General features: G+C 35.2%; 4 protein-coding genes across 4 annotated transcripts in view; 2 read left to right on the forward strand and 2 right to left on the reverse strand.

The window, feature by feature from the left end:
• The window catches only part of LOC125812196 (uncharacterized), a 1,704-nt gene extending 474 nt beyond the window's left edge, over positions 1-1,230 (forward strand). Inside the window, exons 1-3 of the mRNA XM_049491720.1 lie at positions 1-162; positions 643-782; positions 1,014-1,230. The exon at positions 1-162 is cut by the window's left edge and continues 474 nt beyond it. Of these exons, the coding sequence (XP_049347677.1) occupies positions 1-162; positions 643-782; positions 1,014-1,052 (341 nt within the window). The 3' untranslated portion in view covers positions 1,053-1,230. The remainder of the gene's footprint in view (positions 163-642; positions 783-1,013) is intronic.
• A 2,202-nt stretch (positions 1,231-3,432) lies between these two features.
• On the reverse strand, positions 3,433-8,505 carry LOC125812207 (lipase-like; the record flags this gene model as incomplete). Its single annotated transcript, XM_049491731.1, has 10 exons — positions 3,433-3,525; positions 4,010-4,204; positions 4,390-4,551; positions 4,638-4,710; positions 6,704-6,771; positions 6,862-6,909; positions 7,098-7,163; positions 7,526-7,611; positions 8,237-8,307; positions 8,417-8,505. Coding segments are annotated over 10 exons (951 nt in total), but the record flags the coding sequence as incomplete, so codon positions are not given.
• Positions 8,506-18,690: 10,185 nt separating this feature from the next.
• LOC125812335 (ISWI chromatin-remodeling complex ATPase CHR11) lies at positions 18,691-31,478 on the forward strand. The gene is made up of 25 exons (XM_049491847.1): positions 18,691-18,937; positions 19,574-19,699; positions 19,800-19,906; positions 20,765-20,871; positions 24,320-24,417; positions 24,519-24,698; positions 24,780-25,001; positions 25,448-25,582; positions 25,777-26,059; positions 26,154-26,227; positions 26,332-26,552; positions 26,639-26,726; positions 26,860-26,953; positions 27,067-27,255; positions 27,383-27,414; positions 27,514-27,590; positions 27,676-27,765; positions 27,916-27,985; positions 28,078-28,132; positions 28,254-28,312; positions 28,626-28,791; positions 30,657-30,835; positions 30,919-31,134; positions 31,209-31,310; positions 31,402-31,478. The coding sequence occupies exons 1-25, from the start codon at positions 18,743-18,745 to the stop codon at positions 31,429-31,431; spliced, it is 3,195 nt and encodes a 1,064-aa protein (XP_049347804.1). The 5' UTR covers positions 18,691-18,742; the 3' UTR covers positions 31,432-31,478.
• Positions 31,479-33,258: 1,780 nt separating this feature from the next.
• Positions 33,259-42,921, reverse strand: LOC125812333 (serine/threonine-protein kinase PBL27). The gene is made up of 5 exons (XM_049491846.1): positions 42,549-42,921; positions 41,620-41,819; positions 41,225-41,414; positions 34,169-34,560; positions 33,259-33,992 (listed from the first exon to the last, which is right to left on the reverse strand). Exons 1-5 carry the CDS (start codon positions 42,673-42,675, stop codon positions 33,366-33,368), a joined length of 1,536 nt encoding a protein of 511 aa, XP_049347803.1. The 5' UTR covers positions 42,676-42,921; the 3' UTR covers positions 33,259-33,365.
• Positions 42,922-72,089: the final 29,168 nt, after the last annotated feature.

Genomic DNA, 72,089 nt, shown 5'->3' on the forward strand with positions numbered 1-72,089 from the left:
ATGAAACAACAGCCCCTGTTTCTGTTGTAGAGAACGATGAAACTACTCCGGTTGCTGTTGTAGAGAAGAAGAATGAAAATGAGGAAACAGTCCCTGTTTCTGTTGTTGCTGTTGTGGAGAAGAAAGAATCTGTTGAAGAAATTAAAGTAGAAGAGAAAACTGGTTTGTTCTTCTTTTCTTTCTTATCATAATTTCTTTTGTGCTACTTGGCTATCTGAATTGTTTTTACATACTTGTTGTTTTATAGTATTCTTTTATTTGATTCGAGGTCTATCAAAAACAACATATAGGGGCCCCCAACGATATGTATATGTGGTGTACAAAGGTTAAATGTTAGCTAATATGAGTATATAATTTTACATACTCTTAATATAACTAAGAAGAAAAATTTGCACATCTGGTAAAGGCTGATATTCTTCTTCTTCTTCTGTACTTCCAAGATTCAAAAAAGGTTCATATTCCAATAATTTAAAATGCAAACTTGGTATATTTCAATCAGTATTTATCAAAATCTTGAAGATTTTATTTTCAAATTTACAACAAGGGGAAAGACCAAGGATTTTATGTTTCGATTGAAATTTTTATTTCTCTTGTCCTTTTTTTCCTTATTGATGTGTTAATATGCATTTTTTTAACCCATAGAGGAGACCATCAAGCCAATTGAAGAAGTGAAAGAAAAAGAGAAGGAAGAAGTTATTGCTATTTCTGAGGCCACAGATGCTGCTAAACCAGAAACTGTCAAGGATGATGATAAACCAGAGACCGAGGAAAAGCCAAAAGAGGTTTGAACCTGCTATGTAAAATGTAAAATCCTTTTGTTTTTCTTTGAGGGTCGTTTGGTTGGGAACAAGTTAGTCTCTGTTAATTGTCTCGAATAAACTATCCTGAGATAAGTTATTCCATCATATATATATATATGGATTAAAAAAGGAATAAATTGTCCATGTCCATAATGTTAGCAGTTTTTTTATGGAAACAAGTGTCAATTTTTAATTTTTGTTTGAATTTTGCAGGAGAATGCAACTGAAACATCAGACTCAAAAACAGATTAAAGTGCAAGCATGGGAATATGGAAGAAGAGTGTTTATTAGTTAAATCCTTGCTTTTTAAAGCTTGTTGTAATTTCCACCTTAAGTATACATATTTGTTCCATGATCTGTTTTCATCTCTTCTGCTTATATACATCCCATTTCATCTAAATCTACATTTCTTTTTGGGGATTTCTTTAAATTGTTGTCAAAACTTGTGACTAAAAATAGTTTTCTTATGTTGCTCTTCTTGACATTATTAAGAATCTCCACCAACCCTTGATAAAATCATATATTCACTCCCCTCAAATCAATTTAGGTGGTATCATTTTCTTTTTAATCCATCCAAAAGAATGTTACTTTATTATAATTAGAAACAATTTAACTTTAGAATTCTCTTTTTACTTTTAATAGAATGATTTACAGCGACACAAATATCTAAAGATTGCTTAAAGACCTCAAGCTTCAAAGTCTTTTTTTTTTTAAACACCGTGTCAAATTAAATGGTACCACATAAAATGAGACGGAAGTAATTGAGTACGTTAAGATGTCAACTGGAAATATATGCTTCTCTATTAGTGCTAATGGAAGAACACAATTTTGTTTGATATTAAAAGAAACATTACATCAATGTTGTATTTAAATTTTTCAACAGAGAGATTTATATGGCAAACACTTTGAAACATCCCAAAATAGATATAAGAAAATGTCATAAGTAAAAATTTGTACGGTTGGAGTAACATGAAGACATATATCATTCTTAGTTCTAGTTCGTCATTTAATTTCATTCTATTAATTGGTTCTAGTGGGAAAAAGAGAGGAGTATCGAAAACATCCCTAAATTCAACGCAAATTATTAGTTACATCTCAAAACTATTGACAAGTTTAAAAACTTAAATAAACTCCCGAACTTGCAACATGAGTTAAATACACCTCTAAATTATCGCCAAGTTTAGAGGTGCTTTTAACACTTCTCTAAACTTTATATTAAGAAATTCATGCTCCTACAAGTTTGAGACCACTTGCTATGTCATGTGGCATATTGAGGATGTATTTAAGTTTAGTTAGTCAAATATAGAAATAATTTTAAGGTTGTCAATAATTCAAGCACGAAACTATTAATTTGCACTTAGGGTTTTTTTTCAATACTCTCTCATGTATACTATATATATAAAACGTGAAATTGTATCAACTAAGTTACAAAATTATTGTTTCTCGTTCCTTATCCTAGAGAAAGAAAATAAATCTTAGAAGGAATGGGTGTATTAACAACTGTCAGTAATTGGCAATCCATTTTTTGTCATTTTCAAAGGAGCAGATAGCTACGCTTACGAATTTACAGAACTTTAATCATATATCTCTTTTTATTTACATGGATAAGATGTAAAAAACGATAACAAAAACAAAAAATAAAAGGAACTATATACACGACGCCCTTCCAAGCAAAAGGACACAACTGGCATAGTTTGACTAGCTATACATTTTTCCTATTTAAGCCTTAAGTGGGAAACTCTGCTTCAGCTCTCCCAAATTTTGGAGAGTCAAGTGGTAATCCCAATCATCTCTATAATGATTTCCCTTCCTCACCAGACTCCACATTCATTCTCAAAACAGAAGAAGATATATTTCTGGAGAAGATGATATTTCCGTCGTTGTCTGTTGTATGATACGATGCTAGACCATTACCCATCACAATTCTGCACCCCGCTGATACATCACATGATAATTTTACACCAAAATATCTCACATGATCCTTAACACTGTTGCCTTTCACCGACCTACAAAGATGTGATCAAAGTTACAAAGAGGCCAACAACAGCTCTAGTAACATTCAGCCAGTCTTTTATTACTACCAAGATAATTAGAGAGGAGGTGCACCTTTAGGTGTCTCCAGTCTCGACATGTTTCTAATCCAAAAATTGGTCTTTCTGGATCCTAAATTACCAGCAAGATTACAGATTATTTCGTTACAACATGGTTCAGCAGTAAAATTACCACTTCTCTTACCAAATATCAGTGTATTATGGTTTCCCTTTCTTGTTTGTTTATCAACAGAAGAAAAGTGAGAGAGACTCTCTTCTCTTCTTTTTTGCATCATCACAATTATGTACGGTTGTGTTTCACATACCTCATACACCTTTAGAAAGTTCTTGTTAGAATTTATTTTAATGTTTGTTTTTTTTCAAATTGCTTTCTTATTTGACAAATGAAAGTTGTATGATGTATCAGCATTTTTGCCATAATGCTTTATAAAATGGATCCATATGTGCCCTCAAACTTGTTATGATTTGCCATAAGCATTTTCCACTGTTTGCACTTGTAGTTTAACTTAAACTAACCGCATGAAAAGCAATTTGAAGAAATCCAGTGCATATATTTCTGCTGAGCACATGAACGAGAAACTTTACCTGCTGCAAGAAGGATCCTCCCCAGAATTATCGCAGACCTTTTCAACTGTATAAACTAAACTTCCAAAGCCAAGATCATAAAGCCAGACCTGCAATTTCAAGATTCACAGTCAACATAATGCAACCACGAATCAAGACAGCAAGAGGCAGAGTCACTTGAATGTGTCTAAACATAGTTCGAATGCTCACAATGAGAAAGACTATTACCATGAGTCTTTATCATATATTCATGTGTAACTTCTTAGTGCAGAAGTTACAAAAAAATACAATTATTGACAACCTTCGTTTTTTAATAAAGTCATAAACACCATTTCAACATATCTTCGGTATTTAATATACTGTACAGATAATCTCAGAGATGCAGAAAGTTGGTTGATAGAGAAAAATTCACAATTTAACATTAACGTGTAAATTTGAAATAGCTAAACAAATTTAAATTCTTGAGATTTGAATTTTTACGAATTTGCCCGCAGCACTGAACTCAAGATATTCTATGTATAGAGATCATTCCTTACAGCTAGACTTGTGCAGTTAAAAATCAAGCATTACAGGGTTTTGAGTTGAGGAACTTGCCTCTCTAGGGAAATGGCGATAAGTTTTGTGAGGGAAGTATTGATAGTAAGGGGGTAAATGAGGCACAATATCATGACGATTTGTAACACGAATTGTATTGGGGACCCGTTCTCTGTAGTAGGACACAAATGCAGCATTACCAATTCGTGGTTGTCCAAATGTCATAACCGAAACATTCTGGCATCCAAGATGCACCTGGAATAAGAAGATAGATCCATTAAGTGCGAGTTGGAGAATATTTCTTGCATTATATGGCAAATGGTCCACAAGGATATGCAAGATCAGTGATATTTAAGATGAGACCTATTTTTTTAAATGGCAAGTCAAAACATGTAAACAATGATTTTTTGTAATAAGAGTGGCGAGTCTTTAGTGCATACGGTGAGATCCAGGCCACAGAAAGCAGCCATAGCCCCTCCCATTGAGTGTCCAGTCACTATAATTGGAATATTTCCATAGAACTCTTTCGCACTTTTAACAGTAGTTAGCACTCCTGGACGCAATGACGTGTTATGATAAGCAGAATAAAATCCATGATGCACCTGGAAAGAGGCAGAGATAACTAATTTGCAGAAAAGAAGGTTAAAAAACAAAATAGAAGCAGAAGAGGCTTGGCGTCAACACACACCATTGTATCTTCCATTCCTGGATAAGATATATCAAGCTGCTTCCAGTATAGATCTTCAATCCAATTCTGTAGGCTGTAACCAAAAAGTTAAAACTTGAACTTCATATCAAATATATGTTGAATCGCACAGCCAGAGACCATATAGCTTCATTCCTATACAGTAATTTAGATAATGCATATTACATCACAACCGTGAGCAGATTGATCAGAGGTTATTAGATTTTAAACTTGGTCACCGTGAACATCAACAGACAAAAGAAAAGTCTTCAACATTTCACAGCTTAGACCTGAAGACTCTAGTCAACTTCTTTTTTTCTGCCATTTAGAAAAATTATCCCAGACAAGAACTAACAGAATTCTGATTGAAGCAGCTTCAGCCACTCCTGGTTCACAAGTTATGAATCAACAGTCATAATCTATTACGGTCAAGAGATTCAAACTCCTCAACAAAATTTTGAAACCAAAATCACGAGAAGTTATAGTACTCACTCCATCCCATATTAGTTGTCCATGTTACTGAAAATAGTTATCCCAAATTACTGAATTAATTAAATTTCTCATTTTGCCCTTGCAATTAATTCTTGTTGAAAGTGTAAACAAGTTTGTAAAGTTCCAAAAAAGTTTCTTAAGGTTTCGTCGTAAACCAAATTTGTTATTTCAAATTACTTAAATCAATAGTTCAAACCGCACTCAAAGATGGGGCATTTCTCATTTTTATACGAACTTTTTGTACCAGAAAGAATGGTAACTCCAATTATAGCCACTTTGGGATGTAAAATATATCTCCTCTCACCATCCTCATAGTGTATGCAACAGGGGTAAATTAGTAAAATTACCCTTTCTTATTTATAATTTTTAAGGGGCATGTAAAGGGGAAAGTGGACAGCTAATATGGACAGAGGGAGTAACTATAAGTAGCCAAATACACAAGTACCTTGGTGCTTAGAAAATTCCATAATGACTGAATCTTATTTTATAAGGGAAGAGGTTTTGAAGCAAAGGGTGGGTGGTTCACTTGTGATGAAGCCCGAAGTGGATGCCCAATGTCCAAATTGACATTTTCTTATTCTATTAATAGTAAATGTCTTCGATAGAAAAATCCAGAAGAAACCTAGAAAATTGGGTGTTGTTTGGTTCATGTTTTACTTTTATGCAAACGGTTCACCCAATATTTGGCTTTTCCTCGACATGCACATATGATTTGGCATATGCTTAAACGAGCTTCAACAACTAAGTTATCCCTTCTAAACATCTTGCTAAAATGAGCTTCAACAGCTAAATTATCCTTTCTTTTGATAAAGCTTCTTCTGCTTTCTTTTTCGTCTTTTTCTTCAAGAAACAACTCTCTAAGGTGCAAAAGTGAGACATGACCTCAGGCATGACAAAAGTTGCAGATCTCATAGGCATTTTCACTTCCCCCTAAATGACTGCTAAAGAAAATTAGGCTTTCCCTTGCCTCAGAACATTTTCCGAACACATTACACATTGATTAGGACTATTCAGGTTGAAAGAAGAGAAACTAAGAAAAAATGTTAACATGTCAAGACGATCAATTAAAACTCTTTTGCTTGTCAAACTAAATCCAAATATCCAGTGGACAGCTAATTCTATCAATAGCATCTCTGCCTCTTTTGTTGCAACAAATTCAGCTGGAGAACAGTACTTACTTATACACCCCCATTGGTGTATGCATCCACAACATCGTAAAAGGTGGTTTAGATCCAGTTCTCGTTTTCAACATAACAAATTTTCATGGAATATCAATAGCCAACTTGGACCCAGACAGCTGGCCAGTAAAGTATGTAGAAGTATAACTTTCTCTATTAATTTTACAACTTAACATGATTTTATCACCTCAGTCATGAAATTCTTACTGACTTTCATTAGGTTCACAGGATTTAAAGAGTAGCATATCATTATTCGTTTCAAGAGAATGGTTTTCCCACGAAGACATCCATTTTAACGTAAATGACTATTTAACCACGAAACTACAAATTTTGAAACCCCATAAATCAAATTTAATGTTGCACAATAATGATAATAAAGTAAGGGGCTGGTATCCAAACCTGCTTTCCTGAGTGCCTCTGAATGCAATAACAATGGCATTAAGATCCCGTGCCACACCTACAAATGCCTGCAATGGGCATTGGGTATTAGATCACATAGTAGCGGCTTAGTGCGTCTAATTAAGAGCAAGCTTACTTCTGCATAGTGTAATACACACCTGAAGGCATCGTTGCACATCAACAATGAGCTCTAGAATTTGAAATCCCTGCTCAAGGAAAAAACAAAATATATCATTCAAAACAACTTAATAATGAAGGCTTGAACAAACCAATCATATATGAAAACTACGTGTGATATTTATTTTTTGATCCTAACAAGGTAACTATTGTGATATTTATATGAAGCTTTTTTTAACATTAAGCGTACTATAAGATGATGATCCATATAGAATACCTTGGTTAAACCATTACATCTTGAGCATGTCCAGGCAAATAAGTCTGTCAAATCGGACACATAGACCTGCAAATGAAAGGGGACTTTTTGGTTACAGTCTAATTGATATCAAATATAAGGGAACAATGTAAAGTAATTACTGCATTAAAGGAGCAGCCTGAAGTGGCAAATGTTGTGCATTAACTGCAAATCAGAAGTGCAGAAAAACAAAGGACAGGAGTTCCAGAAATATAGAAGTTAAAACTACATAAAAAGCATTAAATAATCTTAATAAAAAAATTAATACAATTGTATTTCAAACTCAAGTGATGAAGCCTCCAAGATACTAAATACAGAACATTTACAACCCTTGTGGCCCCGAAACTACAACAGATCCAGATAGAATTTGGAAAAATATATTAAAAAGATATGAAGTTCTCAGAACTTACTGCTGAAGCATATTCCACTAATATGGTGGCAAGGGTGTGGTTGTAGATAGCTGCATGATGCTTGTTCTTGGCCTTCACTTTGAATTCTGCAGACAAAATAATTGTAAGCTATCTAGAAATTTTGTTAACGGTAGTCAACAAGATCAGTTTATGGCGACAATCATAAAGAGCATGGTGTAAACAGAAAAATAACTTCATAACATATATTAGTAAAATAACTTGGTGAAAAAAAAGTCTTGATCAGCTTGCACTAAGCAGAAACTAAGAGTTCTAACGTCTAAACATACAGCAAATCTATCAGCGTTTGCACATTCCTCTCTAACAGCTCCACCACGTCTACCTCAATCTCTGTCTCAAAAGTGTCCTAGTTTGAGTTTAACAGAAGAGTTAAACTTTAACATGTTTAATATGAGATGAATCATATACCAATTTTTTTTGTTTTCTTAGGATACTGTAGAAAAATAGTTGGATAAATAAAGTTAACAGTAGTCCAGTTAAAGCTTTCTAGATATAAGAATTTCAATGTAAAAATATTCTGAAAAATGCTAAATTGGATTGCAAATCCATCCAAGAAAGCATACTATACGTAGCATAGAGACGATTTAACAAGCCACATTAATATCATTGCTAATCATCCAAGTAAACACGCTACACTGGAAACTGAAATTCAAGTCTAAGTAGTAATTAATAATTCTATCAAATCATGATTACCTCTACCAGTTGAAACCGCAATTAAACATAGAAAAATAACCACCTTTAACCATTTTTTTTCCGTCCATAACCTGAATAACAATGTCCAAAACAAAATGCTCAGCTAAAAAAAAATAACCTAAATAACTCGGACAATAAAACACATAGAAGTCAGGAGATAAAATTCAAACAACCGATCACCTGGAAACTTGAAGATGCTCAACTAGGAGCTCCGTTATCCTATTGGATTTGTTATTGTTCCTTGTGAGTACAGGCGACGGCGAGCAATGTCAACCGGCGATGAATGCAGAATTTATGGGAAAGGAAAAAACGTAGAATGGAGAAGAGTCCAAGCTTTTTGGCATAGAAAAAGGTAAAATTGGGTTTGACTATGGATTAATACTTTCGTGACGGTACTGAAATCTACAGGTCATCGTAAGGAAACGCCGCCGTGCAGTGGCGTACATAAATGTGACTCCGATACGGAATTAGCGTCCAAATATTTCGTTTTATATTTTAAAATAATATAAATAAAAAAATTACTTATAAATCAATTCATCCCAATAAATAATTTGGTGAGGTTGGTGGTTGTATAAAAATAAAAAAAGGTTACATTATGTAATCCCTCCTTTTAATTTGCTCCACTTTGGGGAAAAATGTTTTTTTTTTTTTTGTGTCGAGTTAAAATCAAAAAATAATTTTTTATTATTATTATTTTTTATTTGGTGTTTGGAGTCCATATTGGTGCTCCGATTAAATTTGGATCGCGCACTACAGGGCCTATTAGGAGGTGGCGCTCCCAATAAGATTTTCTTCATATTCAGGACTCGAACACGAGACATCTAATTAAGGGTGAAATATTTCTACCAATACACCATAACCCATGTTGGTAAAATCCAGACACAAATTGATAGGGCTAAAAGTAATTTGTTGGTAAATGGAACTCAATTATGATGTAGTGTTCCCTATTATATACTAGTTTTTTTTTTCTTTTTAAACTCCTAATGGAATATTAGAATATCCATTTCCAAATTCGCGACTGTTAATTTACACATCACTTATTGGATTATGCCAAATTTCCAAATATTTGATCCTCTTTTAGCTGCATTTGGTACCTATGTGTCCGGTACACGTCAGTCAATGGATTATGCCAAATTTCCAAATATTTTATCCTCTTTTAACTAGGGGTGTCAATGATATGGTTCGATCGATTATTTTTAAAAAATTATATCATTCCAATTTTTTGGGTATTTTATAATATGTAACAAAAATTAGATTTTTTAAAACCATCCCAATCATATCGGTTTCTCTATGATATCGGTATGGTCGGTTAAATTTCAAAAAAAAAATTACTTTTAATATATCACCTCAAAATGTACTACTATTAAAATATTTATTTCGCAAATATATTCTTGATGAAACACTTTAATTCTTCACCAAGAAGAAAAAAATGTGAAACTTTGTTGCCCTATTGTTTGATCTTAAACATTTAATAGGTGTGTTTGCATAGGTTTTGATGTATTGTTTAATAGAGTATCTATTATAGTATCTTTTAGTTATAAACCTAATTAAGTAAGGCAAATTAAAGTGCAAAGACCCAAAATCGTCTAGTCAGCAGAGGCGTAGGACTTAGGTTATTTATATTTGAAAAATGTCATAAAATATATTTATAACATAATGTTAATATATAAATATATTTACATACATGTAAAGTTATTCGGTTGAGTTCAGAAATTTTTTGGTTTTTTTCATAAATTAAAAAGATCATCCAATTGTTCGGGACAGTTATACACTTAAATAAAAGTCAACGGTTTTATTGAAAAATTAATTTCTGATTTATTTTTCTCATGATTGGTTGGTGAGTAAAAAAAACATATATATATTTTTAATGTTTGGTTAGTTAGTGAAAAATATATTTTATTTTCTATTGGAGAGTAGAAAATATTTTTTAAGAAAATAGTTTTTGATTCGGAAATCAATTTCGATAATTCGATCCAAGACCTCACCCTAACATCCGAACTAGGACACGATACCGACGGACAATTCAAAATTGAGGACCTATCCCCGACTTTCGACCTGACATTCAACCGTGACACGCGAATCTGGACATGACCCCAACACTGACACTCGATACCGATATCCAACCCTAATGACTAATCTGAGATCCTATATGTACACTTGACTCAGGACCTGACCCCAACACTCGAATCAAGACCCAACTTTCAAACCAGGACACGACTCCGCCTCCATATCCAAGACCTGACCTCTACTCCCTATCTAAGACCCAACTCGACTCGAAGCCCGATTGAGGACCCAACTTCTGGCCTGAGATCCGATTCTGACATGTTATCATGGACTCGAGACCCGACATTTAAACTGGGATCCAGCCCCGACTTAGGATCTGACATTCAAACTAGAACCCGACTCTAATATAGAACTCGACCCTGACTTTCGATTCGAGACCCAACATTCAAACTGGTACCAACCTTGATATACACGACACACGATGTGGGACTCAACTTCCGATCGAATATTTGACTCCAAATCATGACTCAATCCCGACTTTCGAAATAAGACTCAATCACACCCGACTCGAAACATGACTTTCAAATCAAAACTTGAAATAAAAAAACTTGTGTGAGGGAAGGAGGCTGGTAAGGGGGGAGGGGTAAGGATGGTGTAAAAAATGAAAATTTTTAAATAATTATCAAAAACAAACTTTTAAATTATTTTTTTATGGAGGGGAGAGGGTCTGGTAGGGGTGGTCGAGATAAGGGTGAGGTAAAAAAAATAGTATTTTTTTTTTTTAAAAAAACAATCTTTTAAAAAAAAAAATTGTTGGGGTGGGGGGGTATGGTAGGGGGTGGGGGTAGTGATGGAGTAAAAAAATGAAATTTGTGTTATATTAAAATTTGAATGCGAAATAATTAAAATTATTTATTGCATTAACATATTAATTGTTGCTCCCAACAGCACACGCAAATTTACGCGGTCGTACAACTAATAAAGTAACTCAAAGAGTCTAATCTCAAACTCAAAAGGACTTGTGATTTGATAAAATCTAGTTAGATCTAGTAACACAGCTTTAAACAAGTGTTACATTAACACATATAGATTTTGTATGTATATCTACTTAAATTTAAAGAAAAAAACAAGTAGATGGTTGTGGTTACAATTTAAGAGATGTTATATGGTTACTACTTTGTTTCGCAGTTATACAAAGTATTCAATTACATAGATTTAATTCACTTATATAATTATTGATTTACGAGGTTAATAATATGATAATGATCTGATGAACCTCTAATTATTTATTCAAATTAGCTTACAACTACATTATTGAACAAAAATATGATAAATCAATCTAAACGTATTTATATACCTTCTCTGTCACGGCCCAATCTGCCATGAAAGGCACCCACACTAATTTGTGGTGTGAGAACCAACTATATACCAACATGTAAAACAGTAAACAACAAAAGGAAGTAGTTTTTAACAATTTAAAACAGTTTTCATAAATAAAAACCACTATCACCAAACAGTGGGGAAGTAACCCCTTAGAAACTGAAAGTCGTGTATCAAATCATCTACGTAGTCTAGAATATGGGATGTAACCCCAAAACAACGAGAGTCTGAGTCCAAAAAATAGACAAGAGAGAAAAGATGAACCCATAGCAGCTCGGAAGAAGCAGCTCATCCTTAGATTCAAAAAGTTTCGGTCTCACAAGAAGTCGCATATCAGCCGCCAAAATATGCCCCATACTCAACAAAGTAAAAATAAATGCAGTATCAATAAACAAATCACAATGTGCTGGTAGAATTATCGGCCAGATCCCAATACAATACAATATTTGATTCACACGGTCCGCATGTTGGTTCATGTTTTAGTAAGAAAATATAATTACACTGGTTTTAAGAGTCACCACTTAATTTTTACAGAAAAATTAAGAAAACTGCTTTTTCAAAAGATCAAACAGTAAATCTAAAGAAAATATTTAAAGAGTTCGGGGTTCATATTAGCATTTCGGGAAGGGTTTGAAAGCACTCGAAATGGCCGCTAACATGCAGTTATCCGGTAATTAACTATTTAGCTAAACGATTTTAAAATAAAAGAATACTTTGTTTGAAGAAATAACAATTAAGACTTGAACTTGTTTTTTAAAGGGAAAGGGTGACGAAATAAAAATATTAGTTAAGTACTAAATATTTTAAAGTCAAATAAAATACTTGTTTGATTTTAAAGATATGATTGTTTCGTCTTTTAGGGAATTGAGTTACGGAAAAACCTTAGAATTAACTAGCAAATAAATAATTAGACAAATACGAAAACAAATTAAATAAAGAGGGAGAGAAGGTCCAGGCCTTAGTCTGGCTTTCTGTCTGCATGGACCAGCACTTGGGCCTAATTTCATTTTGGGCTTTTGACCCACTTTACACCTGTCCTAAACTATTTAGAATTGTTTTTTTACTTGGGCCTTAGGCCAATCTTCCACCTGTCCTAAACTAACAGAATAGTAATAGTTAAGACTAAAAGGGCTTAGGCCCAAAGTAACAAAATACAATTTCCGAAATTTGAGACTTTCGGGACTATTTTCCCATTTTATACAACCCCGTATATCAGCTCCAAACACCTGTACGTCAAATCCATAGACTTGTCCTTCAATTTTCCCTGTTGTCCGACTCGGAAGGAAATGATTGGGCCTCTGTGGCCCAATAAGAAGATGCAAGGATAGGCGAAAGAGTCCATGAGGACCCGGGGGCAGATTTTACATGCAACGAAAATGAGAAATAAGAATTAGCAATTGAAAATAATAAGAGCAATGATATGCATACGATAAATTATTATAGTAAACTCCTAAGTTGATGTATATCAAACAAACTCGATTTAACTCATCAGTGGAGCTCCAAGGAAAGAAATGCAAGTTCACAAAGCAACCCAACTCATGTTGATTATTTATGCTACTGCTTCCAAACAGAAAGCTAAAATCCTAGATGGTATAAACAACTTAGTGTTTATTTGATGTACTATATGATGAGTATTGCATACAATTAGCAATGTACACCAAAAGAATCCCAACTTCCAAATTCCAAGAAGCAAATAGACAATGGAATACAATTAAAACTAAAACAAATTGAGACACAAAAGAAACAAAGGCATGCTGGAAAATTACGACGCATATGACACGATATAAGAAAATTAGTGAGCTTAGAAATTACGAGAGACAAATCAACAAAAATGCAAACCCGAAAATAACATGCTCATCCACTGTCCAAACTAGGATAAAAATAACACAAAACTAAACATGAATTTGAAGCTAAAATTAGCTCATCATTACCAGTAGCAGCAAAACAACAAAATAGCAGAGAATATGAATGGGGAAAATCATTTCTAAAGATCTAAACAAAGAGGTGAAGAAACACTTGACCCTACCTTAAATTAAAGCAAATATGGGCAGTCAATTTATGCTTCTTAAGCTTCAATCAGGGGACGAACTTGACTAGAACTGAATCAGCAAGAGATACAACAACAATTCGAACTCAAATACTATCGAGTTGATTGCCTTCCGGAATCATTACTATTATTTGAGAACAAAATTAACACTAACAGACCCACAAACAAAACCTAGCACTTTGGAGAATGCTACAGAACAGTCCCAAACGTAAGCAATTTCTCACTCAAACAGACCCTCGATTGGTATTGAGAGCCAATGGGTCTGTTAGTTGACAACTCATACTAACAGATATTACAAAATAGGCAGGCAAAGATAGCATTTCAGCAACGAATACAAATTTCAAAAGAAAAACAGATGATAGAAACTTTAAAACTAATAAAAACTCCATATTTTAGCTAGCATTCTCGATAAAAAAGGACACATGAGTTGTATCTCGAGCTATATGCGTCTAAGGAAAGGCAATGATAGAAGTCACCAGTTATATTACATGACTTTCAAACTACACAAAGTAATAAACACCATCAGTCAAAACTTATAGCAGATTATAACCACATAGTCCAAGTCAAGAAATATGCACTCGAATGTAACCAACATAACTTAAACTAATCGGCTAGCACCAAAATCGAAATAAGAACTTTTCTATATTTTTAAATAGAACAGTAACTAAACTCTTAGGCAAGACAAAATGGATTCTTAATCACTCCTAACAAACGATAACTAAAATATGACTAAGAACACCTACACAAAAAGTATACAACAACCACGAATCAAACAAAAACAGAGCTAAGAAAAGACTTTTACCTCTTTCTGGGAAGCAAACCGGACGAAACGAGCTTTCCACCACAATTCCAAGTTTAACTTTGAAGGAAACGGAAACAATAAGCAAATGATGGTTTTCAACTGTAGCCTCTAGTTCCCGAAATTTCAGGGACTCTGAGAGCTTCTTTTGATTTCTCTAGTGAAAATCACTTTTGGATAAATATTTTGTATGTTTTTTTGATGGTTAAAATTATTTTTTGTATCTTTTTCTTTCCCAATTTTCTCCAACCCCAAAACTGAAAAAAGAAATGAGCTTATATAGAAGGAGACTAGGGCTACTAGGGGAGAAATCTGGTAGAAAAGGATAAGGATTTCAAATTCGAAATTCAAAAATCCTTTGAGGCTAAGGTTGAGGAGTTGTCATGAGTACAAATCACCAACGGTATTGGAATGGCAACCATTCGATTTTGGAGCAAGGACGCTCGAGAATAGAGATTGCTCCACCTAGCACTGCTCACATATGGAATAAGGGAGAGATGAAAGATGACGAGGTTGGACGTGCGAGGTCAGGTTGCGTCTGGTTCGATCTCGCTGGATTTTGCGTTTCTAGATTGGTTCGCAGCTTCTGGGTTCTCGCGTGAAGAAGAAACGCGATGGGGTCGGGTGGTGTTGGTACGCTGTATTATTGTTCTTGTAATGTGCGCTGAGTTTCTTTTGGATGTGAATGGGAATGGGCCGGGGAATTAAGAGTGGGGTTGGGTTGAAGGAATTGAGGTTTTGGGCTTGAGGAATATAATGGGTTGCGTAGATTGAACGGGAAAATGGCCCAAAATTTGGTCTAATAAGGAGTAAAAGAGGGGTTAGATCTTGGAGTTTAAGAAATAGCCAAGTTAAGTTTAATTAATAAATTCGGCTAAAACATAAATAAGACGAATTAATATTAATTAATTAACGAGCTTCTTAATCTTAACGAAATAAAACAAACAACTTAATTATAAACTAATTATCTCAAAAATATAACTATAATTTACACTAAACTAAATAACCAAATGTTTAAGATAAAACTAAAATCTTTTTGAGACGATTTTCGAATATTCATAAGATGTACTAATTATATGCGTAATTATATAAAACATATATAGTATTTCAAAATTTATAAAATGACTAAAATTAATTAAAAAATAACTTGAAAAATATTTTGAAATTAATTATTTCAAATTGATTGAAATTAAGAAGCTCGAAAATCAATTCTATCGTGTATGGTCAAAATTGGGTGTCAACAGTTCATACAATGCGTCACCCGTGCTACTGATCATCGCCTTGGTAAACTATTGCCTCACCAATTAGCTAATTAGACGCGAGCCCCTCCTTGGGCGAATTCCTCCTTTAGCTCCTCATCCTACGTTATATGAAATATAAATAGAAAATTAAAACTTAGTAAAAACAAGACAATATGCAAATATTGCCGCAACAATTATGTTCAACGACAATATAGTAATCAAGTTTGGTTCACTTATGGAACTTACACATAGAACAATCACTTATACCAATTGTGGTACCCGAGCCAATCAATAAGATATTTCGTACTAAGCTTGGTACCTAAGTCAATCAAGAGATATCATGTATCATGTGTGGTACTTGAGTCACTCGTTAGTATGTACCCGGTGTGGTACTCAAACCAACCGAATATCACACAACACTCAATTTCAATCACAATCACAATAAATAACATCACATTTGTAACACAAGTAAATTGAACACATTTATCGCATGAGATAAATAACAATTATCAATTCATATTCATTCCTTTTTTTTCAATTCCTTACCCACACATTGTACAAGTATTAGTAGCGAAATAGTTAACATGTACATATGGCGTAAACGGAAAATAATCCAATCACCACCTACCTTGAATCAAACATGAAAGCTCTAATAAATTTGAGTCTTCCCTTTGTTATGAAGTCTAGCTTGCTCTTAGTCTACAAACAATCAAAATAACATAAAAACCGACCCAAATTGCCTAAACATACCCGAATCATATCATTACCCCAAATTCCAAGGAAGTTTCATAATGTTTCCATTCAAACCAGGGTTATTCCAACATTAAGTCTAACCAAACCATCCCCCAAAATCATCATCATGGATTCTGAGGCCTAATAATCAATTACCAAGTTAGATGAGTAATTTACTTACCTTTACAGATGAATTTGATGGAAAATAGGTGAAACTCACTCTAGGTTACCCCTACTCTTCCCCAAAACATAATTGCATATAATAAGTGATTTTGAGAAATTTTATATATTAATTGTGACTAATCTCGCTATAGCGGTCTAATCTCACTATAGCTGCGGCACCGTAGTGGTTCTTTTGCTATAACGACGTGTCACTCGCTATAATGTCTTGCACGGTATAGAAACTCAAAAATCCTCTCAAAATTAGCCTACTTCACTATACACATTCAAATATTGACGTATCAAACCAACCTCTACATCAAGTTTGATATCGAGAGTTCTACTCACCTTAATTCACTTTTGAAAGGTCATATAGATACCTTAACATTTTAGCAATAAGAAAAATAAACTCTACCTAGACGTTTCTCCCAATCCTTTCTCCAAGTTATCCTAGATTTCACCTTGCTCAAATTTCGTTCAAATCTAACCTAGCCTAAAATTTCCAACTCTTCAAACTAAAGGATTTCTCATTCAGGTCATCAATAATGGTTGACACAATCCTTCTCTAGGACACTTTTTGGAATTGACCCCTTGACTACTAATATATCTTCTTAATAGAGAATGTCTTCATATTCATGATATTCTCATAACTGAAGCTGACATGCTTCAGTGTCACCTTTGCTTTAAAGATTTTCCTAATCAACCATGATGCTTGAGTTGGATAAATATCCAGATATGCTTATTTTATATAGTAGTTATGAATCCAAGATCTATACATTTTATCCTTTTTAGGATTTTTTTTTTTGAAATTGTGTTGCTAATTGTTATTTTATAGCCTCTCAAGATCGTAGAGTTCTTTTTGGAGCCTTCATTATTACATGTTCAAAGAAATTTTCTACCTATTGCCTCAGTTATATGCATGCTTTTTTAAAAAAAAATAATGAAAACTTGTGATTAAAATGTTTGAATTAAAAATAAGACATTTTTATTACTTGCAAATGACCTGCATACGACAAAAGTCTAATTATTCATGTGGTTATCTTTTTCACCATTTTATCAGGAAACAATTTACATTAAGCTATATATAATCTTTTTGTACTCGAAGGTACACCAACGTATCTCACAACACCACCCATCCAAGAAATTTTAATATGCTTAATATCTTCTGCTTGTGATACCCCTTCCCTCTCTCCAAAAATAAAATAAAAAATAAAAAATACACAACAGTATTACTATTATTAATAAATTTTATTACGACGTGAAAATGCTAATGACATTGATGCTCACATTGTTTTCTTTGGTTTTATATAAGTGTTTGTGTCAATCTTAGACACCAGTAGACACAAAAAATAAAGTCAAACGTTTTCTCTCATTTGATGCATTGCTGAATTTATAAAAGAAAAATCCTTATAGTTTCTAACTTTCTAGTTTAATATTAGAAAAACAAAAAATTGAATTTTGAAAAATACATTTAAGCCGGTGAAATATATAGTAAAGCGGTTAGAACAAGCTTCAAGCTTCAAAATTTTTGGTGATCCCGACTAGTAATAAACTCACTTCCGATGAGCAGGAATGTTTAAACCACTTTCATCAATATACACTGAAAGACATATGACTGTTTATATATTCAGCTACGTTATCAGTAATGTTCTGAGACGCTTGTCGTTAATTTTTTGTCGAGGTCGGAGTTTTTCAAAGATAAATCCATCATTGAAAAACTAAAAAACCGAATCACTTACTTAACAATTTCTTCTTCTGAAATAAAGTACCTTACTCTTGCTTTGTGCTCTAAAAAGTCAAACTATGCTTAGTTCTCATCATCTCCCATGTGTTTTTACAACAAAATACCAACTTCTACTTGAGCACAACATAGACCCAAGAACCCAAATCAGGAGGCACAGGCCCAAACAAATCTGAAACCCAGTCCATAGGCGGGAAATCATATTTCATCATCCAATAAGTGGCGGGAATAAAAGGTTCCCATTTTGTTTGTCCAAGCGGGTTGCTATAAATACCTTAATGTAATAGTCCGGTTTAGACTTTAGAGTCGGTCGGTCCATATTCTAGTATTACTACTTCACTTCCTCTTCACCAGAGAAACCCTCAATCTTACGTTTTTTTTTTTTTCCTTCTGAATCATATCGATGGCGAGAAACACGAGAGCGAAATCCTCGTCGTCGGAGCCATTATCGGACGGTTCAGAGGAGGAGCAAGTCAACGATCAAGTCAATGATGAGGAAGATGAGGAGGAGCTTGAAGCTGTCGCTAGGTCAGCAGAAGATGACGGCGATGACGAAGCTGTTGCTGATAGAGAAGACGGTGATGATGAAGATGAGGAGGTGTGTTTATTGGAGGATCTGTTTAGTTTTTGTTTTATCTTTTAGCTGCTATTGGTAGTGGTAGATCTGAGTTTATGTTGGAATCCCTTTTTGTTTGGTGATTTGGCTGAATAATGAGTGGATATTTCAGTGTTATAGTTTAGAATGATATTTTAGGTGAAATTTCGGAGTAGTAGAAAAAATGTGAATAATTCAACTGGTTAGCGCATTTTTCTAACTCATTATTACGAGTTAGTATACGTGAAGTTCCAGGAGGTGTTAAAATGGCAGAAAGGAATATGAATATGAATTTTTTATTGAAATAGACGCTCCTATGTCTGGTTAAAAGTATATTTTTTGGGTGATTGTTACCAATTAGGGCCCAGCTTTTACCTAATTAGTGGACATAGTAGGGTTTTTAGTTTAGAGTTAATATTTCAAGTGAATTTCTAATGGGATAAAGGAAAGGAAAGATTATTTCACCACTGATATAGAAGTTCACGTCCCTGATATAACACATTTTTTTTGATAGTCCATTAGTGTGAATTATTCAATGTGTAGTATTTGTGAAGCTAAAATGATGACTACTTAGTTGATTTGACGTGTTAATGAGCGTTACTTCAGTTGTTTAAGTTTGTTTTGCTATGCTACCTGTAGGAAGATGTTGCAGCTAATGAAATCTCCAAGCGTGAAAAGGCACGGTTAAAAGATATGCAGAGGCGTAAGAAGCAAAAGATACAGGAAATGTTGGATGCACAGAATGCTGCAATAGAAGCTGACATGGTATCTAACTTAGACTAACTGCTGAGATGTTTTGGGATCTCCTCTTTTCATTAGTTCCTTGTGAAGGTGGTGTGCCTTATGGCTATTTTATCATTGACAGAGTAACAAGGGAAAGGGGCGTCTTAAGTATCTTTTGGAGCAGACAGAGTTATTTGCACATTTTGCAAAAGGCGATCAATCGACTTCAGAAAAGAAGACAAAAGGAAGGTACATATAATGTTGTCTTTGTTGCTTTCCCTGATATGTAGGGCCTCCAGTTTGAAAGATCTCTAGCTTAGTATAGGACCATGTACTCTTTGGGTGTTAGTGGTAATGAAATAGAATGGGCAAAAAGGAAGAATGAAAACATTAGCCTCTTTGAGGTCTATGTTTATATTCCTCCTTTTAACATAAAGAGTAATTTTGCTCATACAAAAATGACATAAAGAGTAATTTTCTTAACCTTTTTAAGGGAATTATTTGTAGGCATCTGTTCATGTTTGGTAGGGGTATTTGGAAATTTGAAATAAACACAAAAAAAATATTAGTAATGTTATTTGAGTAGCTTGATTGGGACTATTCACTTTGTTCGGTTGGGTTTCAAGTACCTTCCTCTTCTTGTATTGGTGACAAGGGACTGTTTTCTCCATCACAGGCAGGCAGGCCTACCTCCCAAAAATTATTGTATATTGCTTATTTTTTTTTATTTTTTATTTTTTTACCGTGGTTTCCGGGCGTCGCTTTGCGAACCCGACTAGCTATACCCACCGGGTCCCGCTGTTTCAAGGCGGGTCCACCACGGTTAGTTCCACGGGGCCCTGGAGACACGGCCGGTTTGTAATGCCTCCAGTGGCCCTGCTGGGGCTCGAACCGGCGACCTGAAGGACTTTGTCCCAGGCCTTTACCAGCTGAGCTACCCCTCAGGGTTGTATTTCTTCCTTTCTAATACTAATTAGAATTGAGTGCTATGTCCAGTTGGTGTTACTATGTTATATGAAGAAGCTTCATTATTGTGATTCATTGCATTACTTGTATATATGTATGAATGTTTTTGTCTGAGCCAAATGATTAATCTTTTTTTCCCAGGGGCCGTCATGCATCAAAGATGACCGAAGAGGAAGAAGATGAGGAGTATCTCAAAGAAGAAGATGGTGGGCTGTCCGGGAATACACGGCTATTGGCACAACCCTCTTGTAAGATCCCCCTACCCCACCCCCACAAACCCAACACAGAAACATATCCTGAATTGTTGATCTCCTAGCTGATCAAATATGGCCCTCTTTTCTAGATATTTAAAATTCTCTGTTTAATGATTCCCTTTGGCCTTTATCATCTTCTCTTTTACAATTTAGCCATTGATGTTTCTAAGTGCAACAAATTGGAAAATGTTACTTGAATAGTGCCTTCAAAACAATAAATACTAGTGTGAGAGACGTGGTTTGGTAAGCACCCGAGGGCATGACTTAGTGGTCACTTAAGTGGGTTGTGAACCATGGGAGACGTGGTTTCTAATATTATGCTTGGACACAATATCACTAGGTGACATCTTTTCGTTTGTCCTAGCCTTGGTGAACATAATTAGTTACCTTATAGCAACACTCTTGTATGATGTATCTATTGTTGGTGGGAGGTGACATGTATCTCGTGGAATTAGTTGAAGCGCATGCAAGTTGGCCTCAACACCACTGCTATTAAAAATTATTTTAATTGTCTTTTATGCAGTTTTTATAAGGTGAAATATTTGGGATAAGACACAAGTACCCCCATAGTTATACCCGAAATCTTAGAGACACATCTAAACTTTACGGGAGTCCTCTTACCCCATGATCTCTTTTAAAATGGAATGAATGCCACCTTAAATGCTAACGTGACATAGATAACCTAATGAATATTCTCTTGTGTCTATTACACGTGCTTCACATTCTTTTAAAGCATTAAATTTTTTTTTCCCATTAAAATCTGTTTTTCTCATTCTTAATTTCTGAATCTTCTCTCTCTCTCTCTCTCTCTCTTTTTAAAAAAGACAAGTGGGGCTGGCCTTGGATCAGTTTAATCATTCCTTCATTTCATACAAACCCACTCTGACCTAATTTTGTTGGAGTAAAAGCTAATCTTTCCAAAATCTCTCAAATTGTAACAGAGATATATAGTTGGTGTAGTCCTTAGCGGAAACACTAGGACGGGTTTGACAAATTCAGGGCTAGAAATGAATGCAAACCAATTTTTGAAATGCACTTGAACTGTAAGAGGTATTTCACTGGAACCTTTACAAGAATGCCGTGATGGGTTCTTCTGCCAAGGTGGGGCTTGGACCTTTGTTTAAAGTGGATGGAAATTGAGTATGCTTTGTGAGTTTCCTATGTTTTGGGTGTTGTTGAAACACTTCAGATTCCATTTGGATTGCACAAATTTGAGCTTTCGTATTGTTTTTATTGAAAGTTTCAGTCCTTTGAAGTGCAATTCAACAAAAATAGTTGACAGAGATGTTTTCATTGTTTTTTCTGCAAATTATACTGCCAGTTTTGAAAGGTTTCAAAGTAAAATCTGGAGGGGAAGTTCAAAGGCTTCCAGTTTTGACAAGTTTCAAAGTGAAATAAGAGACTTCGACATTTAGGTTGGGTATCTAAATCTGAAAATAGTGAGTGTGGAGCTTAAATTCAAACCTGAAACAATGAGTAATTGACTGACTCAGTTCTGACAGTTTGAGTAGAAAATGTGAAGAAAATCTGAACAACATTAAAAGCACCCACTTCAAGTATGAATGATTTTTTTCTTCTAAATATGAGGTGAAAATTGTTATTGCTTAGATCTGTATTCATTGCACTTCGATGATAAGTTGTAGAAGAATGAAAAAGATTTCAAGGAGAAGAAAAGGATGGAGTATTAAATTAATAGATGTAATTAATTGTGTAATGTCCAATTAAAATATGACACTTGTACCTGTTAATTACTTCTAAAATAATTTTTGCAACCTTCACTTGTCTTCAAGAGTGTGTGCACACTCTCTCCGCCATGTCAGCATTGAAGGTGGTATTTGTTCCATTTAAAATAGCTTAGGGGTTAATAGGACCTTCGTAAAGTTTAGGTGTGTTATTGGTATTTCGGGTATAGTTTGGGTGGCTGTACTTATTTTCTTCAAATTTACTTGACCTTTTTGAGGTAAGTTATCAAGTCTTTTAAGGGGTCGTTTGGTGTGAAGGATAAAAATATATAGTCATGGGATTAAAAAATAGTCTAGGGATAAAAGTTTGGTGTCTTGTTTGGTTGCCAAGTTTTGGTGTCATAGGATTAAAAAATAGTCTAGGGATAAAATTTTGGTGTCTTGTTTGGTTGCCAAGTTTGGGATAACATATCCACCATATATACCATAACCATTTATACCATAGTGATGGGATAGTTTATCCCTTATACATGGTGGGATAAGTTATCCCAGGATGTAATCTTGGGATAACTTGTTCCCAACTAAACGGCATTTTGGAATTCTCCACTATTTAGAAATCATTACGTATTGCTGTTCTTTAGATAAGCCCCATTCCTGCAAATCTGGGTATAGGTTATTTAACAAAATTGCAAGGCAATTCCTATACAACCAACTAAAGCAACCTAGATGTTAGACAACATTGGCTTAGAACTTTGGAATGGTCCTGCTGTATCATATGTAATGTGCTAGGTTAAGTTCCTAGAGGTGCATACATAGTTCTGTTTGCCCAGTAAATGCACTATGTTTGAAGGTGATACTATAAGCTTATATGATATGTGTGCATAGTTGCAAAGATCTTAAGTCCCCTCTCTATGGTTGTATCTCATAAATACCTTTTGAGCTGTGTAGTCTTTACTTTTTAAGAAGTCATTTTTGAAATTGATGAAGCTTTAGGGACAATGAGTTTACTTAGTTACACTGAGTATAGAAAATATCTCAATGTAAAAGCACATTACAACCAACCTAAAATAAATAAATAAATTTGTCCCCTCTTGAATGGCTCAAGCTTGTATTTTAGGTGCTTCACACAGTTCAACATAGTATTGGAACATTCAGGGAATTCATCCTGAATTTTAGTCTGCTGCCATCTATCAACTTTTTTCCTGTGTTCTTAGCATAGAAAAAAGAACCTGGCCTATGTAGAAAGGGTGTGAGTAGATCTAAAATTATTAAATAAATGTGTCTGATCTGCAATACTTTTAAATTTTGTGATATTATGGTTCATAAAATACTAAAGGCCCCCAAGGCCTAGCTCAAGTGGCAAAAGGTGGAGGATTTGTAGCTTAGGTCGCAAGTTCAAGCCCCACACCATGCAAAGCGAAGCCCGGTATTTAAGTGGAGAAGGGTAGAGGGGCGGGTCCATTATCCACCGAGTTTAGAAGGCTGTGATTGGTCCAAAGGGCGGGTCACAAACGGATTTCTCGGTTATCAAAAAAAAAATACTAAAGTCTTCCATTACTAACATTTACATGAAAATGCTAATTACTGGTAGCCTTGACCTTGTGGGTGTGCATTCTGGTGGAAAAACTCTAATTGAGTAGTGGAAGTGTGAATTCTATTGTGAGTAATAGTGCTTCTAATGTTGGACAAAATGTTTATGTTGATGCTCTCATTTCCTTGTCTCTTTAAGGATGTAAGGATCACACATGCATGTTTGTCAGGTATTCAGGGAAAGATGAGGGATTATCAACTTGCTGGTTTGAACTGGATGATACGGCTATATGAGAATGGCATAAATGGGATACTTGCTGATGAAATGGTCAGTGTTGTCACTTGAAATTTTTTAGATGTTCCTTTTCATTCCGTGATTCGTGTTTTTGAGAGAAGCAGCTTTACTAAATTATTCCTGTATTTGCACAGGGTCTTGGTAAGACCTTACAAACCATCTCTTTGCTGGCGTACCTGCATGAGTTTAGAGGGATTACTGGTCCTCACATGGTTGTTGCCCCAAAATCCACACTAGGCAATTGGATGAATGAAATCAAACGTTTTTGTCCTATCATACGCGCTGTAAAGTTCCTTGGGAACCCTGAAGAAAGGGTAAGCAGATAAGGGATTCTCTTTCTTCCCCTTATGTACATACCTTATCGCTTCTGACTCTGCTGGCATTTCCTTTTATAGAGATACATTCGAGAGGATTTACTAGTTGCTGGGAAGTTTGATGTGTGTGTCACAAGTTTTGAGATGGCTATCAAAGAGAAGTCTGCTTTACGACGCTTTAATTGGCGTTACATCATCATTGATGAGGCTCATAGAATCAAGAATGAAAATTCTCTTCTTTCCAAAACCATGAGGCTCTACAGCACTAATTATAGGCTGTTGATCACAGGGACGCCACTTCAGGTGAATATTTCTCTTTGATGATTTCCTTTTGTTTGGCAAGTAGTCCTTTTGTCTGAAAGTATATTTGACCTCTTATAACCTATGTCCCACCTTACCCGACCCTTTCCTGAAATGCATATTTACCTATCCCAAAATTCTATAATTGAATATGGAATGATGTTAATATTTAATAATTTGTGCGGGGTATCTCTATAGCAAATTGATTTATTTTCCTTTTAACATTTCAGATGCTTTATTATATTAAATCTCCCAAATTACGGCTTTTAAACCTTCTCTTATTTTTTCTGTTGGTTAAACCTTATCTTCTATTTTGTGACAGAAAAATGCTAGTTGTTATGTCTTTACCTTTGTTATGTTTTGGCATCTTGTACTGTTCTCTTGTATGGATCTCTCTAGTCTCATGACTGTTGTCAATTGATGTGCTGGGTTCTATGCAAATTGCACAGAATAATCTTCATGAGCTCTGGGCGCTTCTGAACTTTTTGCTGCCAGAGATCTTTAGCTCGGCTGAGACATTTGATGAGTGGTTTCAAATATCTGGTGAGAATGACCAGCAGGAGGTGGTCCAACAGCTTCATAAGGTAAAATTGTCTTGTAGTTTGTATCATTAATACTTGAGCTATGCCATAAGATACAACGTTCAGGTTGAAGTGACAAAGATAAGACCAACTACATGTGCGAGAGCTTGCAGCAGACATGATTCCCATATTCTAAAACTTTGACACCCCATTGAGAATAAATATTCACTGATTTTCTAATTTCTGCTCTTAATCAGGTCCTTCGTCCATTCCTTCTTAGGAGACTGAAGTCTGATGTTGAGAAAGGTCTGCCTCCAAAGAAGGAAACAATTCTCAAGGTTGGTATGTCTCAGATGCAGAAAAACTACTATCGGGCTCTGTTGCAGAAAGATTTTGAGGTTGTTAATTCTGGAGGAGAGCGCAAGCGTCTTCTTAATATAGCAATGCAGCTCCGAAAATGTTGTAATCATCCATATCTTTTCCAAGGAGCTGAGCCAGGACCTCCATATACAACCGGAGAGCATCTCATAGAAAATGCTGGTAGTGTTTTGACTTCTATGAATGAATAGGAATTTCTAATCTATTGTGGTTGTATTTTTTTTAAAAAAAAATATAATGCACGTTCTCTCTGCAGGCAAAATGGTTCTTCTTGATAAGTTGCTTCCTAAGCTGAAGGAACGAGGCTCAAGGGTTTTAATATTTTCACAGGTTTTTTCCTCTTTTGTTCTTGACCTTGTGTCCTACTATGCCTTTTCTAATTAGCTAATGTACATTTTTTTGGGCTGAACACTTCATCTCAATGTTGTCATTAGATGACACGGCTACTGGACATCCTTGAAGACTACCTGATGTATCGAGGTCACCAGTATTGTCGGATTGATGGAAACACTGGTGGAGAAGATCGTGATGCTTCTATTGAAGCATTTAACAGTCCAGGGAGTGAAAAATTTGCTTTCTTATTGTCAACCAGAGCTGGTGGTCTTGGTATCAATCTTGCTACAGCAGATATTGTTATTCTTTATGACAGTGACTGGTGAGGATCTTGTAAGTCTAGTTTGCAGAGACTGGAGAATAAAGTGATATCTGAGTCTCTTGGGTTTCTTCTCATTTGTATTACAGGAATCCACAGGTTGATTTGCAGGCTCAGGACCGTGCCCATAGGATTGGACAGAAGAAGGAAGTCCAAGTATTCCGTTTCTGCACTGAGGTTTGTTTTCTTTCTAACTGTGTTACTGTACTGAAAATATGCCACTCTGGTCTCTCATTTGATGGTCGGCACATTGTTATTTCAGTTTAACTTTTTTGTTGAGAGAGTTTCTTATTTCAATTAATTCCAACAGTATACAATTGAGGAGAAAGTGATTGAAAGGGCTTATAAGAAGCTGGCACTTGATGCACTGGTCATCCAACAGGGACGATTGGCTGAGCAAAAAAGTTAGCTTTTATTTGGTTTTTATTGCCTTTTATATTTTAGATATTAGGGTATACATGAATTTTGTCAAAAAAAAAGGGTATACATGAATTTGATCATTGGTTGGTTCATGCAGCTGTTAATAAGGATGAGCTGCTGCAGATGGTGCGGTTTGGTGCTGAAATGGTTTTCAGTTCCAAAGATAGCACTATAACAGATGAGGATATCGATAGAATCATTGCCAAAGGAGAAGAGGCAACAGCAGAACTTGATGCCAAGATGAAGAAGTTTACAGAAGATGCTATCAAATTTAAGATGGATGATAGTATGCACTCTGCTCCTCTTCCTTTTGGCTTGTGCATTGTATCTTTTGGCTCTATATACCTTGTTTTGCTCTTCTGCTGTTTTTTGAAAGATATGGGCTTTAACTGTAGATTGACTACTTTTTACAGCTGCTGATTTGTATGACTTTGAAGACGAGAAGGTAAGTGCGATTTTTTTATTTAGTTGTCTAACAATTCCTTGTTTCACGTCTTTGGTGTGCTTATCTTCCTTTTTCTGCTATACATTTTTGTTGATGAAGGATGAAAACAAGGCAGATTTCAAGAAAATTGCTGGTGACAATTGGATAGAACCTCCAAGAAGGGAGAGAAAGCGCAAGTATGATCCTTAAGTTGCTAAGTTCACCTTTAATGTATTGAGAGTCCAAAGTATCACCATTTTAAATGACTTTTCTTTGTGTCAGTTACTCGGAGTCTGAATATTTCAAGCAAACCATGCGACCAAGTGGTCCTGCAAGACCTAAAGAGCCCAGGATTCCTAGGATGCCTCAGCTGTAAGTCAGCATTGCAAACCATTCTTAAATTTTCTCCTCCCAGTTTTTGTTGTGCCATAAGCAAAACTGACTTCTCTGAGTTACTTTTTGCAAGTTGGTCTTTTTTTCATTTGTCAAATTCTGTGTATTGACATGTCTTGCCATTCATAGGCATGACTTTCAGTTCTTTAATACCCAGAGGCTAAGTGAGCTGTACGAGAAGGAAGTTCGTTTTCTCATGGTGGGTTATGCCTGGGGATGTGCCAGATTTCTTCTATTGCCACCTTCATATGTGTTTTTTGTTTGGTATCTTAATTTTCTTATTCATTCCAGCAAGCTCATCAGAAAAATCAATTAAAAGATAGTATAGAAGTGGAAGAGCCTGAAGGTATAACCTCTTTCCTTTTAAAGTAGCTGTCTATTCTTCTTTTATTTATAGAATTGGATATAGGGACAAACCAGGATGCAATTTGCTTTGAGAATATATGCTAACAATTGGTGCATTGTAGATATGGGAGATCCTTTAACTGCCGAGGAGCAGGAAGAAAAGGACAAATTATTAGAGGAAGTAAGTGGATTAATAACTCGTCATTGGATGTTATATCTACTCCCTGCGGTTCAATTTATGACACTTTCCGAATTTCAAGATTCAAACAAGTCCATCTTTGATTGTATTTTTTCATATATATATTTTTTAAATATTTTGAATTGTCAATTATTATGACTTGGTACTTTTTACGTAGTTTCTAAATATATGAATTTTATTTCAAAACACATGGTCAAACTCAAACCGATTAACTCTTGAAATTCAAACTGTGCCTCATAAATTAGGACAAAGAGAGTAGCTTTTATGTATCAGAATTAATGATTTGTACGTGCAGGGATTTTCAACATGGAGTAGGAGAGATTTCAATACTTTTATCAGGGCATGTGAGAAGTATGGTCGGAATGACATAGAAAGTATTGCTGCTGAAATGGAAGGAAAGACAGAGGAGGAGGTTGAAAGATATGCAAATGTTTTCAAAGAAAGATACAAAGAGCTAAATGGTAAGTGCTAGTTAATTTGCAAATACAGAAAGAACTATACGTCCCAATCTCCAATCAACATTGAACATCCAATTATTATATGATACAATTGCTAACACGAGAGTGGTAAATACCATTAAAGTTCAAGTGGGATAAAGCATGGTGCATATGCTTACTTTTATTTTTGTGTCGAAGTACCGGCAAGGAGAGGTGATGCTGTTACTTCTCAATAAGATGAATTGAACTGGTAAAGAAGTGTGCTTAGAATAGGGTGGATGAAATGGAAAAAGAAGTGAACATGTGAAGAGGAGATGTATAGACGCCCCAACAAGGAGGTGCAAGAGGTTAACTATAGTAGGTATGAGGAGAAGTAGAGGTGGATCGAAAAAGATTGGGACTTGGGAGAGGTGATTAGATAGGACATGACAGTCTTGCAACTTATTGAGGATATAACCCTAGATAAGAAGATTTGGAGGTCGAGGATTAGGATAAGATTAATAGGTAGTTGAACGTTGTCTATTTTTCTTGTTAATATTGTTTTTGTTACTCTCCTATTATCTTATTCTTTGCTTTTATTGTCTCCTTTGGATTCAGTTATCATATTATTTGTTGTTGTTGCGATTCTCTACTCCATTATTTTTTCTCTGGATTTTTGACTACTGTATTTATTTACGTACTTCATTTTTTATGTGTTACTTGAGCCAAAGGGTTGATTGAAAACAACCTCTCTAGCTTCTTAAGGTAGGGTTAAGGCTGCTTACACATCAACCCCCTAAACAATACTTGTGAGATTACATTGGGTATTATGTTGTTGAAAAACAAGTGTGCTGGAATGAGCAAATTGGATCCTATGCTACTGTTAAACACAATATTGTATTGGGTGGAATTCCCTTTTAGGTTTTGGAATGTTAGTTATTAAAAAAGGTGTTCTACTTTTGGGAGGGGATTGTTTGTATGACGTTCTTTCATTGTCCTAGTGTATATGCTTGTTTTGTTTGAGAGGCAGAGGGATTAGACCCATCAAAAAGCAAAAATAAAATGTTTGATTTCCCTGTTATTTCTTTGTTGCAAAAAGCCACTCCATGATGGTAATCTAAAGGTTCCTTTTCTTTGGAAAGTTGGTGTAAGATTTCATAAATGGTAAGTTTGCACTATGCTAGTGCTACCACATATGGTAATAAAGGTTCTTTCTTCATCTAGTTACGGTTCTCATCTTCACTATACATCACCATTTAGTTTATTATGTGATTGTTCTTGTAATGCTCATGTTCTACACAAATTTTGTAAACTAAGATTTATATCACATTTCATCCATGTTATAAATATTCTCCAGCTAATAATTCTATTTAAACAACTTTCACAGGGTTAAAAAACCTATTGAACTATTCAAAGTTATTGTTTTTGATATGTAACTATTCACAGTTAAACCCAATGATGTTATTGCTATTGAACATACTTTTCAACTATTTTCTTCTATTACTACTTGCTAGTGATATATAGAAGTCAAATTGGCATCATAATCTATGTGCACAGCGAACTGGTATTATATTAATTGAGATTGTGGGAGTATACATTGTGTTGCTAGATGGTTGATAATAGGCCTACACCTCTATCTCTACTTAAGTGCCAAGTTTTTGTCTACGATAGATTCAAACTCGTGACATGCACCTAACTTTCACATCATATGTTGTGCCTTCAGAACTACATCAAAGCCCTGGGGCCATACTAATTAACATTGGAAAACTAGAAAAAGATGAGCAGACAAATAAGTTCTTGCTGTTCAGGCGGAAACAAAGTTCCCTCTTGTGGCTAGTTTTTTGCACTAGATAGCATTTGACATGCTTGACATTTGAGCACTTAGTTTCTAATGGATGGAGTGTTTGCAGATTATGATAGGATTATAAAGAATATTGAAAGAGGAGAGGCTAGAATTTCACGAAAAGATGAGATCATGAAAGCAATTGGGAAGAAGTTGGACCGCTATAAGAATCCATGGTTGGAGTTGAAGATTCAATATGGTCAGAACAAAGGAAAATTGTATAATGAGGAGTGTGATCGTTTCATGGTAAGCAGACTAAACTCTTGGGGCTTTAATCTTTTACTATTTATCTTTGTGATTCATGTATATGGTGATCTTTTCTTTTGTAGATATGTATGGTTCACAAGCTCGGCTATGGAAACTGGGATGAGCTGAAGGCTGCATTCCGAACGGCACCTTTGTTTCGGTTTGATTGGTTTGTGAAGTCTCGGACAACTCAAGAACTTGCCAGAAGATGTGATACACTTATTCGTTTGGTGGAGAGGGAAAACCAAGAATTTGATGAGAGGGAGAGACAGGCACGCAAAGAAAAGAAACTTGCAAAGGTATACCTGGGTCCTCTTTGTGCTGTTTGCAGCATAAAAAGATATTTAGTGCTAAAAGTGTTTTGTATTGACAGAACGCGACACCATCAAAGCGTGCTGTGGCAAGACAGGCAGCCAAAAGCCCTCCCACCTCAAAGAAGCGGAAGCAGTCATCAATGGATGATTATGTGAGCTCGGTAAATATTTATGCAATGATTTTATGTTTGTTTTGGTTTCAGCTCCCACTTGTGACTTTATATTGTGCATGACTATTTCCTCTTTTTACAGGCCAAGAGAAGAAGTGATGGTACAACTTAGACAGACTTTTCTTTTTGTGGTTTAGATCCTTTTTTTTTTTTTTTTTTGTTTAACCAGGTTGCTCATCCAAGACACTAAATATGCAATGTGTTGGGCATTGCAATTCTGTCAAGTGCTACAGAGGAAAACCCTACCAGTGTATTCAGATATGATGTGTAGGTTCATTGTACATAATCACAATAGAATTCTATTTAGGCTAGTCTTATCAATGTGGCGTGACACTAATATGTAACTTAGATCAACTTGCCAATTTTATGATTTTGCCAGCTCGCTACTATGCTCTTGTTTGGTGCACATATTTATATGCATATGCATTTTTCGTATGAAAAGAAAAAGAACCTTGCTTGTTTAATAACAATAGGTATGTAGAACAAATGACAAGTGAACCTTTGCACATTGAATGGAAAAAATGAGCTTGATCAGTTAACCATGCTAATATTATGGTGATGAGTTTTATAAACGTCCCAAGCTTTACATTAGGATGTTTGACATTAAATGCATTTCTGCAAGCTTAATATATATTATCAATTAACAATGTAGGTATGAGGCTAGCATATATAGAAGATTAAAGACTTGAAAGATCATGATCGTAATATCAACTCTGTGAATCAACAACTTGATAAATATTTGTATGATAATGAAAATGAATATGCAATATTAGCGAGTTCACAACTCTACGTCAATTTATTTCATTGATTACATAATTTTTTTTTTTTATTGTTTGGTTAATTAGATATTAGTTATTTTCTTCTTAGTTTTGGTTTAGTTAAATCGCCATTATAAATCTTGAGATTTTATAAGTTGAATAAATAATTTGTGTTAGTTTAATTATGTAAACGGTTAACCACAAGTTCCTTGCAATAACTTTATTTCTTGTGTGACCATATACACTTGCATGTATAATTGACTGCAACAAGTCCTAAAAGTGATAAACGTATTTTTTTCTTTTTTTACGAAGATAATATTTTTGGCCACGTCATTGGGACACATCCTTTTTCTTTGGTCACGTAGTCCTTTGCTCATTCTCGATGAAGACTAATTTTGCCATTTTTTTCTTATTTCTTCTAGAGCTTGTGAATACGTATCCTTTTATTTCTAGTGCCAGATTTTAAAGAAAATTTAACCCAATACGACATGAGTAATATAAACGTGTTTTGAACGAAATAATATTTTTAAAGTTTCTATATATCGACTGATGGTCGTTAACACTGCATGGAAATAAAAGTATAGTTAAGGGAACATGTTCTTCATTTTGTCTTTGTCAAGATTCTAGTTTTATTAAAACCCCTTTAATGCAGAATTATACATTGTTGTGTAATCATATTATGCTACAGAGTTTGGTTATGGAAGGAATGAAGCGAAGCATGTTTTAGTTTGAACTTCAAAAGCTGGACTGTATCCAAAATATATGATTATACTCAAACCCCTTTTCTATAAAAGCCAAGACGGAAAATCCTTACAGATGGAAACTACAACAGAATACAAGGTGCAACAATGGAATTAATTATACAAGGGACATCCGAAACCATATCCACCAAGATCCTTCATACAAAGAACACATAAGAAGAGAAAGTTAGATAGGTTCCCCACTTCTCCTGTACCATAAACTCTACAACAAACCCCCATAACACATAGGATTAACCATTTACCCCTCCCCCCCAACTCTACTCCCACATTGCACCTTCAACCTGATTTCCCTTTCATTTTAACAGTGGTTTCCTTCTACCACAACAGCGGAAACATGTAAGTTTACATTGAACAACAGTGAATAACCTTCAATCAGCAAACACAGAAAGTAGGACAGAGCTATTACTTTCAAGCTGAGTATGGAAAAACCAAGAACTCAACGATTCAAATGCAGTACCTCGTGTTTGCATCATGACGATCAACACCTATATTCCTAGAAATCCTTGCAACATATATTGCTGCGTAAATCAATCATTTATCCCATCAAAACTGCTACCCCTTGCATTCGTCTTCTTTTTGTCTCTCCAATTTTCGCCCCATACCTTAGCTTCAGCAACTGCACGTTCCCTGTCTAGATCTCGATTCCTTGGGGTTTCTCTAGTTCTACCTGCACTGACAGGGCTGTTCCTTTGAGAATCAGGACGTTCTGATTCATCCAAACCCCACTTACGACCAGATCCACCGCTAGTTGCAATTTTCCTCAACTCTATCCCAGTATTGAAATCCCTAGCGGAATCTCTTTTCCTGGAATCAGGAGAATTCCTCTGGATGGAAGGAGAACCATGGTGAGCACTGCTATATTCAGGGCTATCTACTCCATCAACCGAGTGCAGTCTATCCTCTCTGCTCCTTGGAGTGGATGAACCAACACGGTTACTTTGTGCACCAACTGCATTAGGGTCATAAGTTTGAGAGGCCAAATATGATAAAGCTGTCACAACATCCCCAATTAAAGGTCTAGTAGATGCTTGTTCTTGCAAGCACATTGCTGCCACAGCCAGTGCTTGGTAAAGTCCTCGCATTGGGTAACGACCTTGCAATAGTGGATCTGCCATTTTCGGGAACTTCCTCCGATCCTTGAAAAGTGGTCGAGCCTGCAAACACATTTCTCAATGTATAAAACATGGCATAAGATATATTCTACCTTTAGAAGGTGTAAAAATGAACTAAAGGAAAAACAGATCTTCTGCACATCAAATGTCAAAGAAATCTAAGAAACAGACGACACACATCATAATGACCAAATACAATGGCAGAGAGGAGGACATACCCAGGCAACAAGATTATGCTCCCCATGACTCCGAGTATTATCAATTGCTTTGCGGCCTGTTATCAGCTCAAGGAAGACAACCCCAAAACTGTACACATCAGATTTCAATGTGAGTTGACCTGTCATTGCATATTCAGGAGCACAGTAACCATATGTGCCCATCACACGTGTAGACACATGAGTCTTGTCACCAACAGGGCCCAGTTTAGCAAGCCCAAAATCTGATAATTTAGGGTGATATCCTTCATCAAGAAGTATGTTGGAAGATTTTAAGTCTCGATATATTACAGGAGGGTTGGCTTTGTCATGCAGATATTCTAAGCCTTTAGCTGCACCAGCTGCAATCTTCATCCTTGTATTCCAGTCCAATGGTTCTTTATTAGGTGGAAGATCTGCATACATACTCCAAATAGAAGGATTAGGTCCCACTGCGTAATCTGCATTGTTTCTATTACAGAAGTATCAACACAACACAAAACAATCAACATTACAGATCTATTCAGCTTTAGGCAATGGAAACTTTCATTTAATTGTACCAGAATAATGCAGAGAGAAACTTATCAAATGGAGGGATAGAAATATAATTAAGAGCATTCTGTCGAGCATCTTTACATACATTATGTCATTGCTTTACACACCATCAAGTGCTGCAGATAAATTGGAAAGGCGCTAAGGGAACTTTTTTTCTCTGATGAAGCAAGGCTATGTGTAGCTGGCATCAAGAAGATGCAAAGTTACAAAAGATATGTTAGCTCCAATAACAGTAGGCCTAAAAGCAAAGGGAGCGAATCAAAAGCAAAAGAGGGATATTGAGCCAATGAAATCTACAAAAGAACCTATGTCATTCTCATGTGATTCGGAAAATGGGAATAGGAAGTTTTCAACAAGGCCCAACTAGGAAAATGATTATGGTGATTCAGGATTAAGGAGAAAGATCTATAAAGGGAAGTTAGAGCGAAAAAGTAGAATTATAGGAGAAGTCGAGGACTAAAAATATCACACTTTCCTTTTGGCTGCAGATTCTGAAGAAATTTTTCTTGAATAATGAAGAGTTTACTACTACAACACTATTGGGTAGTTTGGTTGCTGGTTAGAGAGGACTGCAGAGTTATCCATGTATTAAAACTAGCATAACTTTATACAATTTTTGGTTTCAAAAAATACAGAAAAATAATCTCCATATAGAATCTAGTTTAAGTTATACAATGCTTTGATTGACTTTCTCTTTTTCACATAAAACATAACATTGTTAATACAATGTTTGGTTCATGTTTACATTTTCTGCAAAACTAATACATGTATAGGTTACAAGGGAATCTACCTTTTATTTTATGCAGGGTAGAAGATGGCATAACTATTCCTTGCATTACTAATACTTGTGTAACTCTAACCAGCAGCCAAACAGCCCCTAAGAGTTTTTTGTTCTTTACAGGTATTATAAGCAAAAAGCAAAAAAGAAGTCCCATTTATATACTTACAGGGGATCTATGATAGCTATTAAAGATTCAATATGCACCATCTAAAATATCCTTTTTACAGAAAAAGCGGAAAGCAAGTACGCAATTGAACTTGATCTTCGTAAGGAAACTGACTATCTTCAAAATACCTTCATTTCCTCTCTCCACATTGTCCACCATATGCAAGAAGGATGATATTCCATCATTTCTTTTAAATGGTGGTGTTCAGGCCAACTTGCATTGCAACTCGACTAGTTCAAATCCTAGTAGAGGAAAAAGCATTAAGTGACCTCATGGTTCTCAGTCAATTTTGTTGACTACTAAGCCACACCCTTGAGTTTTTCCACCATTTGATTTACCTCCTTAAGTTTCCTTTCCTTGAGAAGTTCATGACATTCCTTGGTAATCCATTTGAGCAACCATGTTTATGTTTAAGCATAACCGCTAACGTTGATAAGGTATATTAAGAAAGGACGGGAAGACTTCATCGGCAACATAAGGGGATAGAAGAAGAATAAGTTTTTGAAGTTACATGTAGTGTGGAGAGACATCATGACTCACATTCCCAAATACTCATAGTAGAAGATGATAATACGACAGATTCAAAGGTTACAATAAGGGGAATTAATTGGGACGTAAAGGTCCAGAGGAGCCTTCTTAGGAGAAACCTTTGGAATGGGGAAATAGTTGATTCAAGATCTAATTGAATTGTTTTGATTGAGGAGACTCGCAGTGGAGTTAACAATAGGTTGGAGGTGTGGAACATACACAAGAGTCTAAAGGATTCAAGTTAAGCAGGACCAAAACGGAGTATTTGGAGTGTAAATTCAGTGATGTGACGCATGAGGCAGGCTCGTAAGTGAGACTCGATACACAAGTTGTCCCCAAGAGAGAGATATGTAAGTATCTTGGGTCTTTGATCCAAGGAAATAAGGAGATCAACAATGATGTCACGCATCGTATTGGTGCGAATGGATGAAGTTAGGCTTGCATCAAGAGTCTTGTGTGATAAGAAAGTACCACCAAAACTTCAAGATAAGGTCTATAGAGTGGTGGTTAGCCGACTTTGTTGCATGGGGTGAAGTGTTGGCCAATTAAGAATTCCCATGTTCAAAAAATGCAAGTGGTGGAAATGAGGATATCCGAAACAAAATCGGAGTGCCCTTGTGGTGGCCAAGATGAAGGAAGGGGAACTGAGATAGTTTGGGCATGTAAAGAAAAGTTGTGCGGAGGTTGCAATGATGAGGTGTGAGAGGTCGGACATAGTAGGGATGAAGAGAGGCAGAGATAGGCTGATGAAGTATTGGAAAGAGGTGATTAGACAAAATATGATGCATCTTCAGATAATGGTCAAAGGTAAAAGGGTGTGGAGGTCGCAGATAAGGGTCGAAGGTTAGTTGGTAGTCGAGCATCGTCTAAGTATTAGCCTATTCATGTAGTCGTTGGCTTGGTGGTAGTCTTAGCACCATGTATGTTGAAGTACTAGCCTATTCATGTAGTCTTTTGACTTTTGGTGTCTATTATCATTTGTTGTTTACTATGTTTAGGTGATCGCACCTTGTTGTTGATGTTATGGTTTGATTTGCTTCACTTGAGCAAAGGGTTTTTCAAAAACAGATGGTCTACCCCAAAGAGGTATAGGTGGTGTGCGTACACTCTACCCTCACAGGATCCCACTTTGTGAGATTTCACTAGGTATGTTGTTGTTGTTGAAGGTCTAATTGAATTACTTCACTAGCAAAGTACATCACATGCTAGTCAGGACTTATGGAGGTGGGATAGAGGGCGGGGGTAAGAGATGACTTGCTTTCAGTAAAATTCATGTTATCCTAAGCTCTTCGAAAGGGGGGAGTAGAATTTTCCACATTAGTGCGGTTGGATTCACATGACACCAACAAAAGTGTGTCGTTTCATTTGGTTGGTAGTGACAAAAACAATATTGACAATTGAGAATTTGAGGAAAAAGTAAACTATACATGTGTGCTTCATGTGTAAATCTCTAGGTGAAGATGTGGACCACCTCCTTTTACACTGTCTGTTGCAACTTGCTTGTGGTGTGAAATCTTGAGATGGTCTGGGATGATTTGGCAATGCTTCACTATGAAGGAAGCATTCTCCAACCAAGAACCTTGAAAATCCTAGGTTGTTGCACTACTAGCACTCACATGGATTTCGTGGGAGGAAAAAAAAAGAGAGCCTTCAAGTTGGCACGGACACCACCGTCATTAAAAAAAGAGATAGCCTCTCATTCCTAGTTTCTTTTCGGCACACCCATGAGGTGCTAGTTTGTTTAGAAGATTGAGTGTCGTTGATAGATAATCAATTTTTGTGGTAGATTCTACACTTTTTCGGCAATTGCTTGTACACCAGAGATTTTTCATATTAATAGAACTGTTTACTTATGACTCAAAAAAATGCAAAGGTAAAACATATCATCCAGACACTGTTACAAGTATATCTGGTGCATGGAGTATTTTTTATTCCCCAATATCAAAGTGGTTAAATTAATTTTTGTGCAGCTATCACTGTTGCTTGATATATCCAGGAAAGTGACCACGACTTACCTGTTTGCTTACCTTAAGTTTAGGACTATGGCATTTGTGACATTATGAATTAAAAAGACATTGAATATTCAGAAACATACACTAAATGTTGAAACAAAAACAGTTTGATACATCATACATTGGTTCGTCTGTACGTAAGTCGTAAATGTGCAAATTTGGAAAAGAACCTAGCCGGAAACCACAGTTCTTCCTCCCGTCCCCTGGTTTAAGAGAACTCAAATCATGATCTTTTTCACTCAATTCTCTTGATGAGTGCACTGGAAAGACGTCAATCTTCAAAAGAGCAATTCTATTTATGTGGCTATATCAGATTTCAGCACCAAATATTTGAAAAATCTATACACAGCCTCCCACTGGTAAGAGGGATATTTCCTATTCCTGTTTGCTAAGATCGACAAAAAGGAGAGGAGAAATGAGCTAAAGGTAGGCAAGTCTTGTATCCTAGACATGCTAAATGCACACATTCATGTAAAGTATGCAAAGAACTTAAGTCTGGGAACTTCAGAGAATAAGACATATACTCTTTCTATTCAAGTTAATTACAACTCACCAAATTACTCTCCCAATGCTACCCCCAAACCTTCACTAACCATGACATGTTAGGAGGTCTATTTTTAATTATATATATATTTGGAAAATTATCAGTTAATATTTTTATAGAGAGCAATTTACATCAGACACATTTAGAGGGTGTTTGGATTGACTTAAAAGTTGGTCAAACCTACTTTTAAGCCAATTTTTGACTTCTTGAAGTGTTTGGCAAATATAAAAATAACTTAAAATAAGTCAAAAATGACTTAAAAAAGTTAGGAAGTGTTTGACAAAATTAAAAATAACTTACAAATTACAATAAGTTAAAAATAATTTAAAATAAATTAAAAACCAAAAGTAGGTCTCCCCCTACTTTATATTTTTTGACTTAAAAGTCATTTAAGTTTGACTTTTTATTTTTGACTTAAAAGCTACTTTTTTAAGTCAATCCAAACGGGCTCCTACCCTTGCCAATTCGACAAAAGATCTGACACCAGAAAGTTCATAAACGTAAAGGCTAAATCACAAAATTCTACCTTTTTTTCCTATTGATTTTGGCATGTAATGCTTATTTCTGAATGGGAGGGGGTAGGAAGAGGTTTCTTAATCAATTATTCCTTTTCTCTCTCAGTAATACAATCAACAACTCCAGCCGGCCCATGTTGATAACATTCTTTTTCTATTGCACATACATGGTAGATCCATAGTCCTTGACCTCCAGCCCTAGCTTGCCTGAGCTGCTTACTGCAACCTCAATCATATCCTCCATTTCCTTTTCATTATTCTGCTGTTCCTTAGGTTTCAGACCATCAAGATATAAATATAAGTGTTGTTAAAGACTTTCTAGTGGAAGTAGGTTGCCGTCATATGGCAAAGGCTTTGCTGAATATTTGCATGAGTTCCTTGGCTCTCTCACTGTCTCATAAACCCACAACATTGGTGAGACAATTTTGCATGCTTTCTTTGGGTTCCCAAGTGAAATTTCCAGCACCAGTAGCAGGTGCATTATCAAGCATGAGTACCCAAAATGTTACAGCACAATAGTGATATCATTCACTTGAACGACCCCACACTAGAGCTGGAAAATGGGGGCCAAAGGTCATTAAGGTCCTTTAATAGGTATTAGAAGGCAGAGTTAGATCTTATATGAATCTACTTTTGTAAATTCAATTTTTCAAATGGTTAACAGGTTAACTTCTTTAAAAAATAATATATAATTTATCAATCTCCAACAATAGCACCTACTAACCACACAATAGTGAAAAGAACATGGAATTCACTGTGTATAGGATGATTTAGTTCAAAAAACTTCAGAAATACAACACCCTTCAATGTGAGGGCAATGTCAACTGAAACAACTATATGCAACAGAAAATTGCTGAATACAATTACAATGATGAATACTATGCTGGTGCCAGTCATTGTCATGCTAATGCCTGTTACTATAGCAGGCAGATGCCAAATAGAATTTCTATGTTTATTTCATGAACTTGCATTATAATTTCTACCACAGCAAGAACAACCTCTTCAACCAAAGGAAATATTCCCTTTCCACAGTAAAGGCTAATCACTGCTTGTAGATGTTCAAGCGCCATACATCTATTGATAATCACCTAAGCAATGTCTTAGACAGATTATTCCAGTAACCAACCATAATCGAACATTGGTACAATAGCCAACTCTTGTTGAGACTGCATCGGTAATTCATGTAATACTCTAATGTTGCTCAAATTAGATTGCAACATCTACCATATTTCTGAGTAAATTATTCCACTGTCACCAGCTTTATCCATATTACAACCCCTTCATTGGAATGTTCACAAATAAATAGAAGACCCAAAAGGAAAGAGTGGGGTGCCACAAAACCAAGGATATCAAAAGGAACGGTAAAAGAAAAAAAATAAAAAAAGCACCAATGTAACACAAATCAGCAAGCACTGTCTCATCTAATTTCTTATGTTGTAGAATGTTGCAGTTGTTTTGATTTGGTCAGTTAATCTTGAAAAGCTCCATTAGCATGTTCAGACCATGCTTAGTCCATTCATCATTCAGCTAAGTTAGAACTTGGTCTTAATGTTACTAAAAAGCTATATTCAGATATAAGACTTTCATATGCGCTCTGTATATGAACTGTAATAGTCTAACCCATTCCAAGGCATCATGTATCCATTTGAACGAATGCAAGGTAAGGCTGCATATAATAGACGCAATGTGGTCCGACCCTTTCCCGGACCCCACGAATAGAGGGTCTTCAGTACTGTTGAGTCCCACATCAGTGAGATGAGAAGAATTGGGACTCTCTATATGGTCTTGGGAAATCCTCCCTTCATGAGCTAGCTTTTGAGGTTGAGTTAGGTCCAAGGTCTATTTAACAAGTACATCTGGCTACCCTTTTCTTATAGGGAAAAGGGGCAAGATTCTAGTGCGTAAATAGCTATTCATGATGAACCAAATTATAACTGCATTGTGCAAATCACTATACAAATTGCTGTAAATGGACTAACCATGTAAATGATCCTCTAAAGAACCCAATGGCATAAACTCGTAAACAAGGAGGCGTTGGTCCCCATCTGCACAATAACCAATCAGATTGACGAGATTTGGATGATGTAGTAGGCTAAGCATCAGAACCTCCACCAGAAACTCCCTATTCCCTTGAAGACCATTGCGATCAAGCTGTTTAACAGCAACCACCTGCAAAGAGACCATTCCGACACAACCAAGAGTGAAATTGCAAATCAGTGTGCAATTGAAGATTCTGACATTTAAAATTCTCTTTCCTATGCTAACATATTTCTCTCTAAATAGTTATCCTATGCTAACATTTGCTAAACCTAACCTAAAGTTGGCTAATGAGTTGCTTCTTTACAGAATTACATTGTTATAAAGTAACACCTACCTGTCCAGTGCTTTCCAGCCGACCTTTATAAACACGCCCAAATCCACCTTCACCAAGCAAAGACTCAGGCCTAAAGTTCTTTGTTGCAGCAGCAAGCTCACGAAATGTGAATGTCTGCGCAGCAATATGTGCTGTTGGTCCATCTTTTGGAATGGCTGGATCTTTCTTAGGATCATGACTTCCACGAGACTTTGATTTATCTGTATATAAGAAACCAACATTAAGCCAATACCAATAAAGAAGAAAAATAAACAAGTCATTTCATAGCATTCTTATTGACACATAATCCTCATTGTTGATAAGAGATGGACCATAAAGAATTTTGGCATACCATGGTTTAAGATGATCTTCTTCTCCTCCCAATTAGTAATCCAAAAGTTCTCCCAGTTAAAATTGCTTGTGAAGTTAACACAAGTTTCACTTTCATCTACTTGAAAGCCCTCTCACCTCCCCCCCCCCCCATCACCCCCACCCACACCCACAACTAGAACAACAACATACCCAGTGTAATCACACAAGTAAAGTTACATCTAGGGATTACCCCTTCCTTTGTGTTGGGGGTAGAGAGGCGGTTCCGATAGACCCTAAAAAGGAAGAAAAAATGTCTACTTTTGCAGTCAAATGTGTCAATTAGAGTCCATTTTCTCATATTATACAATATTACGGACTAATTCAAACAATTTAATATGGTAAACAAATTTTTAAACAATTAGAACAAGTGACAGATCTACATCAGCATTACTGAAAGAATAAACAAGAAAAAAACATATAAAAAGAACCAAATTCATTTCATGAAGAACCAACCAAATCTGTAACAACCCCTTAGCTAAAACATCACAAAAAACTCAGATCAAGTCTATAACAGAAAACCCACACTCAATTCAACATAACCAAAGCCAACATCAGAAAAAATAAAATAGAGTTCACACCTGAATTAACTTTAGTTAAATGGATAGATTGAGCAGCAGAAGAAGCATCCTTGAAAGACTCTTTTTTTACCTCATCTTTTCCAGTTTCCTTGTTTGATGATCCAAAGCAAGGAAAACACCCACCCATATCAAATCTACACAAATCAAACAAAACCCACTTCACAAAATTCTATATACAATCAAACTTTGTCTTCACCATTTCACTAGAATTTTCCAATAGAAATTCTTCATCCATGAGCCACTCATTAGTGACCCAAATGAGCTTAACAACAACAAAGATCAACACCTTCCAACTTCAGACAAAGTAGATCAACAAATCCAAGAAAATTGAAGCTTAAAGAAAAGCAGAAACAAAGGCAAAATCTTTGGCTTTTATTATAAAATAATAAAAAAATAAAAATTGGATTTTATAGTTATTATATATATAAGGAAATAAAATAAAATAAATTTATTGTGATACAGTAAAAACAAACAAAATTTGATTAGGTGAATCTTTATCTTGTTTAAAAATGATCTTCTTGGAATTGTAATCCTATTCACTCAAGGGCATAACTAGGATAATGGAGGAAATTTAGGGGCAAAAGTGAATATTAAATTACTTATATTATAGTATTTTTTATATTATAAGTATAGAGTTAATTGCTTTTGTTAGGTAAGAAAAAGTTGACGTAACTTTTGGAAATACTTTATTTAATATTTGATATTTTTCTCTTTGTTGTGGTTGTATTTACTATATTTTCTTTCCTCTTTTATATACCAAAAAAAAAAAAACTCTATGCATTTTTTCCTAATTAGATACTTCATAGTCCATTTTACTAAATCAAAAAAATATTAATTAATTTTTTTTCTATATTACCATTATAATTAATTCCTTTTGAGAGTATTCATATTTGTTTGTAAATTTTCAAGATTTTTTTAAGGAGTGAATTAGTAAAATTATCTTCCTATGTATAATTTCTTAAGCGTCGTGCAAAATGAAAAGTGATCAGCCAATACATTACAGGACGGAAGGAGTATTGAAATAATAAACAGCTAAATTAGCCATGATTTTAAAAAAAGATAATTTATTTTGCTAGTCTTATTATCTCTTAAATTTGTTCACAAGGGCATTAATACCGCTTTTATTACCTTACTTATGAGGTTATTTATCAAACATATTTTTAATCATTTAAAATTAGTCAATTTTATCCTTTGTTATATTTTTTGTGTGAAAATATCATTATCATTATGTTTATGGCATAAAAATACCCTCCATCTTTTTTAATAGTTGAAAAAAATATCCATTTACCAAACGATTGCTTCAAATTTTTAAAAATATGGTCAATTTTACTCTTGAACAATCCAAAATAGGATAATTTGCCCTTGTTCTTCTAATTTGTTTTTTTGGAAGGGGGCAGTGTGTGAAAAATACAAGAAAATAAGTGGTATAAGCACTTCTCAGTTTAACAAAATAAAAATAATTACACAATTTTTTCTTCCGCTTCCTTATACATTAGGTATGAATCACACAACTTTTTTTTTACATAAATTTTAAAATTATTTTATTACATTAATAATAATGGATTCATTTTACTAACTCTAAGAATAATATGATAAAAAGAATCAAATTCAAATATACCTTGATACATTATATTAATTCTTATAACTTTTAGTCGAGTTTAAGGCCTAATAAAATAATGTTGAAGGAAATAATAGAATAATGTAAAAATTAATGCAAGTAACTAAATTCTATATAAAATATTAAATTGGCATTATATAAAAATTACCATTTAAAATAGTCAAGTTAATCTCGTAATCTCCGATATAAGTTTTTACTTTAGTCTTTACAATTAAGTGCACATGTTCCAAAATTTAATTGGAGGACAATACTTCCCTATTTTAAATAATTGAAGGGCGAAATTGATCTATTTTTCTTTGTTTTGGAGCATCCGTTTATAAGAAAAATATTTTAAAACTACTTTACTAGTTTGAGGAAATTTTGAGCAAAAAATATAGCGATGGATATATTTTTAAATCAAAACATAACAAAAGAATAAAATTGACTCATTTTAAATTGTTCGGAAATATATTTGACCATTTTTCCTTTATTTTTTAAACAATATTTCTTTTACAATTATGACTTTCCTTTTCTTCTGCTTTTTCATCATTTTCTCCGCCATTTGCATCGACTTCATTTTTACAATCACAATTACAATAATCTTCTCTATTGATGCTAGCCATTTGCCATCAATTTTAATTTCTATTTAAAAAAAAATCAAAATCAGATAATTTTAGCTTGGGAGTAGATAAGAGAGAAAATTATTAACGACTTTCAAGAAAATTTTAACATCAAATTTTAATGAAGGAATAAATTATTGATTAAACTATAGTGGGAGAAAGGGGGGGGGGGGAGGGGGGGGATAACCTCTACAATTCTTGTCTTATTATCAGGATTTAAATGAAAAAAGACATAATAAGCTTTGTTACCTCAACTCTTAGGTTCTAAAAATGTAGATGATGAGTGAAGGTTAAATTTTTTATGAAATGGTCAATTGACATTTACTTTAACACAAAAAAATTGAAAATTAGTGGCCTATATATTTAATATTAAATTAATAAGAGGGAATGAATTGATATGAGTTCACATAATCCAGAATTCATCCAAAAAAACAAAACAAAACAAAGAGAAATATATTATTTTATTCACATACTTAAACAAGAAATCAAGATAAATAAAATTATAATAAGTAGCAAATAAATAATTATAATAAGTTTCAAACTAGAGAAAGAAAGACAACTAAATGAGAATAAGGTGAATAACCAGAAAGAATGAATCATGAACAAGAAATAGAGATTGTTGATGACAAAAGAAGAAGAAGAGAAAAACAAAAAGAAATAAAATAGAAAAACATAAATAAATGGATTTTTTTTAAAAGCTCTCTTTTTAATGATATTAATATGCGAAAAATACGTTGACTCCTCAATTTGGGTAATTAAGTTCTACTTTGTATTTTGAGCTTGTTTACAAGTTGGTTTAACTATTTGTGGCTTGGAACGATCTGTTCAATCATTTTGAATTTTAGATTTTTTTTCTATTTGTAATTTTTGTAGGTTCGTTTGATATTTTATAATTTGCTGGTATGGGTGATATGAATCTCGATGAGCTCAGGCACATTTTGGAACACTTAAAAATCAAAACTAGTAATTTAAAAGAACAATAGTTTATTGAGGTCATATATGTTATAAAATGAATTCGAATTCGTGATTTAAAGGTTTTTACAAATTTATATGATAATTTTAGATTTGTACGTATATTTGATTTGTAACTAGAGGGGTTTAGATGAGTTCCAGAGATTAATTTCTGTCACGATTCAAAAAATTGGGGAAGTGATAACACATATTCAATCCACCAATATATAAGATGAACAAAATATATAAAAGCATAATGAAAAATCAAATATACAGAAATAATACTTAAAATAAAAATAAGTCATAAATAAACATTTTTTTTCTAATAAAACAAAGACGAAAATGCATAAATAGATACAAGGCTCCCCTAAAGTTGATTTCACTAGTACAATCCTCTATAAATCTAAAAATACAGTCTCAAACTTTACAATATCCAAAAAAGAAAACAACATAATGTAACGATCCTTTTGGTCATTATGAGCAAACTATTTGTAAAAGAAATCAAACGAGAAAACTTTCGGGTTAAATAGTTGAAAATTTTAGGCTAAGCTTAACCGAGTAGTTAAACCTATTTTTAATTGCATAATACCTTATAAATTATCGAAAGATTGCATGTATAGGCCTTCAACATAGAGTCTGGGCGGACGAACGTGTGTTTAGGATGGTAAGGTATTTGATTGTTGATGTTGAACTTATGATTGTTGCTAGGTGTTATCCTAGGGGTGGTAATTTGTGGGTAATGGGAAAACTGTCTGGAAGCATCATTTGGAGTGGGTGATGGTGGTTTTGTTTCCTTGTTTATGTTATAGGTTCACTACTAGAAATAAACTATTTTCTGATTATAACTGCTGACTATAAATGTGCAATTGGTGTATTTGATATTTTTTTTGACTACTGTAATCGGTAAATTAAAATTTATATTTTTCTAATTTTTCATAATTTTACTCGACCATGATTTCGACTATTAAAGTTATAAAGTTTTGTGAAATGAAATAAAAAAATAACTGACCAGTTACTGATTACCGTAGTCGGAAACTTATTAAAATTATTTTAAAAATATTATTACATGGCGACTACTGTAGTCGGCCATTTTACAATATTTTTAGTTTAAAGTTAATTTTATTTTTCGACTACTGTAATCGTTATTATTTTAAAATCACTCACTCTTATATTAGAAAAAAAAACTCTTTTATTAAATCAGTCTTGGGTTCTTGGCAGAGGTTAAGGCCGTTCTCTCTTTCAGTCTATCACCCTCGTCTCCTCTTTGAATTTTGATTTGACTTAGCACAACACAAAATGACATTTTCATTTGCAATCTGTGAACGGGGTACTGTAAAATTTCTCCTTTCTTTTTATGGTTTTAATTTCAATGATTTTGAGTAGGTAGGGTTTTAGTTTCAATTCTATTGAGGTACTGTAAAATATCTCCATTTTAGTTTTAGCTAGGAATATTAAAAAAACAACTATATGGAATACCTACTTGCTTTCCTAATTGATAGTTTGCTGCTTGTGTAAAGTTCAAATCATGACATCCGTGAAATTCTTTTTGTTAAAACTTCGCTATAATTAGCTTGTTTGATTCTGTTTGGGGAAAGACTCATGTGATTGATTATTCCTCCCTTGATTGAGCATGACTTTATCTACTATGAAAAGACTTATTCTTAGCATCACTAGAGGGAAGAAAAAAAAAGAAAAAAACTCTGGAGTTCAGAAACTTCTCTTCTTGACTCCTTTTCTTTTGTATTATATTTAAAACTTTTATATTTTCTTTTGGTTCTGGATATTACTATTCAAGTGTTGTGATCTTGACGGCTACCGTTAGCATCAGCCTGTAAAGGGTAAGAAAGCTAACAATATCAGAAAAAAAACTAATGACTCAACTTGTCGAGTATGCGTTTAATCTTTACTACTCGTCTTACTTCTGCGTTCATATTATCTTGGTTTTCTTTAGTTCTCTGTCTAAATTATTAGCTATAGTTTCTTGTTGTTATATGCCGAAAATCTATTTCTTGTTCATATCGTGAATTTAGATTCAGTGTTCTAAAACTCGACGCTGTAGAGATTCTTGGCATCATATAAAGTCTGTTTGTTTTATAGTTTGTATACTCTTCATGTATTAAGTTTTAAATAGGTCCTTGAATTTTCTTGGTGTTGAATTCTTTTTCTTCTTCTTGCTACTTAATGGCTATAAGTTTACTAGTGTCAAGCAAAATTGTCAATTTTTTTTGGATTGTTCTATTAAATTTAGAATTAGATTGACATAAAAATCACATCAATAGGAACCTAGTGTTGAAGTTCACTGAAAAATATTTATGTTTTCTTTCATTTTTATTACTTAGAAATTACATTAGGGCGTCTGTTCCTTTCCATTTGTTGTTATGTGTACTAGAAACATGCTTTAAGAATGATTATCGTTTGTTAATGACATCCTAAGAGTAATATATTTACTAAAGATGCCTATTTCACTGAGTTCTTGAAGCATAAAGATTCAGCTCTCTGATTAAAATAACTTACAGTGTATAGTGTGTTATGTCATGAACACTTGAAGAGTTGTCATATTCAAGTATTGTTTCTATGGACTACTTAAACAATTTCTATGATTACAATAAAATTAAAGTAGACTCAAATTTATTTTAATTTGTTTTGGTTATACTTCTCTATTTGGAACCCCTTTCTCATTGATCGAGGTTTAGTTTAATGTTGAATATATTACAATGCATAACGTATTGCGTTGCTTTTTACTTGGTAAAATACATGTTTATACCTTAGTGTTTAGATCTTATGTAAATGACTTATTAAAAAGGTTTACATTTTTGTTGAAATTTGCTATGAACTTTGAAATTTTTACAGTCTAGAAACTTGTGACTACCAGAATGTTAAGATATTTTCTGTCTAATTTTTTTCATGTGACAAAATATTTAAAATTCTCATTGTGACAAAATGTGAATTTCCTTTTGCAGAGTTTGGATAATGGAAATTCAGGAAAACTTCTATTATCTCCTTTCTAGTTTTAGAAATTTCCTCTTAGATCTTTGTTTGTGCAAGTTTTTTCTCAGATCCCTTATGAATTCAATGGACTTGTAATCATTTTAGGTAAGTAGACGATTTACAGATGCATATGCATTTGTTTGCATTACTTAACAACTACTGTAGTTATATCTTAAGAGCATTAGTGTTCCCAAGCTGAAAATAGTTTCTTATTCTACTTTACTTATTAGTATTACCAATTTAATGCTTTCTAGGGAGATGAAAATTGGTGAAAATTGAAAGGTTAGCTTGTGTCAATATCATGTAATGAATGTGTTGACTTGGGTGTGCAAGTGTAATTTTATTCATTGTGATTGTGATGTGTGATTGTCAGTTTGCTTGGGTACCACACCTGATACATACTAATGATTGGCTCGAATACTATGTCTGGTACATGATGATATTTCTTGGTTGACTTGGGTATCACTTATAATACATATTCGGGTTGCTTGGATACCACACCTGATACGTGATATTTATATGATTGACTCGGGTACCACACTGATACAAGTTACTAATGATTGGCTCGGATACCTGGTATATGTGATTGTTTATGTGTAGGTTCCATGGGTGAAAACTAGGTTACTCTTTCATAATGTGATTGCTACATGTTGGTCCACGACTGCCCGAAAATTATGCTTAGGTGCTAAAAAGGCTCTTGTAAAAGAACGAAGTAAAGGTTAAACACCGAATGTGATGTCTTGGGGATTCTTGGGCGGTCTGGGTTACTTGAAAAGTGTGTTGAGATCATTTGTGGGCTTGGTATCCTATGTGGTTGTTGAGTCAAGGTGTTTTAGTAAGAGTCATTGCAGGTAGTTCACTAAGTTGGTCAATGGTTAGGTTGTTAGCATGATAACTTCAGGGAGAGTAGTGACCAGTCAACATAGTTAGCGGTGAAATTGGATTTAAGAATGGAAGCAATAGAGAAAGTCTGGTGTTGGTAGAATGAGTGGTCTCAGAAAGTCTTTATGTGATAGAAGGGTTATAATATGATTTGATCTAGGGATGAAGTGGCCTATATGGTAGAGTTGACAACGGAATGAGGTGGGATGTCTTGAGATAGAGGGCATGAGTTCAAAGGTAGTATGACTTGATAGTAAGGGTGGTGAGTGAAGAAATCAGGGTGATAAGTGTATCTCCAAGTTTCATATTTCGTTGATTATTTGCATGAAATTATATGGTGGTTTTGAATCAAACGATAATGCTTACCAGTACGTGTTGTTTGTACTGATACCACTCTTTCTATGCCCCTTATCATAATCTCATTACAAAATTAGTGATGTTTCTTAAGTGAAGACGAAAATGATCCTCAACAGCTTCTAGCTCTCTTCCCTTATGGTAGGAGTTGTATCTTATTATTTTTGAATCGTGTATTCTCTTAGAAGCTCTTGTACTTGATTAAACTAGTTGTTGAAAAGGTTCTGTATATTTCTCAAAAGTACCTTAGTTTTAACCAAATTTGAGAGTATTTATGTATTTAAAATAGGGTGATTGGTTTATAACTGTTCGCTTTCGCATTACTTGTTTCAGATTGGTTGTAAGAGTTCTCTTATGAAGGAGTTAGAGTTGGTTCTCACACGGTCCAATGGGTTGAGTCACTACAATTTCGGTATTAAAGCACAGATTACCGGTTTCCTAGTACAAGAACAAATGTCAAATAGAATCCTGAGGATTGGTGTGTTGACGTTTTCATTTAATCTTGAGGGAGATATGAAGCATTCTAGGAAGCTGTCTCACTTTTTCTCTCCTTTGGTACTACCTGTTGCTTGTGGTATGGATTGAGTCCAATTGATATCTCAAACAAAGTAAACTGGATGTCATTGTCACGACCGAAGGGACAAAGTAATGAAAGTTGAAACCACAAAGGTTCTAATTTGTACCTAGCCTTAAAGGTCATGTAAATACATGGATGGTCAGGTATAGTATTCATCCATAATACGAATAAACGTAACGAATATGATTTGATTTAGTGACAAAACTTGATGATTGTGATTATGTGTGTGGTATTGTTTGAATAAGTGCAAATGTATGGTCAATAATTGATTGTATTACTGTGAAATGGAAGTTATGGTAAGATTGTAACTTGGTTATGTGTGATAGGTTAGTGATAAATTGCTAAGTGTTTAACTAGAAAGTGTGTTAAATTGTGTGCATGCATTTACCATCGGTAAAGGGAAAAAATGGATTGCAACTGTGGAAAAATTTCACTTTCAGGATAGTCAGGATTGATTGAGAACCATGGAGGAAAAGGCAATTCGGGTATGATAGCGAGAATGTAATGATTTGAAAACTTTCTAAAGGAAATCAAGGCCCAACAATTTCAGGATGAGCAATTGAACGAGCTCCGAAACAAGGTGGTGTCTAGGGAGGCCCTGAGCACCACACTCGATGCGTATGGGGTGTTGTGTTTTAAGGGGCAAATTTGTGTCCCACAAGTCGATAGTTTGGTTTAGAATGTGTTGGAAAAAACTCATGGCTTGCGGTACTCAGTTCATCCAAGTATAACCAAAATGTACCAAAACTTGAGACAAATTTGTTGGTGGCGTGGGATGAAGAGGGACATAGCGAAATATGTGTTTAAGTGTCAGAAAATGTCAGGAGGTGAAATATGAGCGCTAGAAGATGGTAGAATTACTCTAAGGGATGCCATACCTGAGTGGAACTGGGAAAGGTTAGCCATGAACTTTGTAGTGAGTTTTCCTAAGACTTTGGGGAAGTACTATTCAATTTGGGTCATTGGGATTAGTCCTTATTATTGTGTGAATTTCTCATACAACAACAATTATCACTGCAGTATAGATATGACACCATTCAAAGGACTTTTGGGGAGGGGATGTAGATTATCCATAAGATGGTTTGAGGCAGGCAATGCAAAGTCCCTAGGCGTCGACTTAGTAAGGGAAGCTCTGGAAAATGTGAGGGTTATCCAAACCAAGTTATTGGTAGCACAAAGCATACAAAATAAGTATACATATCACAAGGTAAAATACATGATATTTCAGGATGGTGAGCAGGTTCTATTGAAAGTGTCACCAATGAAAGGGGTGATGAGATTTGGCAAGAAGGGTAAAATGAGCCCTTGGTGTATCGATCCATTTGAGGTTCTTGAAAGTGTGGGGTTGATAGCTTATAAGTTAGAATTTCCGCACAATTTGTCTGGGTCCATCTAATTTTCTATACATCCATGTTGAAGAGATACCATAGGGAGGGAGAGTACATTATCCAGTGGTATTCAATCTTGTTAGATAAGGACCTTTAGTATGAATACAAGATGGTTGAAATTCTTGATCGAGATGTTAGGAAATTGAGGACTAAGGAAATAAGGTTTGTGAAGGTTTAATGGAAGCATCCTCCAGTTGAATAAGCTACTTGATAAACCGAGAAGCACATGCTGGACAAGTACCCTCACTTGCTTGAGGATTTATATACTAATTTTTTCTGGATTTAGCTCATTTTTCTTGTTGGATCATTCATGGACAAATGATGGATAAATTGGTATATATTGTAACTATCCTTTTAATCGTTAAGGGAGAGCTATTTGTAAAAGAAATTAGGTGCGAAAAATTCCAGATTTGAGAGTTGAATATTTAGGCTAGGTTTAGCTAAATTATTAGACCTGTCTTTAATTGCATAATATCTTGTAAATTGTCAGAATATTGCATGTCAGGTCTTTGGCACAAAGCCTAATGAATGAATGCCTGTTTATGGCTATTTAGGATGTTAAGGTATTTGATTGCTGACGTTGACCTTATGATTGTTTCTGGGTGTTGTCCTAGAGGTGGTAATCTGTGGGTAGGCAGGCTGTAAGCGGGAAAAACTATCTAGAAAGAATCATTTGGAGTGGGTGATGGTGCTTTTGTTTCCCTGTTTATGTCATAGGTGCTTGCTAAATGATTCATTAGTATTACCTATTTAATGCTTGGCTAGGGAGCTGAAAAAGGATGAAAATTGAAAGGTTAGCTTAATGTCAATCTCATGCAATGAATGCGTTTATTTAACTGTGCAAGTGTGATTTATTCAACGTGATTGTGATGTGTGATTGTCGGTTGGCTCATATACTGCGCCTGATACATACTAACGGTTGGCTCGGATACCTCGCCTGGTATAAAATATGTCCTGGTTGGTTCGGATACCATGCCTGATACAAATTTGGTTGGCTAGAATACCACACATAGTACATTATATCTATATGGTTGGCTCAGATACCACATCAGTTATTGTTATTAATGATTGGCTTGGTGCCACACTCGATACATATAATTGTTTGTCTGTGGGTTTCATGAGTTAGCTGGGGTACTCCTACGTAATGTGATCGTACATATTAATCCATGAGTGGTCGGAATTTGTGCTTAGGTGTTGAAGAGGTACTTGTAAAATATCGAGTGTACAAGTTACAACAACAACAACATTCCCAGTGAAATCCCACTAGGTGGGGTCTGGGGAGGGTAAAGTGTACGCAGACCTTGCCACTACCTCGTGGAGGTAGATAGGCTGTTTCCGGGAGACCCACAGCTCAAGAACAACAAATCTAAGTGACAGGAGAGATATATATAAAACATAACAGCCAATACAAAAGACAGCGTATAATCAACAAATGAGACAATAACGACAAGAAAGTAATGCGATGCGTGAAACACATTAAACAACATAAGGCTAGGTCTACTCCAAACGCTAACAACCCATACCCTTGCAAGGGAAGACAACACGCTACCCTTACTAACCTTCAACCTTAATACGAGTGTACAAGTTAAACATAAAAAATGATGTCTTGGGGATCCTTGGGCGGTCGGGGTTACTAGAAATGTGTGCTGAGATCAATTGTGGGTTGTTGTGGTGGTGGCATTCCCTATATGGTTGTTGGGTCAATGTGTTTTAGTAAGAGCCATTGCAAGTGGTTCACTAGGTTAGTCAGGGACCAGGGTGTTGGCATGGTAACTTCAGGAAGAGTAGTGGACCGGTTAATAAAGTTAGTGGTGGACTTGGATTTAGGAATGAAAAAAAAATAGAGAATGTATAGTATTGATAGAATGAGTGGGTTTAGAAAGTCTTCATATAATAGAATGGTTAGGTTATGATCTGGTCTGAGAGTGGAATGACCTAGATAGTGGAGTTGATAGCAGAATGAGGTGGGTGTCTTGAGATAGATGATATGAGTTCAAAGGTAGCATTACATGTAAAGTAAGGGTGGTGAGTGAGGAAATCGGGGTTATAAGTGTATCTCCAAGTTTCATATTTATTTGATTATTTGCATGATATTATGTGGTGGATTCGGATCAATCGATGATGCCTATCAATATGTATTGTGTTTACTGATACTACTGTTTCTATGCACTTGACATAATCTAGTCGTAGTATTAGTGATGTTGCTTAGACGAAGATAAAGACGATCCTCGACTAGGGGTGGCAAATTGTTGGATTTGGATGGGTTTCAAATGGTTTGAACAAAAATGGGTAGTTATCCAATCCGCCCATATTCTATATGGGTAAATATGGTTTGGGTAATTAATGGACGGATTGAATATGAGTTACCCATATTTCATCTACATTGATTGAAGAATTAAAAAATGAATTTATATGTTTTAAGTTTCTAAAGTAATTTTTTATTCTACTCACTCCCACCCCTACCTCCAATTCACCCACCCCTAATTTTATTTTTTCTAACCCCACCCTGCTTTGACCCCTTCCACCTCCATACCCACCCCTCCACCTCACCTCGCCTTCGTCCCCCCTACCCCCACCTGGACCCACCCATCCCCATTTTAAAAAAAAATAAATTCTACCCTACCCCCCTCCCCTAATTTCCATTAAAAAATTGAGTTTCTTTTTTATGTTTTTTTAAAAAAATAACCCAACCTACCCCTATTTTTTTTTGTTTTTTTCAAAAATAAAATAAAACTTCCCCCTCACCCCAAAATTTGTATGTTTTTTTTAAAAGAAAAACCATGTCGTTTTTTTTTTTTTTAAAAAAATCCTGCCAGCCCCCTCTTATCCCCACCCACCCTCCAATTTTTTTGAAAATTAAAAATTAATATTAATTTTTTTTTAACTTTTTAGCACAATTAAGAATTTTGACTAGAAGTGAGAAATGAGAAGTGAGTGCTCTATTATGGGTCTATATGCATACCCATATTTTACCCATTTTGACCATATTTGTAGGGGCTCTAAAAATAGCGTGAAATCCATATTTACCCAATTAAAATATGCGTGATCCAAGTCATTAAATATGAGTTAAATTGACTCATTTCATTAATATGGGCTGAAATTGCCACCCCTATCCCCGACATCTTCTACATCTCTTCCCTTATGATGGGAGTTGTGTTTTGTTATTTTCGAATCTTGTATTCTCTTAGAAGCTCTCATACCTATTTATACTAGTTCGTTGGGAGGGTTCTGTGTATTTCACAAAAGTACCTTATTTTTAGTCAAGTTTGAGAGTATTCCTTTATTTAAAATAGGGTGATTGATTTATAATTGTTCACTTCCACATTACTTGTTTCAAATTGGGTGTTAGAGTTCTCATATCTAGGTGTTAGAGTAGGTGTCCGTACCGCCTGATGGGTTGGATCGTAACATAAAAAGATGATAAGGATAAAGAATAACTAAAGATCTGTAGATCAACGAAACTACTACCTCACAATCTCGAAGAAATGATTGATCCACTACAATAACCAATTGCTCATTCTTGACTCAAAACCTACAAAATAAAAGTGCAAAAAAAGAGAATGAGTACTGTTGCTCCCTAATAGACACACAAGTGTACGTGGTTGCTCAAATAATATAGATTCTTAAAGAAACGAGTTATCGTTCCCAAGGGACTTATGATCAATTTATATTCAATACTCAATTTTACAAATAAAATAAAAGTAACCGTTCAAAGAAATAGTGATGATTGTTTAACTACTATTCCTAATTATGCAGTAAATTAAAAGTAACTAATTGCGAATGACTTTAAGATGATGTTTCAAGCAAGTAAAAGACAATTGCACGGATGCATCATGCAATGAATCTTATGTATCATATTCTTGGCTTAGAACTAATTTTAGTTGTCAAGCTACTGGTTTACAGGGTTAATTGTATGAGTCGGGTCTCTCGACCTCTATTCGCCTACTTCAACTAGCTATCTAACTACATCGTTGAGTGGGGATAAACATGCCTAATTGGCGAACATTTATATTTCATCCTGTTTCGTAACCAAGTTGTTCGTCCAGCGTCACTCCTAAACACAAATCACCTCAACTTAATGAATGATCGAGCTCTCTATATTCTCTGGTCTATCTAACCCCTCCTCTCTCGATTTTAAGCTTAGACAATGGATTTATCTTATGATGATCAAACACAAAATACTAAAACAAGAATATAGAAGTAACTTATAATGACAACCAAGAATTAATTCAAGAACCTTAAATAATCAACAATCAATTCGTAGCTACATCCTCAGAACTAGGGCGTTTAGCCAATCATACTATTAGAAAACTACAAAAAAAATTGTTCATGTGATTTCCAGAAAATAGAAGAGTTAGAAGATCGAAACCTATTACAAACGATGAAACTTGCTCTTGCACACCAAAATAATGTCGAACTCCCTGCAAATTACCCCTAGGGGTCTATTTATAAGAGTAGGGAAAATTAGAACCAAATTCTACTTTAACTAGGAGTCCTATTTACTCATGTTTTTGCTGGAAAAGTGGGACTAGGGGTGGGGCTTCGCGCCTGTCAGTGCACCAGGCAATGGCTTCCGAAATTTGACTTGTGGCGCGCCGGGACTGGCAGTGCGCCACGCGAGCTCTTCTGTAATTTGGTTTGTGGCGTGTCGCCTCTCTTAGAGCGCCAGGCCAAGGCCTCTGAAGTTTTGTCCATGGCGCGCTGCGCCTTTCAGATCCCCATGCCTTGATGCTTCCATACTTAGTTTATTCTTCGCACGCCCTTGCATCTCTTTTCTTCAATTCGACTCCAATCTCCTTGAGTGTTCCTGAAACAACTAATCATATGTGTTAGTGTTCAATCATTGCAGGTTTAACAAAATCAAGCTAAATAGACACAAGATCATTCTTTAATTCAATCAATTCATGGGCAAATATTGACAACTTAGGCATATAAATACGCCTAAGATCACCACCCACACTTAGGCCTTTGTTTGTCCTCAGACAATCTTTAGACTATCAACTCTTTTTCATATCCCTTGGACTTATCAACCCACCTTAAAATCAATCAAACATTTTAAATCATGATCTTGTAGTTCACAATGAATGCAATATTTTAAAAATTTTACACCAAGTTACAACACATATGCTCAAAGAATGACTCTTTTACTATTTTTTTGGGCTAACGCAAACTCATATGAACACACCAATTAGACAATCCAAACATATGCCATGAATTCCCTCACTCATTTATGAATAAGGCCTATTTTTCAAACAATCACCCTTACAAATAAAGTTCTTACTTCTCTCAACATGCCATAAGCTTGTCCATAGTGTATTTTCATTTTCACATTATATTTCTCAAGAAATCAAGAGGACTTCTATTTGGTTGTAATGTCGGCTTAGGGTAAGGGATAGAATATTTAGGACTCCTTTTAGTGACTACACCTCCCTAATGCATATGTCATTTGTTTGCCAACAAACATCCTATTTAGTTTTTTTTTCTTTCTCCTTAGCACACACTTCATGAATATTTTCCCTTTTCTGTTGCTCCATCATTGCCCTTTTATTCTCTCTTTTATATTCTTTTTTGTATATCCTTTTTCACTAGCCCCACTCAACTCAATACTTTAAGGTTCGAGTGAGGTACATAATATCCTAGGTAGGACCAGGGCCAAAACAGAGTTTTACTTATTCTTTTATTTTCCACCCAATTTAGCATTTCCACCCTTTCTCATATCAACAAATATTTTCAACCCTTTTTCTTAACATAGTGCATTAAGGATTTCATTGGGATCAAAAGACTTTGGTATCAAACAAACGGGTTTCGGCTTATTCATGTGGCTCAATAATCAAATGAGGCTAAAGGCTCAATGGGGCTTCACTAGGGGTAATTTCAATGGTAGGCATACAATTAGAGTCAAGAATTGGTTTTTTCAAAAAAACGCCTCAATCACATTCCCTAAGTCATACAAGCTACTCATTCACACACACCGGGCAAGTTCTAGATATCAATTGAAGCAAGAACTAACAATAACTCACCACACATTAGGATTTATCAAATAGCATGCTCATACAACTTGCATTATGGTACTACTACACAATTAAGCCAATTTATTTTTATTTAGAGTCAAAATAGAGAACGTATGCTTGTTTCAAGGTTATCATTCTTTTGCATCTTTCTAATTATGACTACCCATGACGTCTGACTAAGTTTTTTGGACATAATTTCAAAATACCAAGGTTGGTTTTTCAATTCTACTCCTATATGTGACTAATTTTCCCTTAAGATGATCGTCATCCATCCATCATCGAGAACCGTCACTCCTACGATGACTCTATGACTCAATAAAGCAATAAACTAATCCTATTCGATTCAAAGGGACTATCCTCAGTAAAAGTATCGAAAATAAACGCTGAGGAGCCCAAAATAAAAAAAAATTGACATAAAACTAGACTCGATAAAGTATTTAAAAACCTATGTACACAAGAGATATATTTCCCACCCCACACTTAAAAATCAACACTGTCCTCAGTGCACAAAATAAAATAAAGTATAGAGATATGAATACTCCTTCAGGCCTCTAGGCCTCGTCGTAATCACGACCACTATAAAAAACCATTAAGGCATTCCTCTCCTCATCTACAACAATATCATCCTCCTCCTCATCTATCTCTTTTTCTGTCGTGGCCTCATTATCATCTAGAGGCTTTAGAAAAGCGGGACCATTCCTACATAGAAAAGCTACACTGTCCATCAATGGGTAACGATCCACCAGGGTCTTCATGTCCTCATTAGTGACCGGGCAACCCCCAATCCTAATCTGTAATTCTTCCATACCAAACATCCTAGCATCGCATTGTCATCTCGAGCCTGCCGCTCCTAGGTCGACAAGACAGGTCCATGGGATGTGTCTAATGCCTTGGTTCGAGTCACATCTACTATTTTACCAGTCAAGTCGGGGTAGAAAGCAACAGTCAGGTCGATCGCTTCTTCCTCAATTCCCTCAACCCTTAAAAAATGGGTTATTTGCCCCCCATAGCAAAATCTCCACCTCAGATTGTTTCTAAACTTCATCATATCTTGTCTCAAAATTCCCCCAACATTAATGGGCATACCCTTCATCAACATATACACCAGCACTACCCTATCCCGCGTCACATCTGAAAGATGTTTGGCCGGCAACAACAAACTACATACAATTTTCAAACACACGCCCGCAATTTGATTAAAATTAGCAAAATGGAAGGTAGAATGCCTCCTAGTATCCTTTCTCCTATCCCACCTAGCAGTCGATTCCACCCCACACAACGTATGACGGATATCTCTATAAGGGGTTTTTTCTTTCAGCGTATTAAAATCCTCAACATCACAGTTCGGGGTTCTTAAAAGTGCATTGAGTATGTTCGCAATAAACTTCACATCCCTACCCCGAACTGGCATAAAGTTATTAAACTTAGTTTCAGTGAGCCAGTTGGCATAGAACTCCCGAACCAACGACAAGTTACAATTTCCCGAATTTTCAAATATAAATTCCAACTCTAGAGTATTCACAGTATTGTAAATTACGGGAAATTGGGATTCCAATCGTACCTCATTTACATATTCACCCCATGTATTTAGCTTATTTTGGCATGAAAACCACTCCTGCCCATATCTTTCCACAACCTTCTTCCCGAATTTCCGAACTGGTTCTCGGCCACTAGAAGACCCGGAAGCTTCGCCTTTCCAATTTCTCTTAGAACCTGCTCCGCTTGCAACATTCTTGCTTTTAGGTGACATTTGTACCTACTTAGAAGAAGAAAAAATTAGAAAAAATAGGAGGGGGGGTCGGTTGGCAGTGTGTGTGGAGAGGAGAAGAAAAATTGTAGAGAGAGAGAGTTGGAGGAGTGTGAAGTGAATGGTGGAGCATTGTTGGTTTTTTTTATAGGGGAGTAAGGGAAGAAAGAAAGTTGGTTTGTGGGAAGGAAAAGTTATGTGGTCAGTTAATGGGTGATGAATGTAGAGTGGAGGATTTAATGGACGAATTTGGGGTTTTATGGAAGAGTTATGGAAGAAGAATAAGTGAGGAAGAAGAATAATGGAGAGAATTTGAGAGGATTTGGTCGGTTGGGTGGACAGAGAATAAGAGGAATCATTGAATTTTAGGGATTTAAGGGGTTAGGTCGGGTATGGGTCGATTTTGACCCATTTAGCAAGAAACTGGGTTGGGGTGCATTAGGGGCGCGAAGCCTCACTGAAGCGCCAGGAGAAGCGCTCTGATGTTCAAGCCTTGGCGCGGCGCGCCACTTAGTGCGCTAGGGACCATGCTTTGAAGTTTCCCACCTGGCGTGACGCGCCACTCAGAGCGCCAGGAGTTGTGCTCTGAAGTTTTAGTCTAGGCGCGACGCTTCAGTCAGTGCGCGACGCTTCAGCTAGTGCGCCTGGCTTCAATTATTTTTCTTTTAATTTTTCACTATTACAAACTAAGTTACAAATAATGAAAAATCCTATATAACTAAAACTAATAAATAAAAATACTTCTGAGATTCTAAGAATTGAAACCACACTAAACAAAAAATGCAATATTTAAAACAAACTACCTATCTATTACATTTTATTCACGGGTTGCCCCCATGTAGCACTTGATTTAAAGTAGCGACACGACTCAGCTTGGATCGGTCAACATTTAGCTCAAGAGCCTCCCAATCACGATCCTAATCTTCTCCGAAGTAGTGTTTCACTCTTTGCCCATTTACCAAGAACGTAGGGCCAGTTTCACCTTTAAGTTCAACATCCCCGTGCTGTGTCGTTGTCACTACTTCGAAAGGACCACTCCATTTAGACCTTAGTTTTCCGGGGAATAACCTTAATCTAGAGTTAAAAAGTAGTACCTTTTCTCCCGGAGTGAAAGTACGAGGAACTATGTAGTTGTTATACCACCTTTTCATCTTTTCTTTATAGAACTTGGCATTCTCATACACATGGAGCCTGAACTCCTCAAGTTCATGTAGTTGATTCACTCTCTTCCTACCAGCTAGCTCGGGGTACAAATTCAACCTCTTAATCGCCCAATAAGCTTGGTATTCTAATTCCGCTGGAAGATGACATGCTTTACCAAACACTATGTGATAGGGGGAAGTCTCTATGTGTGTCTTATAAGCAGTCCTATAAGCCCACAACACATCATCTAACTTCTCAGACCAATGCTTCCTCTGCGCATTCTTTGTTTTCTGCAAAATTTGCTTAATTTCTCTATTCGAAACTTCCACTTGGCCATTCGATGGTAAGCTGTAGCAACCTTATGGCGAATACCATACTTAGCAAGAAGATTTTTCACTAGATGGTTAATGAAATGCTTACCTCCATCACTTATGATTGCCCTTGGAGTGCCAAAGCGAGTGAAAATATGCTTCTTGATGAACTTGATCACAACCCTTGAATCATTCGAAGGAAGAGGCACTGCCTCAACCCATTTACTCACATAATCAACAGCCACAAGGATGTATTGGTTTCCACTAGATGGTGGGAAAGGACCCATAAAGTCAATACCCCACACATAAAAAATTTCCACCTCCAGAATGTTACTTAGCGGCATCTCATGTCTTCTTGAAATAGTACCCAACCTTTGACATTTATCACAACCCTTCACAAAAGCAATAAAATCTTTAAATAACGAGGGCCAAAAGAAACCAAATTGTAGTACCTTATGCGTCGTGCACTCTCCTCCATGGTGTCCTCCATATGGGCTAGCATGACAACTTTCGAGCACTTTTTGAACCTCATACTCCGAAATGCATCTTCTCACCACTCGATCCACACCTTGCTTGAATAAGAACGGTTTACTCAGGTATGAAACTTAGCATCATGATTGAGCCTTTTCTTTTGTTGGGTGGTTGCACCCGGAGGGTAGTCTCCACTTACTATCAGATTCACAATGTCCGCATACCAAGACACTTGAGAGATATCTAGTTCCATCAACTGTTCATCTGAAAACTCTTCTCGGATTTGTTCACCTTCATGCACATGGGAAAAATCCTCCAACCTAGACAAATGATCAGCTATTTGATTTTCAGTACCTTTTCTATCCTTAATCTCAAGGTCAAGTTCTTGGAGAAACAATATACACCGAATCAGCCTTGGTTTAGCATCCTTCTTGTTGAATAAGTACCTAATATCTGCATGGTCACTAAAAACAATCACCTTAGTACCTACCAAATATGATCTGAATTTGTCGAAGGTGAACACTAGAGATAACATCTCCTTCTCAGTCACTGTGTAATTAGCTTGTGCAGAATCAAGGGTCTTGCTTACATAATAGATTGAGTGGAACACCTTATCTTTTCTTTGTTCCAACACTGCACCCACTGCCACGTCGCTTGCAGCACACATGAGTTCAAATGGTAATTCCCAATTATGAGCAATTAAGATGGGAGCTCCAATTAAGTTCCTCTTCAACATCTCAAAAGCTTTCAAGCACATTTCATCAAAATCAAATTTCACCTCTTTCTCCAAAAGACTGCACATAGTTCTTGCAATCCTGGAGAAATCCTTGATGAATCTTTGGTAAAAACCTGCATGACCAAGGAAACTTCGCAACCCTTTTACAGAAATATGAGGGGGAAATTTCTCAATAACTTCTACCTTGGTTATACCAACCTCTAATTTCGACTTAGACACCTTATATCCTAATACTATCCCCTCTCTAACCAAAAAATGACATTTTCCCCAATTTAGCACTAAGTTAGTGTCCTCACACCTAGCAAGTACTTTATCAAGATTCCGTAGACATACCTCAAAGGACTTCCCGAAGACAGAGAAATCATCCATGAACACCTCTACAAATTCTTCCACCATATCATGAAAAATGGCCATCATACACCTTTGAAAAGTCACCGGTGCATTGCAAAGTCTGAAGGGCATGCATTTGAAAGCATATGTACCCATCTAAGAAACAATAGTACTCTTGCCCTGCTAGTCGGTCAAGCATATGATCAATAAAGGGAATCGGGTAGTGGTCTTTCCGGGTGGCATTATTTAGTTTTCGGTAATCCATACGAATTCTCCGGTCACTATTCTAGTAGGAATCAACTCATTTTTCTTGTTTCTTACCACTGTCATACCTCTCTTCTTAGGAACACACTGCACAGGACTTAGTCAATTACTATCAGAAATCGAGTATACAATTCCAACATCTAGCTACTTTATCACTTCCTTTCTCATCACTTCTTTCATCAAAGGATTTAGCCTACGTTGATGGTATGCACTTGGTTTGTGATCCTCTTCCATGTAGATTATATGCATACATAACGCCGGACTAATCCCATGAATATCAGCCATCTGCCATCCAATATCTTTCTTTCTCCGCTTGAGGACCCTCAATGCCGCATCAACTTGTATTTCAGACAACTCTGTAGAAAGTATAACAGGAAAAGTTTCATTAGTACCCAAATATGCATACCTTAGGTGAGCATGCAAAGTTTACAGTTCCAACTTAGGAGCTTCTTCAATTGAGGGTTTGGGTGGAGGCCCTAACTCACAATCTAATGGCTCCACTCTATGCTTGTGACTATCCACGTATGCCAGATTCAAACATGTCTCTCTATCTCTTGAGCCTCAGTATCTCCATCTACCTCATGGCCCACTAACACTCTTTCCAAGAGATATTTGGGCACAACTAACTGCTATTCTACTATATGATCTACAACCGTAATAACAGACAACTCTTCATAGATAAAAGGTAATTATAAAGCGCGGTAGACATCAAATACTTCAACCTTATCATGTGCCCTCATAGTTAATTGCCCAACTGCTACATCAATCAATGCCATCCCCGTAGCCAAGAATGGACATCTCAAAATGAATGAAACTTCAGAATCGGGTTCAAAGTCTAAGACCACAAAATCCATCAGAAAAATCAAGGAACCTACTTGTACTAACACATATTTTACTACCCCCTCTGGCCTAGAAATGGACCTATCAGCGAGTTGGAGAATGACAGTGGTTCGTTTTGGACTACCCAACCCAAGCTTTCTATACAATGATAATGACATAAGATTAATACTAACACCCAAATCATACAACCCCCGGGCATGAACACTTTACCCAATTGTAATCTCCACAGTAAAACTACCCGTATCTTTTAACTTCTTGGGTAATCTATTTTGAATTCTAGAGCTGCACTCCTCAGTAAGTGCTACAGTTTCATACTCCGTGAGCCTCCTCTTGTTAGCCACTATCTCATTCACAGATTTAGCATACTTCGGGACACCCGGCAAAATGTCAACTAAAGGCAGGTTAATATGAACCTATTTAAGGAGATAGAAACTTACCGAAGTATTCGTCTTCATTCTGCTTTCTGAGCCTTTGTGGAAACAGAGGGGGTAGTTTCTTTTGAAGAACAAGTGTCTCAACATTAGAGTGCTTTACTACCTCTTCCACTTTCTTTTCTTTATTACCTGCCTCAACATCTATCTTCTTTGGAGCTATTTCCTCTAGTTGTAACCCACTTCTAGTACTTACCGCATTCAGTTGCTTGGGGTTAGGTTCAGTATCACCGGATATATCACCTTGGGGACGCAAGTTCAGAGTATTGGTTACTTGCACAACTTGTTTCTCTAAACTCATTTGTGACATTTGGATGTTTTTGATGTTCTCATCCTGCTTATCTATCCTAGCATTTATCTTTGTCCCTAGTTCTACCATGAGCTTTTGGAGTAACTCCTCATTAGTCATACCCCCTTCCCCCTTTGGTGCACTAGGATTTGCACCTTGGTTAGGATTTTGGTATTGCTACCCAGCCCTTTGGGAATGGTATTGGTTAGCCCCTTGCTCTTGGTTTTGGTTCCCACCCCATGAGAAGTTATGATGGTTCCTCCAACTAAAGTTATATGTATTACCATAGTTTTGCTTACCTCCACCTCTTGCGCATTACCCACATAGTTTACAAAATCCGGGTTTGCGTCACATTTTTTGGTTTCATGAGTTCCATTACCACATACCCCACACCCATTCGTTGCCTGTTGTACCATGTTAACCGGTGCTTGGTTTAGGGACATTTGTTTGGAATGCATGGTTATATTATGTTGCATCGCATCCAGTTTGGCATTTATGGCGGTGGCTTGATCTACATCTAAGATTCTCGTTGTCCTTTGGGTTGTGGTTCTAGGCATTTCCCCCTCATACCTTGAGTTTCCTTCTGAGAGTCTATCGAGTAAGTCAAATAACTCTTCATAGGGTTTTGCTAGGGCTTGTCCATCTGCTGCACTATTAAGAAATACACGTGGATTATAATCTAAACCCTCAAAGAACGCGTGAACAAGTACCTCATTAGTTTGCATGTGGTGCGGACGAGCATTCAACATTTGTTTAAACCAAGCCTATACTTGGTACATATCCTCCCTATGGTTTTTCTTGAAGCTTAATATCTCACTCCTCAACCGTGCGGTTTTCTTGGATGGAAAGAATCAACTCAAGAACTTCTTTGCTAGATAATCCTATGCAGTGATAAAGTTTGGTGGCTCTTGGTCTAACCACTGCCTGGCGGCTCCTAACAATGAATATGGGAACAACGTCAGCCTCACATAGTCCGATAAGACTCCATTTGGGATGTATGTATCACTAATCTCTATAAAGTTCCTAAGGTGGATTTGGGGATCCTCGTGAGAGAGGCTGGTAAATTGTCCATTAGAATAGATGAGTTGTACCATGCCCTGTTTTAGTTCAAATCTACCCCGGTGGTGGTTTCCTTATACTAGACACCACACTGGCTGTAAGTGGGACTGCCACATCACACACTAGTCTTGCAGGTATGATAGGGGGTACCTCTTGGTTATTCAAGTTCTCTTGGTTGTTCACGTTGTCTTGGTTATTATCCTCATTGTATTTCGGAAGACCTAACCCCAATTCTCCATGACGTCCTTGATTAGCCATTTTTCTGCATCGGTGTAAAACTCTTTCGATTTCGTTATCTGGTTCGACAAGTTCTTCTTTCCGAGCCACTTGAAAGTCAAATTCCTGCAATAAACAAGCTAAGATCAAGTTATTAGCACCTGAATATTCTACTTGTAGACTTAAGAAAATCAAACATAAATCAATTTCTAAGTCTCCGGCAGCGGCGCCAGAAACTTATTGCTCCCCAATATACAAGCAAGTGTACGTGATCGATCAAATAATATAGATTCTTAAAGAAACGAGTTATCGTTCCCAAGCGACTTATGATCAATTTATAATTAACACTCAATTCTACAAATAAAATAAAAGTAACCGTTCAAAGAGATGCTGATGATTGTTTAACTATTATTCCTAAGTATGCAGTAAATTAAAAGTAACTAATTGCGAACGACGTTAAGATGATGTTTCAAGCATGTAAAAGACAATTCCAGGCTTGCAACATGCAATGAATCTTATGTATCATATTCTTGGCTTAGAACTAATTTTAGTTGTCAAGCTACTGGTTTACAGGGTTAATTGTATGAGTCGGGTCTCTCGACCTCTAGTCGCCTACTTTAGCTAGCTGTCTAACTACATCGTTGAGCGGGGATAAACAGGCCTAACTGACAAGCATTTATATTTCATCCTATTTCATAACCAAGCAAGTTGTTCGTCCGGCGTCACTCCTAAACACAAATCACCTAAACTTAATGGATGATCGAGCTCTCTATATTCTCTGGTCTACATTTTAACTGAAAATTTGTCATCAAAGTCAAAGCAAAGAACGGTTTTTCTTTCCTTTGAGGCTCCGGGACGAAGATACAATTTTGATGAAAAATTGTTCAAAAAAATTCAATTCATGTTTGCAAAAACAACGTTCCCTTCTTTTTCTGATATTTTTCTATTTTTATAACGGATTTCAATGAATTAGAACGAATCAACTGATTGATGGTTTATATCTTTTAGACTATAGTTAATGGATACTCTTAAGTTACCCAGAGAATGAACTCCGAGAAGGTAGAGTAGAAATTAGTATGAGAAAATATACTAAAGTAGTCAAAATGAATGAACACGTTCAATTCAATCTAACCCCTCCTCTCTCAATTTTAAGATTATACAATAAATTTATCTTATGGTGATCAAGCACAAAATACTAAAACAATAATATAGAAGTAACTTATAATGACAACCAAGAATTAATTCAAGAACCTTAAATAGTCAACAATTGATTCGTAGCTACAGCCCCAAAACTAGGGCGTTTAGCCACTCGTACTATTAGAAAACCACAAAATACAATTGTTCATGCGATTTTCGGAAAATAGAAGAGTTAGAAGATCGAAACCTATTACAAACGATGAAACTTGCTCTTGCACACCAAAATAATGTCGAACTCCTACAAATTAGCCCTAGGGGTCTATTTATAAGAGTAGGGAAAATTAGAACCAAATTCTACTTCAACTAGGAGTCCTATTTACTCATGTTTTTGCTGAAAAAGTCAGACCAGGAGTGGGGCTTCGTGCCTGCCAGTGCGCCAGGCACTGGCTTCTTAAATTTGACTTGCGGCGCTCCGCGCCTGGCAATGCGCCAGACGAGCTCTTCTGAAATTCGGTTTGTGGCGCGTCACCTCTCTCAGAGCGCCAGGCAAAGGCCTCTGAAGTTTTGGCCTTGGTGCGCCGCGTCTCTCAGATTCCCATGCCTTGGTGCTTCCATACTTAGTTTATTCTTCGCACGTCCTTGCATCTCTTTTCTTCAATTCGACTCCAATCTCCTTGAGAGTTCCTGAAACAACTAATCACATGTGTTAGTGCACAATCATTGCAAGTTTAACAAAATCAAGCTAAATAGACACACAATCATTCTTTAATTCAATCAATTCATGGGTAAATATTGATAGCTTAGGTATATAAATACGCCTAAGATCAAGTACGAAACATATACACAACACCATTGTCGTTTGATCCAAATTCAAAACGATGACAAGGGTCTTCTTAAAGTGCTCTGATTCGATAATTATCACATGCACTACTCATTTTTACTTTCTCAATTTTCAATGTCCTTATGCATGAGTTGTAATGTCAAAACACATAAATTTTCTATCGGATCAAATCTCATCACAAACAATAATAAACATTTCAAAATCTTAAATATCTTTCAATGTTTTATTTATCGTGAGTTATAAGGATTAATGATAGATAATTAACTATTAAAAGAAATATCCTTATATAAGCTACATGGTCATCCTTATATAAACTACATCGGTTTTATCCTCTAGTTATAAGTTAATTATTTATTAGCATCGAGACTTTATTTATTATCCTTTAAAACTCGGTATAAATTCAACTGTACCTTTATAGGGTAAACAGTTTGACGTCACAATGAGGCTTAGGATAGTTAAAATATTGTTTCAACCTTGCTGCTGATATTTCTAACACATTTTATTTTTGTGAAGGGACATAGCTAACCAACTCATTGACTGATTTTTATGGAGTACTAAAATAAAAATAACAATCAGATTAACGATAATAACGATGCCAATGACATGACATCATTAGTTTTGATTTAATATTATTTATGCTTTGATTTAATTTTGAAGATTGTGTTAGTTATAGCAATTTAAGAGAATGATTCACCCAATTATTTATCAATAATATTGGGGTAAAATATTTAAAGCGACAAACACCGTTTTAATTAAGTTATTAATTTCTATGATAATTTTATCCATTATGATTCACAGTATAATAAACATTTCAAAAGTATTATTTACTGCATAAATTATCTCTATATTATAATTTTAGCGTAAATTGAACGTGAACCCAACGAACGGAGTCAAAAATCAGTTCAGAAATATATCTATTCAAAAGTATTATTTACTTCAATTTTTTTAGAATTCTTCGTTATTGATAACTTTCCTCATTTTTTCTTGTTTTCAATCTCCTTTCTTTTTCTTGTTTAGAGTTACATACATATTAGCACTTTTATTTTAATTTATGTGAAATAATTGGATTCAATGCAGAGTTTAATAAGAAAACAAGACTTTGAATTATGATATTAAACATGTCATACTATTGTGTATAATTTTTTTGAATTTGTGATCTTGATCATGCTATACAATTTATACGAATTTTGTGATCTTGGACACACTTTTAACTTTTCTAAGCTATAAAAGTTTTTCATTAAAATAAAATAAAATAATAATTAAATATTTTTAAATACCACGCGTTATTTTTAATGAATTAATAAAAATAATGTCATATAAATTAAAACTATAAAAATATTAGACTAATTCGAATGAAAATTTTCAACTTTAGCAACCACAAAATGGTTATTGGACATAGGTGGAAACCAATAGAAAGTATTATAATTAGACTGTCTTGCAATATCTAAATAATCAGTCAAGAATGGATCCTGCCGTGAAAAATGGATAAAGTTATTTTCCAACATTACCTTAATTAATAATCATTTTTATTTCATTTTATTTTTTATTAAAAAAAGAAAAAGAAAAAGGGAATAATAAGTTACCGACACCCTTTTACACCTAAAAAAAAAAGAATAAATAATTTAATTAAAAAGAATAGTCTCATGATTCATGAATCTTGACTTCTTCTAAACGATAAAATTCCAAAATTATATGGCTTTATGAAGACTAATTAAAGGAGGCTACCAAACATTTGTTTTTTACCTTATTCTATATAAATGACGACATTTACTAATATTAAACAAGACACAGAAAAATTTCATTGACTAGAAGTTTTAGATATTAAAGGTATTTTGTAATTCATAAAAAAATAAAATCTTTATATAGTTTTTTATACGTAAATTTGTTTAATTTTTTATTTATAAATATGATAGTTCACAAAATTGTCCTATCATTATCTATTTATTCACTTATTGTAATAGTTATTACAAATTATACAAATATATAAGTTAAGACAACAATTAGTTAAATGAAATAATAATAAAAATGGTATAAATAATGTAAATATTTGTCTATTAACCAAACATAGCAGTGTGTCCTAATTAATAAGTCGTATAATATTCATTAGGTTAGGGGTGCTCACGATTTGGATAAAAACCGATCCAAATTGAAAAATCAAACCAAATCGATAAAATAAAAAAGATTTTATTTGGGTTTGGTTTGGTTTGGTTTTAGATTTTTGAAAACTGGTAGTATTTGGTTTGGTTATGGTATTATTCGAAAAAATCGAAGAAATAACCGAACCGAATCAATGAATTATATACATATATTTTATTAATATACATACTTAATATATTGCTTTTAGAAACAATTTTAAAGATCTTATATATGTTTCCATTAAAATTTCTTTAAACTTTACTTATTGAAAGCAAGAATGCTCAAGGTGAAAACGTTTTTCTTATTGATTTCATGTATATGAGTGTCTATGACAATTCTTTGTGGGACTGAAAATGTTATTGTCTCTTCCTTCTAGGCCAATATAGTGAATTTTAAAGCTTTATTGATAGTAAATTTAATGATCGAAAGCTCGGTAATTAAAGTCATTCTAACTATTTTTTGTTTTGAATGGATTGTTGTCACTTTTTTCACATTTTGAATGAATTGTTTCTTTTATTTTTGTGTATGATTAATAACGGAATAACCGAACCAAACCAAACCGAAACCGATAACCACGAAACCGATAAATATATATTATATTTGGTTTGGCTTGGTTTTGATAATTTTAAAACCGATTAAATTGGTTTGGTTTTGATTTTGACCAAAAACCGATCCCAACCGACCCGTGAACACCCCTAATTAGGGTCATCAATTCATTTTTCAAAGACTATTCTTATTTCCGAGCAACAAGGCTTCCCATAAAGGACCAAAAAACATAAATTCAATCTTGACTTATTAGTCGAAACAACAACAACAACCCAATATAGTCCCAAAAATTGAGTTTGAGAGGGTAGAGTGTACACAAATCTTATCACTATCTCGAGGAGGTAGAGAGACTATTTTTGAAAGACCCTCTACTCGAGTAACAAACAAAGATGTAACAAAAGTAATGAGGACATATAAAGTAATAAGTAAAACATAACATAACATATCAAAGAGGAGCAACAACCATAATCAACTAATGTGATTACAGAAGCACAATAAATAATAAAGAATAACAAAAGTTGTAAGATAGGACAACTTCGAGATAAATGCTACCTCTACAACTGGAAAATAAAATAAAATTGGGAAACAGATATAGTGCACCAAACTATCCTACTAGAAAAAGAGATAAGGCTCAAATATCTACTAACCTTCTATTCTAATCTGTGATCTCCATAACTTCCTATCTAAGGTCATGTTCTTGGAAACTTGAAGTTGCATCATATACAGTCTAGTCTAATCACCTCTCCACATGCAATACTTCTTCGGCCTACCTCTATCTCTCCTAAAATCCATCATGGCCAACCTTTCATGCACACATCCTCACTGGAACCTCTACACACCTCCTCTTCTCATGACCAAATCATTTCAATTTCCCTTCCCTCGTCTTGTCCACCATAGAAGAAACTTCCACCTTTCCTAGAATGACCACAAATCCACCTCAGCATCCCCATTTCCGTCACTCTTATCTTTCGGACATACGAGTTTTTAACTGGCTAAACCTCTGCTCCATACAACATAGTTGACCTAACCGCCATTATGTTGAAATTTTCTTTAAGTTTGGTGGTACATTCTTATCGCATAGAACTTTCAAGGCAAACCTCCATTTTATTTACCCTGCACTTATATGATGTATGACATCATAATCGATCTCTCCATTGCCTTGTATTAGAGATACTAAAACTGTATCTCTTAGGGATGATATGTGTATCTAGTTTCACTTTCATGTCATCCTCATGTGACCCGTCACTGACTTGCACGCTAGGTATTAGTTAAAATTCTTTAAAAATCACCATCTCATAAATAGAGGTACATCAATCGTTTCTCAAGTTTAAAAAACATGTTTAAAGTTACTATATGATGTTTTAAGACAATAATTCGCTTATATAGTAAAATTATGCTTAAAAATCATCACTTTGAAATCAAGTTCAAATAATCTCAATTTGTCAGGTAAATCATGTGCATATACATAGTTTTTTTTTTTTTTTTTTTGTAATATAGAACAAAATCAAAATATTAAAACTTGATGCCAAGCATTTCTACACACAAATAAAGACTTATTAAATTCTCTTTATAATTCTTTTTTCTTTGATAAAGTTAACTAGTATTACATGATTTAGATTCTAGCAAATGCAATTGTCATGATACCACTAACAACCAAGTAACAAAAGGGAAACAAC

The sequence above is a fragment of the Solanum verrucosum genome, unplaced genomic scaffold, assembly GCF_900185275.1.
Source record: "Solanum verrucosum unplaced genomic scaffold, falcon-dt-bn FXZP01000115.1, whole genome shotgun sequence".
In the NCBI taxonomy this organism is placed as follows: Eukaryota; Viridiplantae; Streptophyta; class Magnoliopsida; order Solanales; family Solanaceae; genus Solanum; species Solanum verrucosum.

Bases quoted from the DNA above. Each gene is read 5' to 3' on its own strand.
- LOC125812335 (XM_049491847.1), top strand. From the start codon at position 18,743: ATGGCGAGAAACACGAGAGCGAAATCCTCGTCGTCGGAGCCATTATCG. The intron at 19,907-20,764 runs GTACATATAATG...TTTTTTTCCCAG, and splicing joins GAAAAGAAGACAAAAGGAAG to GGGCCGTCATGCATCAAAGA. The intron at 28,313-28,625 runs GTAAGTGGATTA...TTGTACGTGCAG, and splicing joins AGGACAAATTATTAGAGGAA to GGATTTTCAACATGGAGTAG.
- LOC125812333 (XM_049491846.1), bottom strand. From the start codon at position 42,675: ATGGGTGGGTGTTTTCCTTGCTTTGGATCATCAAACAAGGAAACTGGA. The intron at 34,561-41,224 runs GTTAGTCCATTT...GTATGTATGCAG, and splicing joins TTTAGAGGATCATTTACATG to ATCTTCCACCTAATAAAGAA. The intron at 33,993-34,168 runs GTATGTCCTCCT...ATGTGTTTGCAG, and splicing joins AGCATAATCTTGTTGCCTGG to GCTCGACCACTTTTCAAGGA.